The sequence below is a fragment of the Chinchilla lanigera genome, unplaced genomic scaffold, assembly GCF_000276665.1.
Source record: "Chinchilla lanigera isolate Chin_1 unplaced genomic scaffold, ChiLan1.0 scaffold00028, whole genome shotgun sequence".
NCBI lineage: Eukaryota > Metazoa > Chordata > Mammalia > Rodentia > Chinchillidae > Chinchilla > Chinchilla lanigera.
Genome location: NW_004955429.1, coordinates 14443354 through 14513602, shown reverse-complemented (window position 1 = coordinate 14513602; position 70249 = coordinate 14443354). Strand labels below are relative to the sequence as shown.

General features: G+C 50.0%; 1 protein-coding gene across 3 annotated transcripts; it reads left to right on the top strand.

The window, feature by feature from the left end:
- Positions 1-13161: 13161 nt before the first annotated feature.
- Tamm41 (TAM41, mitochondrial translocator assembly and maintenance protein, homolog (S. cerevisiae)) lies at positions 13162-61130 on the top strand. Of its 3 annotated transcripts, none has more exons than XM_005387013.1 (8): positions 13162-13462; positions 14927-15109; positions 17616-17708; positions 26562-26712; positions 37646-37791; positions 51529-51694; positions 53322-53384; positions 60999-61130. In XM_005387013.1, the coding sequence occupies exons 1-8, from the start codon at positions 13337-13339 to the stop codon at positions 61070-61072; spliced, it is 1002 nt and encodes a 333-aa protein (XP_005387070.1). In that variant the 5' UTR covers positions 13162-13336; the 3' UTR covers positions 61073-61130. The 3 variants fall into 3 exon arrangements, with proteins under 3 accessions (XP_005387070.1, XP_005387071.1, XP_013371008.1); XM_013515554.1 differs by lacking the exon at positions 13162-13462 and adding an exon at positions 13482-14130; XM_005387014.2 differs by lacking the exons at positions 37646-37791; positions 51529-51694; positions 53322-53384; positions 60999-61130 and adding an exon at positions 26900-27652.
- The last annotated feature ends 9119 nt before the right edge of the window (positions 61131-70249 follow it).

Sequence of the window (70249 nt, the reverse complement as noted above, 5' to 3'; positions counted from 1 at the left end):
TTCTAAGCCTCAGTTCTGCCTCGGTCCCATGGTTTCTTCCACACATCTGCTGGAGCCGCGGTGGAGGGTTAGTGGGATACAACACAGAAGCACCCAGCCCCAGGAGGCCCCCAGGAAGCGCTCAGGACATGGGATCGTCCTCCTTCATTTTCACAGGAAAAGCAGGTAGTCACAGGCCCTACAGCTGGTTTTTATGCCACAGGGCTCAGAAGGCAGCACCTGCTGACACCAGGGCACTAACATGCAGTCCTGTGACCACCTGCCATGTGCACGCTGAGGGTGGAGAGAAGACGTGCCAAGGGGAAAAGTGTGGGCTGCATGTGGGTGTCAGCTGCTCGGGTTTTCCTGTGGGAGTAATGAGAAGCAGCCCTGGATATAGAAAGGGGACACATGGAGGCTTTAACCTGTACCCTGGTCCACGTAGCCACAGGTGAGCTGGCTGCCATGGGGCACAGGTGGGACTTTACAGGGCGATGCTGAAGGAAGTCCTCTCTCCTCACCAACAAGGGGGACAGCAGAGCCCTGGAAACAGAGGTGGAAGCGGCCTCTCCTGGTGGCAGGAGGGGCCAGTGCTCCTGCTGCATGCTGAGCAGCAGGCGGCTTCCCTCGTGTTCCTAGGGCCCTTCGTGTCCAAGTCCGCAGGCTCGCAGGCTCCTGCTCCACTCCAGCCAGAGGATCATTGTGAAGTTTTGAGAACCAGAAGCCTTGATCTGAGCCCTCAGGTTTTCTTCCAAATATACTGAGCACGCCCTGGGTTCTTTTCTTTATCTTGGACGTCCAGGCTTTGGAAACTCAAAAGCCACAGCAGAATCCTCTCGTGTGCAAACCCACCCTTCTGCCGGGATAAGGTGCCCAGAGGAATCTAGGCAGGGGTCCTCGAAGTGTCGTTCTTGGACCCACAGCATGCATGGCTCGGGAGTGCGTGACAAGCACAAGTGCTGGGAGTCCTCAGACCCCAGGGGTCACAAGTGGTGCTTTTTACTTTTAAGACACGGTCTCACCATGTAGTTCAGGCCTGCTTTGAACTCACTGTGTAGCCCAGGCCGGCCTCAAACTCACAGCAATCTTCCTGCCTCAGCCTTCTGAGTGACAGGACCGCAAGAGCACGCCACCACTCCCAGCTGTGCAGCCCATTTTAACCAGCCCTCGGGGCTTGTGAAAGTCAGTGTTCAGCTGATGGTGGAGCAGGGAGATGACGTGCTTTAGGAAAGGTCAGGATCAAGTAGAAATACTCAGGGGAACAAAGCAGTTGTTATTTTGAGTCCGCTTTCTTATTGTAATGATGACTCATGTTTCATTTGCTGACATATCTGCAGCTGCTCACTTAGTACTATGCACCAGGTCGGCCTAGAATGTGCTACTCACGCGCTATCCTAATCTCTGCTTTCCAGGTGAAGGGATTATGCTTGGAGGGAGGATTAGGAATTTGTTTTTTGCTATTTGTACTGGGGATTTGTTACGGCTTGTGTCTAGATGTTCCCCCAGAGCTGCATGCAGTCATAGGTGGGCCTTTTTCAGAGGTAGCTGAATCTAGAGTTTGTGATTGATTCATGGTGCAATGCTAGAATTAAGGCTGCTGGGATTAAGGGTGGGTGATTACTAAATCAGTCCATGGAAAGGTTTGGCACTGCCTTAATCCCAGTAGCCTAAATAGCATAATAAGAGACAGAAAGAGGCTTGTCTCCCTCTTGTTTGCTTGCTTTCCTTCCTTCTGCCCAGCATGAAGTGCTTCTCTTCTGCCATGCCAGTCTGCCTTGGAGCCAACCAACTGTGGACTGAAACCCCTACAAATCATGAGCTAAATAAACCTCTCCCCCTTTAACTTTTTTTTTGGTTTTTCTCCGGTACCGGGAACCGAACTCACGACCTTGTGCTTGCCAGGCAGGCACTTTTTGCCACTGAGCTAAATCCCCAGCCCCTCTCCCCCTTTAACTTTGAGGGTCAGATATTTTGTTTCAGCAATGAGAAAGTAACTAACACAGGACTGAATCCAGGGCCTTTGCACTGACCTACGTTCTCAGCCCTTTTTCAAATTTTGAGACAGGGTCTTGGTAAATTCCACAGGCAGGAATCAAATTTATAGTCCTCTTGCCTCAGCATTCTAGAGTGCTGGGGTTACAAGTGTGCACCAACCCGCCCAGCTGAAATCTGCCTTTTCTTACAGAGGAAATATTAGAGTTCAAGTTGAAATCAGCGCTGCAGTGTGGTTCAGTTGTAGAGCACTTGCCTAGCACTCACCAGGCCCTGGGTTCCATCCCCAGCGCTGCTGGAGGGAAATCACAGCCTCATCAGTCTGATTCAGAAGCTGTCCATGCAAAGCACCTGTCTGGCAAGTGCAAGGTCGTGAGCTCAATTCCTGGTACCGGAAGAAAAACAAAAAAACAAACAGAAGCTGTCCATTAGCACTAACATTTTAAAATAGAGTTATGAAACAGTCAGTATTGTAGAAAATGCCTTGTGTTTTCTTTTTTCTACATTTTCCAAATCTCTCCATGAATATGTGCTGCTTTTTCGTCAGGAAAAAAAAATTGCTATATTTTTTACAAAGCCAATCTGTACACTGTGGTCCCATATTGGTAAAATAAGACTTATACAGCACATAATTATATAGAGATGCATATATATTAGCATCTATATCCACAAGCATATTAGACATGTGAACAGTCGTCTACTCACGTGAGAAGACTAGAAGGCTTAGCATGAAAATGTCACCAAGGACTCTCGCTATGTGGTAGAATGCTAAGCCACTGCAATTTTCTTCTACTTGCTGTTCAGTATTCTGTATAATAAATATTCACTACTTGTATAATCAGAAAACATATTATTTTAACAAGCTAAGGCTTTCCAAATTCAACCTCAGCACTCCCCCCTGGCAGACTGTCAGTGTTTTACAAAGCCTCCTGTTCTAGTGTTTTCCTATAAACAAGCCTTGTTTTCTTGTCTCATGTTGTGAACAAGCACTTGTCCCATTCCACATTACCCGAGGAGAAAGCAGAGCTTCTAAGCTGCTGGCTGACGCCTCTGGTGCAGTCCTGTCTGAGACCGTGTCATTCTGCATAAAGACAGAGATGCACTTTTCCCAGAGATAACAGCCAAGCTCATGCTGATTTATAACACTCCTCTCTCAGAGCCTCTGACGCATGTACATGACAAGCCTTGTTCCCTTCCTGGTTTCACCAAAACCCTTCTGATCATACAGACCTAGGGCCAAATTCTGGCTAAGGGGCTGGGGATGCAGTCCAGTGCTTACCTAGTATATTGGGGGCTTTGAATTTAATCATCAGCACGGCAAAAAGAAAAAATCTGGCCATTTCCAGTTCTTACTAAATCTTGGCCATGGGGTCAAGGGTTTTTATTTTTCCTCTCTAAAATTAGGCAGGAGCCTGGTAAGGTGGTGCACTTTGTACCTCAAGAGGCTGAAGCAGGAAGATCGCTATAAATTCAAGGCTGATTTGGGGTACATAATGAGTTCAAGGCCAGCTTGAACTACATAATGAGACTATGTCTCAAAAAACAAACAAACCTAAAGGTTGGATTCTGCAGATTTGCTGTTTCCAGCGAACACCGGAAAGATGTGCAAACTCTGTGTCAGGGTGACTCCTAAGAGCGAGGGACAGCGCCAGTCTGTGCTAATGGGTAACCACTGTAGAAGACCTGGAGGACGGGATTCAAATGCCTAGGGGAGCAGATGTGTACTCTTCAGGGCCTCCAGAGAAACAGAACCAACAGGAAGCAGAAACACACACACACACACACACACACACACACACACAGAATCAATTCACACCGTTATGGAAGCTGCCACATCCTAAGGTCTACAGGGGGCAGCTGGAGACCGGGAGAGCAAATGGTCGACCTAATGCCTGTCCAGGACCCCGGAAGAACCGATGTTTCATTGTGAGTCTGCATGCAGGAAAAGCTGGCCATGGGTGCCACTCTTATGTCCCAGCTACTTAGGAAGCTGAGGCAGGAGGATCACCGGAGCCCAGGAGTTTGAGACCAGCCAAAGCAACACAACAAGACCTTATAAGGTCTTATTAGCACCCAGCTGCTCAGGCCTACTACCGGAGTGCGAACTGAAGGGTAATGCAGCAGGGGAAGGCCCCGAGTGTGCACCACCTGCAGGCCACATGAACATTAAAATCCAGAGACACCTCTGCCCTGCAGCCAGGACCAGTGGGGAAAAGGCTGGCCTCACTGCTTACACTGGAGACCATCAGGTCCCAAGACAGCAGCGGCAAGTGGCGGCCATGGCCAGAAGCCCGGGAAGCAGTCGGGCCGGAGTGGCCCCCAGGGGACCTGACCAGGAGCGGTCAGTGGTGCTCAGAGGCAGAGGCCAAAGTCGGTGAGTCCATGTGAACAGAGGGCACAGCTGAGATCGCTTTCCGGGACAAAGCTGCCACAGAACCCCCGGGATGGGCCGGCGCCTGGGCAGGGGCCAGTTTGGGGTGAGGAGCACCAGGGCCACAGTTTCAGGGTGGCATTCAGTGCCACAGTCCCCGTCAGATTCCTGAGGTCCTCTCTTAGCTGCAGCCTGGAAAAGGGAAGAACAAGCACTGGAAATGCCTGGTGCCTCCTCCAGGCATGGTCACCTCTCCAGGGCCTGTCAGAGCCTCCCCCTCTGCTCTGAGGGAGGCAGGAGGCGTTTCCGGGTCTCCCACCCACTAGCCTTCCGGAATCACCTAAGGGGACAGAGGGCGAGACACTTGTGGTGGTCACAGCCAGCTGCTCAGGCCTACTACCGGAGTGCGATTTCCACAGGTGACACCCCTTCCCTGTCACTCACCCAACTACACACCAGGCCCCACCGGGCTCCAGTGCTGGACGAGCTGCAGCTGGAAGAGCTGAACATGGTGTACGGTCTCTGGAGGAGCCGCAGGGAATCAGGAGACACAGGGCCCAGAGACTAGCAGAATGGGAAGCCATAGGCACCTGCTGCAGTACACACAGCCCAGCCACGAAAAACCTCACTCTAAAGGTCTGCGTGCCTCAGTTCCCATTTTCTGATGCACGGTGTCCCACATTCAACAAAATATTACAAAAGCAGGAAAACACACAATCTGATGAGCAAGCTTTACAGCCAGCCTCAGACACAACACAGGTATTGGAATTATCATACCAGAAATTTAAATTAATTATGACGAGCCAGGTGTGGTGGCACACACCTGTAATTCCAGCATTCAGGAGGCTGAGGCAGGAGAACTGCTGAGTTCAAGGCCAGCCTGGGTCACATAATGAGACTCTGTCTCAAATAAATAAATAAATAAATAAATGTATGTCAAGTGTGATGGTCCACGCCTGTAATCCCAGCTACTCAGGAGGCTGAAACAGACCAAGTTTGAGGTCAGCCTGGACAATTTAGTGAGACCCTGTCTCACAATTAAAAAAAAAAAAAATACAGAAAGACTGGGGCTATAATTCAGTGCTCCTTGAGCTCATTACCCAGTGGCAGCGGGTGTGTGTGTGATGTTTAGTATGCTAAGAGCTCTAATAGAAAATGTAATCAACATACAAGAAGTGGGTAATGTAAGCAGAGATGGAAATTCCAAGAGTCAGAGAGAGATTAAAAAGAGATTTAAAAGGCTGTAGCAGAAAGGACTGACTTTGCTGAGGCTCACGGTAGAGTGGACAGACCCAAAGAAAGAATCTGCGACCTCAACTATAAGTCAGTGGAAACAAGAATGTGGGGGGCGGGGGGACAGAGCAGCCAGCAGCCAGGTGCAGAGGGAGGCAGGGGAAGGGGCCTCCGGGCCTCTCTGGGACCTCGATGTGTTCACCAACCCGGACACTGTCCGTTCGCAAGCAGAGTGGTCCTACAGCTGAGCGCCCCCCCACCCCGGCTTTGTGGGTGGGGCTAAGAGTTCTGGCCCTGTGACCCCTGGGTCCTCCTGGTGACAGCCTCATCCAGAGTCTACCTGGGGTCCCTCCTCAGTCACCTCCTTAGCCTAAAGTCAGATGGAATCAAAAGAGGCTCTTCTTTATTTTATAGATTTTTAAAAATTCATGCATATTTGTGCTCCTTCCCACTCTTGGTCCCCTTCCTATCTGCAAAGGCTGTTTCCAGATTTTTCTTTCAATTCTTTTTATCCTTCCTCTCCTTTCTCTTCCCCCTCTTCCCCTCCCTCCGTTTGTTGCCTTTCCCATTTGAAAAAGATCCCTCTACTTCTTATCCAATATCTTTTATTTTGCTCTGTGTCTATATTTTGGGGTTTGTCGTGTAAGAGAAACCATGCGATTTATTTAAGCTTGTGGGTCTGACTTATTTAACTTAACGTTATGGTCTCAAGGTGCATCCATTTTCCTCCAAATCACAAGTTTATCCTTTTTGTGGCAGAGTAGTACTCTACTGTGTGTAAATACCACATTTTCTTTATCTGTTTGTCTGCTAATGGGCCCACAGGCGCTTCCAAGGCTAGCTATTGTGAATTGTCCTGCTATAAATGTGGGTATGCATGGGTCACTGTCATATGATGTCGTTACCTCTTCTGGGAAAACACCTGGAAGGGGAACTGCTGGGTCACGTGGAATTTCGAGTTTTAGTTTTTTGAGGAATCTCCATATTGATTTCCATAGCAGTTGTATTAGTTTACACTCTCACCAACAGTGTAGAAGCATTCAAAATGGGTTCTTTTTGAGTAACAAAAGGTACTCTTGTCACTCAGAAAATTCCAGAGGCTGTAAGAGCTCCGTGCCAGGCCTGGGAACAAAGACCAGATGCACCTCTGATTATGCCACACAGCGTTGAAGCAGTGACCCCAGCCTGAGGGTACCTCCTTCCACCCCTCTGCCCCCGAAGAGGCCCAGAGGCCTCCAGTAGTGAGATGCTGGGCGTGTGGTTCACATCCTCAGATCCTGCAGTTCTGGACAGCCTTGTTCTGAACAAGAGCGTGCCTAGCATTTTGTCAGTTCTGGCTCTGAGCACGGGAGTCCTCAGAATCAAGCACAGAAATTCTTGGGTTTCTACCTTCGCAGAATATAAGAGTGTTAAATAAAAAGTACAGGAGTCCAGTGTTTTAGATAAAGCTCCTGAATAGACCAAGACTAAAAAATCAAAATGCTATAGTTCCATGACACCAACTGAAGCTAAGCTGCATAATCTGAGCTTCTGAGAAGAGAAATCAAGAGAGAGGTAACAGCCAATTTCCCAAACCAGCTCATTTCAGTTGGTATAAGGAAATCCCTCTGCTCTTATTCCTACTGTTACGGCTTGTATCTAGATGTCCCCCCAAAGCCTCATGCACTAGTAGATGGAGCTTTTTGGAGCTGGCTGGATCTAGAGCATGTAACACTGGAATGAAGGGTAAATGGTACTAAACTGTCCACTGGTTGGAATTAGCATAGTTTTAGGTATGGCTGAATGGATTTACTGAAGATAGAAGCCCCACCCTGCGTTGCGTGGCACCACTTAAAAGTCTTGTAGTCTGGATGGGATAAAAAGGAAAGGAAGGCTGCTGATGCCTGCTACCCTCTGCCTACTCTGCCATGGACTGCTGCTCCTCTGCCGTGCACCTCTGCCATGCTACCCTGCCTTGGAGCCAACTGACTATGGATTCAAACTTCTACAAACTGAACTAAAATAAACCTTTCCTCCTTTAACTATAGTGTCAGGTATTTTTTCTCAACAATGAGAAAGCAACTAAGACACACAAGTATGCAATTTAAAGTGACCGGATAGTAAAAAATCAGTTCTGTTTCTATTGTTCTGTCTGCCTATCCCACCTTACACGGTAAGTGACGGAAAAAGGTCAGTGCCCTTTGGGCATTGGCATCTGTGTTTTTCAAGCCTTCTGTGCCTTTAAAGCCAACCTCTTCCACCTGTCTCCTTGGTACACTTATTCTGTTTTATATAACAAGTGTTGCCTGATTCTAGAATCAGAAATAAAGCCAATTAAGACCTTTAAACTAAACCATTGTCATTTTGTCCTTTGATAACAGTAATTCATGTGTTGGGAAGTTCTGCACTTTCTCTCTTGGGCTACAGGATACCCTGGGGCTGTCAGACAGAGGAGGTCTGTGGAAAATGGCTTTGATTAGCTCGGGACACCAAGATAGTTATGTGATGATAGCAACTGCCATCAACATTTTCTAAGTTGATGCCACAAAGTATTAACCTCAGAGGATGTTAAGGGAGAAAGAGGTCGGGGAGAGAGTTGGAGAGAAGCCTAGGCTGGAAGATTAGAAAATGTTACATGTTCTAGTTCTCCTCTGAAGTGTCACAGAGCTTATTTAATATATTATCTGAGAAACCTCACAGCAAGAAATCCACTTGTCTCTATTTAACCCAGAATTTCCCAAAGTCAGTTGAGTGTAGAATTTTTTTTTTCAAGTAGCACCAAAGAATAGGTCAATGAAACCCACTATGGGACATGATATACTTTTGGGGCAGACCTTGGCAGCTAGAGATAGACCTGGCATACAGCAATTAATGCTTTCTCTTCTAATTAGGTTCTTTGCCAACCCGATTTCTCCCAAAAGTTAGGGCCAGTTTTACAAGGACATAAAATAGGCAGCTGTTTGGAGCCAGACATGATGGCACACACCCATCCTCCCAGCATTCAGGAAGCTGAGGCAGGAGGATCACTATGAGTTTGAGGCCAGCCTAGGCTACTGAGTTCACTCCATCCTAAACTACAGAGTGAGAGCCTATCTACAAAAAAGGAAAAATAAAAATGAAAGGCAGCCGCTGACTTGCCTGAATTTCAGGGACAGTAGATGGTGGTGGTGGTGGTAAGAGCTAGCGTAGACTGTACCCGCTATGCGTCAGGTATTGTTCCAAGCATTTTAAGTAGGTTAACCAGTTTAGCTGTCACGGCAGCCCTGAAAGGGACAGATTTCATGATCCCCCAGAGCTAGTTATCCAAAGTCACAAGGAGAATGGGTGGTCAAGTCAGGAACTGAAACCAGAGCAGGGATGTTTTAAATTTACACTTTTCCCACTGAAGTTTTGATCATTTTAGTCTCTAAAATAAACTGACAACAGACAGATAAGAGGGAAAAGAGCATGCAGGTTTTATTGTGTGGCTAAGCAGGGCTACACACCTCCAAAGGCCTGAGGCTTGGGCATCTGGGTGGAAGGAAGGTGGCACAGGCTATGGGAGTTTGGGGACAGGAGGCACATAGGGATCCGCACGTGCGCCAACTCTGTCTGTGCCAGGTGTCGCCATCCTGTGTGCCTGTGAAAATTCCCCTACTGGGCAGACACGGCCAGGGAGCATCAGACAGAAACACATCTGGCTGCAGCCACTGGCTGCTCACCTAAATAGATGCCAAGGTCCTTCCAGCAGCCTGGGGTGTGGCTCAGCGGTGAGCCCCTGCCCAGCATGTGTGAGATCCCAGTGGGGAAAAGAAAAGAAAAGGAAGATGGAAAGCATTTACTGACAGCCTCCTATGCAGTGGCTGCCAGAGTCCATACTTTTTAGACCCAGTTCCACTCAGTCTTGTAAATTAGGTCTCATTATAGTCCCTGCTTGGGGGCCTGGGAGCATAGAGAAGTTAAATTGTCATCCTTAAGGTCACCCAGTTGTGAAATCCTAGGGCTCCTTGGGTGTGGTGGCGCAGGCCTGTAATCATAGCACTTGGGAGGCTGAGTCAGGAGGATCACCCTAAATTTAAGGCCCAACCTCAGCTGCACAGTGAGTTCAAGACCAACCTGAACTACATAATGAGATCCTGTGTCAAAAAACAAAACAAAAAATCCTGGGGCCTGGATTCAAAGCCCGGTGACACTGCAGAGTCCTGATGAGAGACTAAGGATGCATTAGGGTGCTCCTAGGCTGGCCAGGCTGTGACTCATGGATCAGCTGAGCGTGGGCAGGCATGACAGGTGGCGATCAGACGCCTCCGGCCGAAGGTGCACTGAATGTTCCATGGTAAGAAACACAGACTGGATGGGGGGGGGGGTGTCCAATCATTTTTTTTGTCCTTTAAAAGCATTGTTTAGGGGGAAAACCAAGGCATAAAAGTTACAGGAAAAGGTTATTAAAAAGTCACAGACACTTTATAGGGCTTTTAAAAAAATAGGTGATCCTTTTCCTATTGAAACCGCGCCCAGCAAGGTCATTGTTAAAGAATAAGAGAGAGCCGTGAGGTAAACCAGAAGAACAAGGGCCAACACACGCTCAGATCGAGCCACATTCATCTTGAAACGGTCGCTAACATTTTTATTTCGTCGGTGAGCTCTCCGACAGAGCCCTAAGGCGACTACTGAAAAGCTCCGGCTTTTTAATAGCTTCCAACTAGCAGGCCCCGGAACCGAAAGGGGAGCAGCGGACGGTGCGGATCCAGAGGCTTCCGCTGCTGAATACAAATGTGTGCTCGGGACAGAGGCAAAACACCCAGGAGCCGGAACTTTTCAGACAGCGGGCTTGTATTGTCAGAGCGGCCTGTGCCCCTCCTGATCCGCACTGCTGCACAAATGAAAACGACTGGCAATTAGGTGCAAACGCCTGTAGGGGAGGAACAGGGACAGAGAGAAGAACCTCGCAGAGCCTTTATTTAGAGCTAGGGCTGAGCCCTATTCGCTGCTGTGTGAATTGGTGTCGTCTTTTAGAGAGGAATTTAGAACGTGCTGACACTTTGACGCAGGGATTGATCTTATAGCAATACTTGCATATGTATATGCATATAGAAGAAATATCTATACACACAGATGCTTAGTGTAGCACTGGGTGCATGTGTAAAAATGAAAAATAGGGAATGGGTACAGCTCAGGGGCAGAGCAGTTGCATAGTATGTGTGAGGCCCTGGGTTTGATCCTTAGTCCCAGAGAAAAATGGAAAAGAGGGGGAGAAGGAGGGGAAGGGGGAGGGGGAGTGGGGAGAGGAAGGGGAGGGGAGCAGGAGAGGAGGAAGAAGAAGACGAGGAGAAGGAGGAAGGAGCCACCTAGAAATAATTTGTAACCATCAATATGCAAATGTTTAAACAATCCATGGCATATCTGTATTCTAGGAAAATTCGCTTCAATGAACAGAATGAGATAGAGCCGTACATTCTAACACGAGAAGATGCTGCTAACATGGGCTGGGGGTGTAACTCAGTGGTAAGCGCTTGTCTAGGCTGCACAAGACCCTGAACTCAATCTCCCACGCTGCAAAAAAATGTCCTGATAAATTACCTGGCGAGGGCAGGGGGAGGAAATTGCAACAGAGCATCTATCATAGGCTTCTATTCTAAAATGTTTCTAATGTTAATATATTCATTAAAAATATCTGGAGGACTATGTACCCAAGATCAGCCTTGAGTACCTCTGGGGGATCATACACATATTTTGTAACGTTTACGTTTTTATAAGCACAAATTCCTTTTGCAGATAGGGGGAAAGAGAGTTTAAATAGTTCCTTAGGGAAGAAAGAGGATTGCAAAAGGCAGCAAAGGCTGGTCACATGGTTTTTTCCACCCTCCGTGCAATCTCCCTGGGCCTGGACTCCAGCGATGCAGGCGCAGTTGGTTAACACTGCTGCCAGGGGCGACACCCACCGCGTCCGCTCCCTCCTGCCTTCCTGCTCTGTCTCCTGGGGACCCTGGGTGCTGCTCCTGATGAGCTTCGCTGATGGCTTAAATACCGCTTATTTCCCATGCCCCCTCCAAGCCATTTCAGAAGCATGGACCACGGGAGGGAGCCTGGCTTGGGGAGTTAATGTGGCTCTAGATCCAAATTCCAGCGTTACTTTTCTCCTGATCACTGGGAAATTTGCTTCTTCTTTTAGAGTCTCTGTTTCCTGGTGTGAAAACTGATGACCATCTTAGAGAACCTGCCTCAGTAGTGTCTTTGTAATGTTGCAAAGAAGTAAATGTAAAAAGTACTTCTTGGGCATAGGCAATGCTTAGTAAGTGATACATTGTTGTGCTGTTGTTGTTGTTGTTGTTATTATTATTTCTAGTAGTGGAACCTAGGCCCTCACACAGGCTATGCATGTGCTCTACCACAGAGCCACAGCCCAGCCCGGCCTTGATACCTTTTTTCTTTTTGGTGACAGGGTCTTGTTCTGTAGTTCAGGCTGGCCTTGAACTCATGGTGATCCTCCTGCCTCAGCCTCCCAAGTGCTAGGGTTACAGGTGTGTGCCACCACACCCAGCTAATACCTGTTATAACTGTCACCAAGACCTATCCATTCTTCTGTGGTAGAATCTCTCCCATCTATTTTCTTCCCAGCCTTGGAGACCTGGCTCCAAAGCCAACATGATGGCCATCGTGTCCTCACGGTCTGTTCCCAACACAGCAGACAGGACTGGTGAACATTCCTTTACCGGAAGCACTGGGTGCCATGTTCATTTCTGCACACTCTCTCCTGATTTGCTTGTGTCTCCTCAGTAGACCCGGGGCTCATGAAGGTAACAATTCTGATCTATTCATTGAAAAGTCCTCAGCATCTACCCAGAGTGTGAATCCCAGTAATCACTTTTCCACTTGAACTAATCTCTTTCATTTCTGCTCTTCCACCAGACTCGGCCAGCGTGTGTCCCCAGTGGCATTATGGGGACGGCTTCCTAACTGGACTCCCTGCTTTTTGTCCGTCCGTACCCACCAAGGTTACACTTGAGCCTAACAGGTCCCTGCTCGAAGCCTTCGAGAACAGAATGAAACTGCACAAAGAGCTCCTGGTGGAGCCAGCCCTGAGTTTTAGCTCCAGTTTTGCCACAAGCTTGTGCAATCCCAAGCACATTGCTTTACCTCCCCGACTTGGCTCCATCTGGAAAATGGGGGCACTAAAGAGGTACCACGAGCAATGCGTGAGAAAACTGTTAGCTATTACTTCCTCCTTCTTCTTTTTTGACAGTGATGGGACTGGCACCCAGGGCCTTACACAAGCTGGTCTAATGGTCTATCAATGAGTTATACCCTCAGCCCTAGCCTTCTTTACCTCCTCCCTTCCCTCTCTCTCTCTTTCACTCTCTCTCTCTCTCTATGTCTTTATTCCTGTCTCTGTCTCTGTCTCTGTCGCTCTAGCTCTAGCTCTAGCTCTAGCTCTCTCTTTCCCCGCCCCTTCCTCTCTCCCTCTTTCTGTTTTATTTTGAGAGGAGTCTCATGATGTTGCCCATGCTAAGTTGCAGCCTCAGGCCCGCAGTGCGCTCCTCCAACCACCAGGGGCCGCTGCAAAGCCCTCGCTCTCGCATGCGCAGGAGAGCGCGGTCTCTCTGCGTGCGAGGCGCGTGCGTGCGGGGGCGGGGCCAGAGGCGGAAGCGAAGCCGGCGTGGCCGCCGTCTGCTACCCCGTCGTAACTTCTGTCTTACTGTCCCGGGCTGCGGGCAGCCCCGGCGGGTTCCTCGGTGTTCCCCCTGTGGTGTGGGCTGGGCTCCAGCCCGGGTCTTCCCGTCCCTGACCCGCTCGCCCCGCCCCATGGCGCTGCAGAGCTCGGGAGTGGCCTTCCGCAGGATCCTGTCCCATTTCCCCGAGGAGCTGAGCCTGGCTTTCGCCTACGGCTCCGGGGTGTACCGCCAGGCCGGGCCCAGTTCAGACCAGAAGGTGAGCCCGGCCTCGGGGCCGGACCTCCCGTGCCGGAGCGGCTTGTCTTCCGAGTCCCCTTGTTCCCACATGGGCCCTTCCAGCGTGCAGCCGAGTGTGACAGCGGCTCTAGGCGAGTCCCAGCCCCCGGTCCAGGAGTTGGCACCCAGGGCCCTGGCGTTGAGCTGCGTCCCAGAGTGTGAAAGCTGCGTCCCTTTTCACTTTTGCTTTTGAGACGGGGTCTGGCTGCATTGCCCCGCCTGGGCTCGGACTTGGGATCCTCCCGTCCCCGCCTCCCAGAGTGCTGGGATTACACGTGTGCGCGACCACGCTTGGCTTCCTCTTAAAATTTAAGTGTCATCGGTGGTTTGTGGATCACGGAGTGGATGGGCCTTAGCCTGTGGATGGCCGCTGCATCATTTTTCACTGAAGGTTTTCCTTTGAGCAGATCCGAAAATCGTCCAAAAAGAGACCTTTTCTTCGTTTTCGTTCCCTACGTTCAAGTTAACAGTTCTTGTATTCAAACACTGAAATCTCTCATTCAGCACAAAACCTCGGTGCCTTAGCTGGTACCTTTCCCTCACCTAGAGTTGTGTAAGATTTCTTCCACCCTTAATCTCTGCTGCCTCTGCTCAGCACTTCGCAGGGAAGTTTCTTAGCTTGGCTAGCACCTCCCTCAGATCCACCGTGTAAGTCTTCCTTTCCACCAGTGTCAGCGGGGCTCCCCTGAGCGCATGAGCAGGTTCCCTGACATGACTCCCTGCTCTGCCTGGTCCCCAAAGACTTCTACGCATGCATTCTGCAGGGCATACGCTTGTGATCGCCAGAAAAATTTCTCTTTCGTGTTCCTGGATCAGTCATTCATTCCGAATGAAGTTAGTTCACTATGCATTCGTCTTCCAGTTCAGTTTAGTAATAAATTGTGTCTCCTGCCCAATTCTGAGCTTCCAGGCAAAACTTAGCAGAGTCGTTTGAGCTATGCACCAGTGCTTAGGGAGTGGCTTATCTCCCTTTACTGACAGCTATAGAGTTTGCCCAACTGAGTTAGTTTGATCTGGAAGCCAAGTGGAGCACCTTTCCTACTTTCAGCTGAAAGGCAGTGTAGCAGAAGGGCCCAGCACACAGGATTTGGGGCCACTGTACTTAGGGCTGCCACTCAGTACCTCTGCATCCTTGGGCCAAGCGCTAATCCTGAGCTTTGTTTTTTTTGTGTGTGAAGTAGGGCTAATGGTAGACCTGCTTTTCAGGATTGTTTTAGAGATAGAATGCGTTACCCTTTTATATGGAAAGCCTCTAAAAGAATCCTGGCACAATGCACATTAAGTGTTTGATGTCACCATTGATGAAAAGAAAGCTCTTGTTGGTCCCAGAGGCTTGCTTAAGTTTCCATTGCCAAACCTAGGCCTTCTGTTAATCGTAGTAGCTAAGTATTTCAGACCTCTCATTTAGCAGCTTTTCTGAGGTGTGTGACCTCATTTTCGACAGAATGCCATGCTGGACTTCGTGTTCACTGTAGATGACCCAGTTGCGTGGCATTCAAAGAACTTGAAGAAGAATTGGAGCCACTACTCTTTCCTAAAACTTTTGGGGCCCAAGATGATCACCTCTGTTCAGAATAACTATGGCGCCAGAGTTTACTACAATCCATTGATCCTCTGCGACGGTAGGGTAAGTGACTGGCTCTTTGCCTTAACTTGGGTTTGTTCTGTCTCTGATAGTAGAACGCTGGTGAGGTGCAAGCGATGGACTCCTCTCCTCCCCCTTGACTGTGATTGCAGTTTGAGAAGTGGTTGGCTGTGACTGACTTTATTTTCTGCCCTTTCATGAAGTGGTTCTCAAATTGTAACCTCCTGGACACATGAACTGCAGGTCTGTACTCTAGGGTTTCTTATTTGCTGTAGTAGCTGCAGAGTTTGATTTTCTTTCTTTCTTCTTTTGTTTTTTGTTTTGTTCCTTTGAGACAGAATGTTGATATGTAGTTGAGGCTGGCCTGCAAGTCATCTTGAACTGACTGTGTAGCCCAAGCTGGTCTCAAATTCAAGGCCATCCTCTTGCCTCAGCCTCTGGAGTGCTGGGATTACAGGTGTGCGTCATCACTCCTGGCTGGAGATTTGATTTTCTAACCAACTTCCAAGTGATGCTGCCGTTGCTGGTCTGGGAACCATGCCAAGAACCACTGCATTGGGCAGTGTGAGGAACAGGCTCTTCCACTGAGGGGCAGGAGGAGATGAATCTTGTCTAGAAGGAGGAGCGGACACCCTGAGGAGGAATTTGGTAGTTAGCCAGCTACGGGGTGGCTGGAAGCAAATTTGACAGAAAGGTGTTGGAGAGAAATTAAGGGGCATGGGGGTTGCCTGGCAACATGCACCCCCCCCCCCCCGTGCTTTAGATGAAGCTCCCTGTGGCTGGGGCGGCCCTGCATAGCCAACTAAGTGTGGCCCACTGGTCAATAGTAGAGTGCTTGCCTGGGATGCGCTGCGACCTGAGTTTAATCCCCAGCACTGCAGAAAAAACAAAGCAGACCGAGGCCCAGGCACCAGCAGGACCTAACTCAGATGCCTCCTGGAGGTGAGGCAGGCTAGGGTGGCATCCGTGCCCTACCGCTGTGCCAACATTGTTGCTGGTCAGAGCCTCTCTTTGTCCATCTGCCTTGTGTGGATGAGGAAACCAGTCTTCGAAGGAGGACCAGTCCAGTCCAGCAGCCTCTCGGCCTGTGGTGTTTCCATCGGCTGCTGTCTGCCTGGCCCCTCTTTAGTCCTGGGGCCAGGCAGGAGGGCAGAGGTAGTTACTGAGCACAGCCCGCCGCTTCCGCCACACAGAATGCAGAGTTGTGTTCTTCCTCTGTAATTATTTTTCTTTTTTGAGACAGGGTCTTGCCACGTAGCCCAGGCTGGCTTCCAACTCACTGCAATCCTCCTGCATCAGCTCCTAAGTGCTGGGATTACGGGCGCACACCACCACACCTGCCCTCCGTGACTAATAGTATGCTGAGTTTATCTCTAGTAATTTTCAAACAGTATTATAAGCTCCAGTGAGCAAATATTTAGGCATTATCATATGTCACCAGGGCTTTGTGTTTTAATGTTTTATTCCTTAGCTACTTTTTAGGTATTTACAGCCCAAGGAAGCTATTTTGATACTGAAATTTAGCAAAGTGGGTCTGAAGACATTTGTTTGCGCAAACAAGACTTTGTAACCTGGGAAATCTACTTCTCGGGTTTGTGCACATTGTTATGGAAATGAACCTGACTGTAATTCCATGTGTTTAGCATTGATAAAAATGTTTTAGTTTTGGATGTTGCTTTGTAATTATAAATATTTTAGAGTCAACAGCAGCAGAGAAATTAGCTGTGAAGGATGTCAGTGAAAACTTTTAATTAAAGAAACTTTCTGGTACTTTGTAATGAAAGGGACATTGGATAACCAGACTGAAGTTCTAAGAGCTGGGTGTGGGGGTGATAAGATAGAGTTCCCTACGTTGCTCTTCCTGGGCTGAACTGAACCCTTGGGCAGTCCTCCTGCATCAGCAGTCCTCCTGCTCAAGCAGCCCTCCTGCATCAGCCTCACAAGTAGCTGAGCCCGCAGAGGCCTAGAACTGCACCCAACTTAGACCTAGTTTAATTCTGCCATGTCCGGTGCCACAGTAAGCTTATTATTTACTCTTTCTGGGCCTTATTTTCTTATTTCTAAAATGAGGAGCATTAACTAAATTCTTACTTCTCAGACTGTGGGGGAAATTACTGGTTTGTTTCCTTGTGGTCCATGAGGACCGGTACTGGATGGAGTCCAGGAGCCCTTCTGCCTTAACATCACCTGGACCTACATTAAGGTCCTTACCTAACCTCACGTGCCTTGGGGGCCAGGCTGGTCTTGGGGTTTCTGATGGAGGGGGAGCTTTCACAGTTAGGTTTTTCGAGTTTTGTTGTTGTTTTTAGTTTTTGAGACAGAGTCACTATGTAGTTCAGGCTGTCCTCGAACTCACTATGTAACCCAGGCTGGCCTCAAACTTGCAGAGATCCTCCTGAGTGCTGAGACACAGGTAGGCATTTTGAGCGGCTGTGGAAATCAAGGTGCTCGCTGGTCAGGACTTTGGTTTCTGTCTTTGCGTCTTACATTTGTGTAAGCAGCAGCCTGGTGTTGTGCTCTTTTTCATGTCCGTATCTTTCCTCTCCAGCTTATCAAGTATGGGGTGATTAGCACCCGTGCTCTGATTGAAGACCTGCTTGGCTGGAATAACTTGTACATCGCTGGCCGCCTCCAGAAACCGGTGAGTGAGTGCTCGTGCTTTCTGGTGCCCATCGCCACAGAGCCTGGTCCTGTGACTGCCCTAGGGTGGGGCTCTGGGGAGTGGGAATGGGTGTCTGTCCTCTCTCCCCAAAAGCCATCAGCAGATGATGCTCTGTGATACTGTGACACGATAAAAGTGTGCTTGGTCTTTCCCTCGTTTCCTGGCACAGAGCTCCTACACCCTCGGCATTCCCGAGGGCTGCCGTGTCCCTTTCAGCTACACCTGAGCTCATGTTTGTACTAGTGAGGTGTCTCTGCTTTGTTTTGTTTGCTGCTTTTGTTTTTTGTTCTGTTCTGTTGTGTTTTTGTTTTTGGTCTTTTTGAGACAGGGTTTCATATGCAGTTCAGGCTGGCAATGAACTCACTTTGTAGCCCAGGCTGGTCTCAAACTGGAGACGATTCTCCTGCCTCAGCCTCCCCAGTGCTGGGATTACCAGTGTGTGCCACCACGCCCGGCCTTTTGTTTTTTTGTGTGTGTACATTGCTGAGCGGGGAACCCAACGTCTTGCACATGCTAGGCTGCACCCCAATAGCTTTAGGATAAGGACTGGTTTCCCCTGGAACCACCTGGTGAAGGGAGGGTTGAGCTCTCAGTCCTAGCTCCCTTCCTTCCCACGTTGGGTAATGCACCTGCCTTAAAACGACAGGGCTTGCAGGGTTGCCATGCTGTGAGCTTAGTGCCCTTATCATGGCCCCAGGACCTGACGCTGGTGAGTCCAGTGGCTTCCTGAGCACAGGGAGCCTTCAGGCAATGACCACCCAGAAGGAGGTGCTGCAGATCCCCTGTTCACAGCTGCCCAGCGGGTATGGCCTGAGCTTCCTCACTGTGCTGGGCGGTGGCGCCAGGTGGATGTGTCTGCCTGGACAGTGCTCGCGGGGTGTGCGCTGCTGAGTGAGGAGCTGGGGCAGCGATGGCGAGGGAAAACCGCACTCACCTGGCAACAGAGGAAGTGCTGGGAGGGAGACGGCCGGTGCCCGCACTCAGGCCCCCCAGTGGCCGGGGGAGGTGGTGCGGGTGCTGGGGTGCCGTCAGCGCGCGCGGTGTCATGGGCACACAGAGCAGCGGGGTCCATCAGGGCTGTGCGCACCCTCTGGCTCCAGAGGGACCTCATGGGGGAGACTGGGGGAAGCAGCTGCCCCTGGCTGTGAAGACACAGAAACCAGGGAAAAGTGGAGAGCACTCGAATTTACCTAATCTCACTTCCCAAGGAAAACGTGGTGCACTGTCAGACTCTCAGGCTCCAGAGTACTGGGGTTCTTCTCAGGTGTCCCCTGTACCAGCGACTCCTCACTGCTTTTTTATGCTTAGCGGAGAGAGGGGAGATTAGAGAGTTTCGCACAACCTACGCCCGCTTGGCCTGTGTCAGTGAGCCCTCTGTACTGCTTTGTATGCGCTGTCAGGAGCCCCTGGCCGTGCGGCTTGGGGAAAAGGAAGTCCAAGCTGGCGGCACTGTGACTCGGTCTGGGGTCGAGTGGGTCTGGGGGCTGTGAAGTCGGAGCGAACAAGCCCAGCGCAGGGTGCCTCCTAGTGTAACTAACCGGTATAACCAAGGTCTGTGCGAGCATGCAGCCACTATGCCAGGCTGTCCCCAGGCCTACTGAGGGGCAGAGGACAGGCACAGGAGCGGCTGGACAGGCGGACCATGGCCAGCGACTGGGCGGCGGGGCTGGTAAGGTGAGCTGAGCTGCGCAGCTGAGGATAGACACGTCAGACTCCTCCCAAGTGAACGTCCCCAGTTCGAACTGGTGACAAGACACATCGAAACTTCAAACCCAGGCTGGAAAGCTGAGGCTGAGGCAGGAGGATCACCATGACTTCAAGGCTAGGCTGGACTATACAGTGAAACCTTGTCTCAAAAAAACAAAAACAAATTGAGGTTGGAGATGTGGCCGGGTGGTGACCACTTGCATAACATAAACAAGGTGCTAGGTTCCATCCCCAGCACCAGCACATAAAATAGTGTAGCTCATTAAAATGTCGAAAACATATATATATGCATTTGTAAAAGTGTAGCAAGCTATGCCCTTCTGATGTATGTGTTTTACTGTTTAAATATTCACTTCAGTAAAAACTTTTTTTTCTTGTTTGCAGCACTAGGGATGAAACCCAGGGCCTCACACGTGCTAGGCGAGTGCTCACAACCGAACTACACCCCAGCCCAGTAAAAACACGTTTTAAACGCTCCAGAAACAATGTGCTTATTGAAATAAGCTCCCACGTCCAGGTTTGATGAGTGGCAAAGCTCATAACTGAGCAATTAAATGCACCTGAAAATTTGTAAATGTTTTATTTCTAAAGTTTTTTTAAAAAATTCAAGTTTTTTCATTTTTTATTGCAGTACTATAAATAGAACACAGGGGGCACTCTACCACTGAGCTATATCCCTCGCCCTTTTAAATTTTTGAGACAAGGTCTTAATAAGTTGCCCATTCTGACCCTGACTCAGCCTCCTCAGTAGCTAGGATTCTAGGCCTGCACCACTGTGCCAGCTTCTCCAAGGTTTATGTTGGTTTTTTGCTTTTGTTTTGTGATTTTAGGAATTGAACCTAGGGCTTTTGCACTGAGCTACATCACCAGCCCTTTCATTATTTTTATTTTTTATTTTGAGACAGGGTTTTGCTAAGTCAGTAAGTTCCCCAGGCTGGACTCAAGCTTGCAGTCCTCCTGCCTCAGCTTCCTAGGGTCCTGGGCAACAGGTATGCACCACCACACCTGCTGCAAGGTTCTCTTAAGTTTACAAAATGTGTAAGTTGGTAGGAAGGGAAATGAACGTTGAGTTAAAAGCCTTAGGTCATCTTATTCCTGCCACTTCGTAGCTGTTTAGGTGAACTTCCGCAGTGGCCTCGTGTGTGGAGTCGGGGTAACAGCACTTGCCCCGCCTGTGCCGGAAAGGCGCTGACAGCCGGAAGGGGCGGTGACTCTGGAGAGAGCACGTGACCAGAGCCCGACAGCCGGGGGCCAGAGCGCGGGCTCGCCCGGCCCCTGCCGGTCCTGTCCCCTCGTCACCCACATCTCGGGACGCTGTCCACGCATGAGGGGCTGAGGCACCGTGCTCAGACGCGGAGGACACGTCCCCTTCTGCCCCTGGCTGTCTCAGTGATGTTGAGACAACATGAGACGGACTTGAAGTTTTCAAAAATTTTAAAACTAGGTTTTAGAAACCTGAAATGCCGTGAAATCTTGGTTTTTTTTTTTGTGGTTTTGGCTTTTCGGTGGTAGTGTGGGATTTTTCTTGTGTGTGTGTGTGTATGTGAGTGGAGGTTGGTCATGGCTATGGAACCGGGTACCTATGCACACCCCCACCGCTGACCTCAGACTTTACCCAACTTTGTTCCTATAGGAGAAAAATAACTAAGGACGAAGAGGATCAGCTCTGTTCATATTAGGCAAAACCATGTGCGCTTCTCAGTTAACTCAGAAAAGAAAACACTACTGAGAACAGTCGTTATCTCTGATGTTTATTAAGCTTCTAGACAGGAAAATTAGGTGAGGAGCTGTGGTATAACTCAGTGGTACAACACATTTAGTGTGTGAGACCCTGGGCTCAATCCTCAATGCCCGAACAAAGCAGAAAAGGAAAAATTGGTTTCTCTGTCAGAAAAACTGAAGCTGACGCGTGGCTATTCCCAGTCCTGTCCCAGCTTGCCCACTGAAGTGGGAGACCTCTCAGCCACAATAGTCAAATGACTCTGACCTCTAGGTGGCAGCAGATACTCATCAGCCGAGCAAATCCCGTGAAAAGGGACATGGCCTTTCCCTTTCTTTTCCTCTTTCTACCTCTCTTTTATTTTTCTTTTCTTTTTACAAGGTAGTAGGGATTGAACGCAGAACCTCACGTGTGCCAGGAAAATGCTGTGCTCCTGGGCTGCATCCTGGCCCTTTTAATTTTGATTTTGAGACAGTATGTTGCTAAATTGCCCTGGCCTGGAACTTGGGATCCTCCTGCTTCAGCTTCCCTCGTAGCTGGGATTATAGGTGTGCGCCGCCGTGCCGGCTCCCGTGAGAGCATGAGAAGGAATTATGAGAACATGCGTGTGAGTTGCTTTTGTGTTCTCGGAGTCATGACATTGCCCGAAGTGCCAAAATTGTCTGCATCTTGCAAATTCAAGTCAGATTTCCCAATCACTAGCCAGTTAAGTCTTTAAAAGGAATTAAGAGCATTAGAAAGGAATTAAAGTGGTTAAAAAGACAGATATTTCTGGGGAAAGTTGAATGTAATTAAGTTGTAGTGTACTTTACTATCTGCTTACCCCATGGTTGAGGAGATGCCAGGTTTGTTTCTAGGATCACCCTCATTCCTGAGTCACAGCGTGCACGCGTGAGAGAGAGAGAGAGAGAGAGAGAGAGAGAGAGAAAATGTGTGTGTGCTCGCGCACGTGTGCCTGTGTGCAGTGCTGGGAAGGTCACCACTGAGCTACAGCCCACGCCTTACAAATGCTTCTTAACAAACGTGGAACTTAAAGTATTTACTAGAACATGGTGGAAGTCCTTTGTAAATAAAAAAAAAAAATCTAAAGTAATACAGTTAGTTTCCTGGTTAATTTACCTAACTTTGGATTTTTTGTATTTCACATTGTTTTCCGTGTGTCAATAATTTTGCTTGTGTGTGTGGCTTTAGTTTGGTTGGATTCTTTTCCTTTTTTACATCAGACTGGAGGTGTCGCTGCATTGCCCAAGCTGGTCTCCAGCAGCTGCAATCCTCCTGCCTCAGCCACACAACTGCCGGGAGGGCTTGTTTGAATCTTTGTTTGTTTGTTTGTTTTTCTTCTGTTACCAGGACTCGAACTCATGACCTTGCGCTTTCCTGGCAGGCGCTTTGCCGCTAAACTAAATCCCCAGCCCTTGTTTGAATCTTAAAAGCATTCACTTTGACTGATATTTCGCCACTTTGTTAAGAGGACTTTAATGTATTCATTGCAATATATTTTCTTTGCTAATCATTCAGCTTGATTTTTTTGTAACAGCTTTATATAATTCACATAGTATATAATTCATCCATTTAAAGGTATACAGTTCCACCCTTTTTTAGTATATTTACAGTTGTGTGACTCTCCCCGTATTGTGGCTTTATTGATTTACATTTTGTAGTCAGAGAAATCCCAGAGTACAAGATGCCCAAATGGCAAGGGGGAACCTCCCTTCCTAGTCTGGGCTTTGCCTCGCTCTCAGCCAGCTGTGGGCTGCAGCCTTTGAAGCGCAGGGCTGGGCTGTTCTCCTCGCCACTGAAAAGACAGTTTCTTCTCTGTGCGGCCAGGTGGCTGTCTTCAAGGAGCCCCGTCCAGCCGGTGGGGGCAGTGGCCCAGCTCTCTGCTTGTGCTTCTTCCTCCTGCAGCAGGGACGTTGGGCACAGCCCCTGTCCTGGCCTTTTGGGTGGAAAAGTTCCAGGCAGTGGTCGAGTATTTCAAAGCTAGGCAGGGTTGCATTCTTTGTGACTAAGACCCTGCTGTTTACAATTCGAGTGGCTCGTCCCTGCCACTGTCACGGCGGAGCTGTGTGTGGCTTTCTCTGTATTCCAGTCTCACAAATCTCTCCTCTGACAATCCCTGCCAGCACTGCCCCTTCCTTGCGGCAGCCAAGACCCTGGCGCGGCATCAGGGCTGTCTGTGCATTCAGGCAGGCGTTCCCAGTGAGGCACAAACAGCTATTCACAATCCCGGGCCCTTCTCCCGGCCTCTGGCAGCACCCCAGGCAAGCACTGGCTTTCCCTCCGCACACAGATCACACTGCTGCCTAGAAAGTTCCTAGCGTGCCTCGCTGGGAGCAGCAGAGCCTCCCCTCCCGGGCCGACGCTTTCCCTTGGAGTGGGGATGCTTGCGTTTGTACTTTCTTAACTTTCAGCAGCAAACGGACTGCCTTTCTACAACCTAGGCTGAACGGCTGTCTTGGAGAACAAGTGGGATTTTGGTTCACTAGGAAAATTCTCCCAAATTTATTCTTTTCTTTGTGTCTTTGACTCGTTAGCATTTCGGAATAGCTGCTAATGTCACTGGGTGTAAAGCCTTGGAGATGAAAAGGGAGAGAGACCGGAACAGGGCGGGAGAGAGAAGAGAGGGTGGAGAGTTACTGAGAAGGACCTGGGAGCCGGGGTGGCGAGGGGAAGTGGGCGCAGAGCGGCGTCACACCGGACAGGGCCCTGGCCTGCTGTGCCGCGCTTCTTTTTGGGGAAAACTGTCAACCTCCCTGGCCTTCCGTTTCTCCATCAGCAGTTGGACTGATTCTATATAGAATACAAGGCTTTGGAAAGTTAATCAAGGAATAAACATAAGACTTATTATAGGACCTTAAAATTGGAGGGCTTGGGGTATAGCTCAGCAGTAGAGCGCTTACTTGCTATATGCAAGGCCCTGGGTTCAATCCCTAGCACTTCCAAAAAGAAAAGGTTTTTTTCTTTTTGTTATAATCATTGGTCAAGATAAAAGTTAAACTGGATGTGCTGTTGCATGCCTGCAATCCCAGCACTTGGGAGACTGAGGCAGGAGAACCACTGGATTACATAGTGTGTTCAAGGCCACCCTGATCCCTGAACTACATAGCGAGACCCTGTCTCAAAAAAAAAAAAAAGAAAAGATAAAAGATAATCAGGCCAGGTGTTATGGCATGCACCTGAAATCCCAGCACTCAGGAGGCTGAAGCAGGAGGATCATCACAAGTTCAAGGCCAGCCTGGGCTACATAGTGAGTTTGAGGCCAGCCTGGTGTACAGTGTGATTTCAAGGCCAGCCTGGAATATATTTAGCAAGACCTTGTCTCAAAAAAAAAAAAAAAAAGAGAAGAAGAGGAAGAAATTAATCAGGATACGTCCCTAACTGAATGTGTGCAAGTCAGTCAGGATACTGAGGAGGTGGTTTGCGGAGTGTGAGGCTGTTCCCATGCCATCTGCCATCCGTTCCCCAGGCCCTCGGGAGGTCGGGCTCCTGGAGGCTCCTTGGTTTTCCTCAGCTGACGGAGAGCACCGAACTCGCAGGTGGGGGAGGCTTCACTGAGCTCTGTGAAGCCCTCGCCGTGGTCTGGCTGGACAGGGAGACACTGAGGGTGCGGCCTGCTGGCCAGATGTGAGTTCCACATGTTACAGGTGTTCCTGCAGGAAGGAAGAACGCAAGGTGAAAGACAGAGTTGGGTTGTTAAGCTTGATTTATACATGTCACATGTCTTTTAGTACTGCTTTCCGTCATTAATAAAAAGAGAAGTTATACCCTGGGATAACATCGTTCTCCTCTCACTTTGGAGTTTCTTACCGTGTGTCCCTCATGTGCCATCTTATTTGTCCTAAGTTACATGTACTTGACAAAGGGCACCTCAGGCCCTGTTTCCTGGAAGGAGGCAGAGTGACTGCCAGCACCACGTGGCCGAGGAGGGGAGGGTCGGCTGCAGACACGGAAGTCCTCTGAGCGCCCGCCAGGCCCTTCCTTCTGGGGACCGTGTCAGTCAGAAGCAGCAGTTGGGAAAAGATTCAGGCAGAATGTGTGTTGGTGACACGGCTGTGACAAGCTGTGCCCTCGGAGTTGTCTGAGGGTGTCCTGAGGCCGCTGCATCTGTACTTCCCGGAACCTTCGCAGTGCATCCTCCACACCCAGACCCCTCGGGCTACACGCTGAGAAACACACCCAGGACACTTGCTTGAGCAAGGGCTCACGTGCAAATCTCATTTCACCTTCCCAGCACACTCCCGAGCTTGACTTTACGCCTTGCTGTCGGCAAGGAGCCGTGCTTGTCTTCACAGAGCTGGGAAGAAGTGGGGCTGTAGAGCCGACTCAGCATGGACTGGAGCTCTCCGTGCGTCACTGGGTGCAGAGAGAGCCAAAGGGCAGCTTTTGCTGGATGTTTAGAAGAAAAATCCTTTGTATTGAATAACGCAGTCAGTTATACACCAGGCATGTCATATTTATCATGTTTGATTTTGTGACAATTGTTTGATGCAAATCAGGTAGCCACATTTTATAGATGAGGACTTAAATTCCGAGGAGTTAAGTAATTTGCCCAAATTCACAGGGCTAGTGCAACAGCTGAACTTGAGCCCAGTCCTGTTTTCCAAACCCATGATTTTTCTGTTAGCCAAGTTTCTTTCCTTTCATTCTTAGTCAAGTTCAACATCAGTGTATCTAAAAATCATGAAATAGAGCATGAGCTGCCCAGCTTATATGTGGGCACGGAGAGAGATGCACCCTAACTACAAAAGTAAAAGCCCTTTTTCCACTAGAAAATTAAGTGAAGAACAATGGAAAAAATATAAGATTTTAAAATATTAAAGTTCCTGAAGGACTTTCTTAAAGCCTGTGATGCCAGATGTGGTGGTGCATGCCTGTAATCCCAGCACTCAGGAGGCTGAGGCAGGAGGATCGCCATGAATTCAAGGCCAGCCTGGGTATACATTAAGTTCAACTGTGTAATGAGACCCAGTCTCAAAAAAAAAAGAAAAAAATTAAATCCTGGGGTGAGTGTCCTTATTTAAAGGGATATGAATTTTGTTTTCTTTGGCATTGTGATCCCGTCCTGTGTCATGGTTTCTCTGACAATGGCCTAAGATGGGAGATTCTGGGGTTACGTAATAGAATAAGAAGTATCTTGTGTCAGCTGGACTGATATGCCGGGCTCTTGGTGGCGGGTGTTTGGGACAGTTCTCAGGCACATACAAACCCATGGCTCTGAGGTAGGAGAGTCACAAGTTTGAGATCAGCCTGGGCAAAGTCATGAGACCCTGTCTCAGAAGGAGAGGGCTGGGGCTGTAGCTCAGTGGTAGAGCACACCTCGCTGCAGTCCCCCATCACAGCAAAAAATAGTCGAGGTTTCCGCTCCACTTCTGGAATTTTTCTTCTGACCATCCCGCCTTTTCCAGGTGAAAATCGTAGCAATGAATGAGGACGTCACCCTGCGATCCGCCCTGGATAAGAACCTGCGGAGCGCAGTTACTGCGGCCTTCCTCATGCTCCCCGAGAGCTTCTCCGAGGAAGAGCTGTTCGTGGAGATCGCTGGGCTGTCCTACGCGGGTGAGTGGAGCAACGCCCTCGGAGGCTCTGCCCGCGCCCTGCCCTCTCCGTGGTGGAGCTGTGGCATCTCTGATCGCCTCTCGTGAGCTTCCTGTGGGGACTTCGTGTTGGCTTTTTCTGGCCTGGTTGAGAGTAGCTGGCTCATACCGTGTCCCTCTGTGTGTTCTCTCACTCCACCATGGGACAGTGGCCGAATGGGCGATCGTCACACTGACCCAGGGTTTGAGTCAAGTTGGCAGTCCATGTCCCAGAGGCAGTTATCCCGATGATGTCCTTTGTGCCAGGTCAAGGACCCCATCCTGTGCTCAGCTGCTGTCTCCTGTGTCTCGTTCTGGTTCGGTGCTGGGCACAGAACGCAGGGCGGCACGCACGCTGCTCCTCGCCTCATCTGTCTTCCTCTGGAGCCCGTCCGCCTCCAAGCCTCATGGGCTGTGCACACTCCTGGAGGCAACAGCGGTGACACGGGCCCCTCCTCAGCAGTGTGTCCCCCTTCTGTACCAGCCGTCTGCATAAAGAGCACGCAGATGTCCTGCTTCCTCTCAGACTGTCCTGCCTGCTGCTGGTTCTGCTCACACCAGTCGTTACCATGATAGGTCCAAACCCACTGGGCCCCCTAGGAGAGAAGAGCTTTCCTTTCCGCCCATTCACTTGTATATTACTGATCCGAGTGTCAACTTCCTTTCCCTGTCAACTCGTGTGTTCTCAAAGCAGCAAGGGCCAGGGGGCCAGCAGGACAGAGCCCCAGGCCTTGCACCCTGCTGCCAGTAGAGGAGCAGCACGTCTCTGAGAGTGTAAGGCTCCACACAGATCTCGTCTGCAGGGCTGTGATGGGGCTCGGTGGTAGGGCGCTCGCCTAATGTGCAAGGTCTGGAGTTTGAGCCCAGCCCCGCACGTGTGGTGGTACACGCCTGTAGTCCCAGCACTCTGGAGGTGGGAGGAGCGCTGTGAGTTCAAGGCCAGCCTGGGCTACATAGTGAGTTCAAGGCCAGCCTGCACTACAAAGTGAGACCCTGTCTCAAGAAACAAAAACAAAAAAATAAAACAAACACACAGAAAAAGTACCCTTCTACTTAGGCAGAAAGAGTTTGAGGGCAAGGGTGTACCTCAGCAGTAGAACATTTGCTAGTTTGCGTAAGGCCTTGGGTCAATCCTCAGCACCGCAAAAGGGGTAGGGGGTAAAAACACTTTCTCAAATAAACTTTCCTAATTTAATATGAGTCAGAGAACCTCACCCTCTTCCCTCTCCTCTTCCTCCTCCATTATTTCCCATAATCATTGTTACCTTGCTGCTTGCTGGCTTCTAAGAGGTCTTTATAAATTACTATTATTTTGTTGGTGGTGGTTTCTTTGAGACAGGGTCTCACTGTGTAGTGCAGGCTGGTCCTGAGCTCACTGTGTGGCCCAGCTTGTCTTTATAAGTTCCGAACACTGGCTAAAAATTTTATCCAGTCATACACCTGTTTTCACCTACTTGGTTTTTTGGTGCTGGGGATCAAACCCAAGGCCTCACGGATGCTACACACATGCTCTGCCGTGGAGCGCACTCCAGCCCCACTTTTTCAGGGAGCCTTCGAGCGCTCCGAAGACGTAGCTGGTATTTGCTGGCACTGGACTAGGAAGGGTAGAGCAGGCCCAAGGCCCTCAGGTGGAATCTCCTGGGTATGAGACTTGCCTCCGGCCATGTGTTGAAAGGCAGGTTTTTCTCCTGTCTCCTCTAGGCTTCTGAGAATCCATTTTCCTTGAATGGATCCAATTCTATCCCTTTGGCAAACCACCCGAGTGTCTCAAGCCCTCAGAATGTTCCAAAAGTCAGGTGACCCTCGATCTCACCTGTGTTGACAACTCTGACAGTCTCCCCCTTGTCCCAGTTCGGGGATGACCTGTGGTCCTAACCTGGGAGGATCAGCACTTCTTCCAGAGGGAACAAGGGGGGGGCGGGAGACAGAGAAAACGGTGTCTCTCCCCATGTTACGGGACAAGTCCCTGCCCCTCGTGACCGGCAGAGGCAGGAGCCGTGACCTTTGCCAGTGTAATAACAGCCCCGTCCATTTCATGCGGCCCTTAGCGATCCCTTAGCTCCAGGGCCCCCATTTATGGCAGCATCACCCTAAGTGACGGGTGAGAAAGGGTGGTGGAGAAGCAGCTTGCACCGCTGGGAGGACAAGGCTTGCAGTCCTTGGCATTTAAGTCCAGAGAAGAGGAGCCCCACACCATGGTCAAGAGCCACTTTGAGCTTTCCTACAGGAGGCTGAACCAGTGGTGGTCAGGACCCGGGTTTAACAGTTACCTGATAAATCGGCTTCCCAGCCTCTGAGGCCGTGAAGGTGGCCTGTGCTCCGGGGAGCCCCGTGGTGGGGACACGTGCAGGCACAGGTGTCGGCGGTGCGCTCGGGACACGCGGGGAGCCGCGGCGGGTGGAGAAAGGCCGTTGTTGGCGGGGCTGTAGACCGTGGGTCAGCACAGGGCAGCCGGCTTGTACTGCTCGGTGCCCCATTGCTGCCCATACTTCCGGCGTCACTGCAACTTCATCCTCACGGTGGCCTTCTGGTTGGGTGCTGTGCTCCAGCCCCAGGTCACAGAGGAGAAATAGGCGACTTGGAGGAATAAAGCAGAGCTGCAAGAAGTTGCCATTGAGTGATTCTTGGGAAGAACTCAGCAGCAGGCACCAATGTCCTGGAGTGTAATTTGATTTAACATCCCTGACTAGATTTCAGTAAGAATCAGGAGAGAAACCAGATGGGGTGGTGAACGCCTGTCATCCCAGCACTCAGGAGGCTGAGGCAGGATGATTGCCACAAGTTCAAGGCCAACCTGGACTACACAGCGAGTCCCTGTGAGAGTCAAGAGAGAAACACTTGCTGTGAGGTGAGAGCCGTGGGGGCTCCTCCACCATGCTCAGGCTGTCCAAAGCCTCACAGGCAGTCTTGCTGGTGCTCTGGGATTCGGAACCTGCTTTTTTCCACCTAGGGGCACAAGCTTTGCTGAGGTTTTAGCTGCAACTGTGTCACCTCAGCGGTCACCTGCCCAATTCTGAGGACACGGCACTCCTGGAGGAGCGGTCATCACCCTGGGCCTAGCATCGTGGGTCTCATGCTGGGGTCAGGCACCACTCCATGTGCTGCGTGTCCAGGCCTGGAAAGCCGTGAGCTGGTTACGTGCTGGCCTCAGTCTGCACTTAGAACCCTGAAGCCCAGGGAGCTTGCCCTGCCTGCCCTGAGTGTCACTGGAATAAGGGGGTCTTGTCCTATGACTGTGCTCCTGAGCACCCTGTCTATGAAAGGTGGGTCTTTCCTGCTCATCCTTGTTCTCCTGGGACAGTTCCCCCCACCTTTACAGCTCAGTCCTGGCTCATACTGGGGTCAGTCCTGGGGTCTCACTGCCTCCCTACCACCCCGTCATCTCTCCCTGCCTTGGCTTCCTCCTTAGCCTTCTCCAGTCTGAACCCTTTGGAGTTTACTGGCCTGTCTTTGGTCCTTCTTCTACCATGGGATATGATGGCCGGTGTGTTTGTCTTGTTTTGGCCTCTCTGCCTGGTGCTTACCAATGTGCAGTGGCTATGATCGATCATGGATCCTTCCTGAGTCCTCATCCTGCTCTGTGTTCCCTATAGAAAACAAAGCCTAGTTCTGGTTCGAACCTCCAGGTCCGTTCTTCCCTTCCACACATGAGCCGGTGCAGTGCAGTGTTTTCCCCAGCTGTGGAGGTATTTTTGAGAACAAATTCTGGATGGCACATTACACTGCCTCCCTAGAAATACTGCTTTAGTCTCCCCTGCCCTTGTGTAGTGCTAGAGCCGAACCCAGGGCCTGACTTATTCTAGGGAGGCACTCTGCCACCGTGCTGCATTCCTAGCCCTCGGAGTATAATAGAGGGTGCCTCATACACATGCCTTACTTTTTTACTCTAATTTTTTACTTCAGCATAATAGTTGCCAATGGTGTGTCTCAGTATCTTTCCTTGAGGGATACAGGAAGCAATCTTTGTGTTTACCCACATTACCACAACAAAAAGCATGGTGTGTGCATAAGTGTCAAACCAGAGTTTATAGCTACATTATACTGCATGGAACTTTTTGTTTGCATATGTATACTGAGCATCACAGAGGGTATAATACACCCACACTACTCCAGAATTTGTTTTTTTTAAAAAGTTTTCTTTCAATTTTTCCAGTAGAAGTAGCCCAGTTCAGTACAATGGCACATGAAAAGCAGATTTGCAAGTTTTAGAGGCAGTCAAAAGTGAATCATCATCAAGCCAGGTTGTGGTGGCACACACCTATAATCCCAGCACTTGGGAGGCTGAGCCAGGAGGATCCTAATGAGTTCAAGGCTAGCCTGGGCTGCAAAGTGAGTTCAAGGTCAGCCTGAACTGCATAGTGAAACTTGGTCTCAAAAAGACATTAAAAAAAATCATATTATTCATGCATGGATGATGAAGATAATCCATTATGGTAAAATACATGCTTTCGTAGCAGAAGTGTAGTGTGGGTGGATGATGACTTTGATGTTGGCTGTGTGAGCCAAAGTTCCTGTGACAGTGGAGTGGAGTAAGAATTAGCAAGAATTGACTGATACAGACAGAAGAAATGCAGACCTTCTTGACCCAGATGATGAAGAAAACAGCAATATGAGTACGTATTTGACTAGTCAAAATGTTGCAAAATGGTCACTGAACCAAATGGAAGGATCCAATGTTAAAACCAGGTCTGAAAATACAGTGAGCATCTTGGCAAGGATGAATGGTATTGATCAGAATACCAGCACTGCCACTTAATGTTGGAAATTGTAAGAGATGAAATGCTACAAGATGCTATGAGAGACACAAAGGCTGAGATACAAGTAAAACATTCTGTGCGCACCAATATCCATATTCAAACCTATATTTATTATGACACCTCACTGGCTGAAATGAAAGCATTTGTGTCTGCTGTACTGAGCAGGGATTTCTCATGGTAATCACAGGCGTGTAAAAGACTTATGGGAGAGCAGTGGATCAAAATATGGCATAAATATTTATGCCCTTGTAGGTGTGAAGACACTATGCTTTCAATTTAAACATTTATCCTGGAACTCAGCCACCAGGTCCTTATTTGTGTAGTAATAAATGAAGCGGTGTTGTGAGCAGACTTGTTGCTCCAGTCTCCCGCGCTGCTTGGAACTGACATTGGGCAGTTGGTTCACCAGTTTCCAACTGATGTATTTGCTAACAGAGCACAAGCTGACCAGCACAGCAACTGTGTGCAGGAACAAAGCAGAAATTCCAAATGAAGTGTTGCAATTTCAGAACAAAGAACTCTATAGTGCGATCTTCAGATTTGAGAAAGATATAGCATTGGCCTCATAAATGGCAAAGAAAAACAAACTGGTACTGCTGGTGTCAACATTGCACCTTGGTGGAAATATCAATAGGGAAATCTCAACAGAATGGAAGCCTGAGGTGGAAACTTTCTGCAGCAAATCCAAAAGTGGAGTAGATGTTGATGAGTTTTGCAGCACCTATGTCACTTGAAACACAAAGCATTGACCAGTGTTGTGTTTTACTCGATCTTTGACGTATGTGGCATAAATAGTTTGATAGTTTATGCAGAAAATAACAAGTACAAAATAGCGTGGAGAAATTTTCTTAGAGGATTGGGACTGGAACTCAGAAGAGAGCATTTACAGCAGAGGAAAAACTATGCAAAAAAATTACAGACCACACTGGTGAGCTGACAAGTGAACAGACAGGCACAATATCCCAAAAAGCTGCTTCAGCAACAGGAAAACAAAAAAGATGTAAACTGTGCCCTACAAGAAAGGACAGGAAAGCAAAACCTACGTGCTGTCAGGGTAAGCGATACTTGGGTGTGGAACATGCAGTTGTCTTGTGTGAAGACCGCCTTGGGTGTGACAGTTGAAGCAAAGCTTATTTCTTTTACTTCTATTTGTGTTTACATTGCAGTTCAGATAGGTTTTTACTTCTGATGTTGCCTTTTAGGTTTTATAAGCAAGTAAACAGCTGATGTGAAAGTGTTGATGACTATTCTAAGCACTCATTGCATATTTCATATTTTATCTTACAGAAATCTTATTTCCCTGCTAAGTGCCTGTTGTACAGTGTAGCAGGAAGCTCTTGACAGAACAGGGAGAGAGAGAGGTGACAAAGCTAGCCTGCCACACAGGAAAGGAAAGCTGAGCACATGTGCTGTCAGTGTAAGTGAGACATGTGCATGGAGCCTGCAGTTGTGGGTAAAGACTGCCTTGGGTGTGACAGTGGAAGCAAAGATTCTTTCTGTGGTAGACTTTTGTTTGTGTTTACATTGTAGCTCACATACATTTTTATTTCCGATATCTCTTAGGTTTCGTAACAGGGTACAGCTGATGTGAAAATGTTTTCTAAGCACTCATTAAATATTTGGTATTTTATTTTATTGACATCTTATTTTCTTTTTATTTAGGTGTGATAATTGAAGTAAAGATTTTTTTGTAGAGTACTATTGGTGTTTTCATTGTAGTTCATATAGGAATTTATTTCTGTTTATCTTTCTTAGACTTTGTACCCCCAAAACCAGTTGAAAACCAGTTTTTGTACACCAAAAACCAGTTGAAAAGTTTGATGCTTTTTTATAAGCACTCAATAAATATTAAGTATGCAATACATTATTTTGTGATTTTTTTTCCCTGTTAAGCACTCACTGTCTAATGAAACCCATAAAATAAAAATTAATAATTCATCAATAGAAATAGCCTGAAGAATAAACTTGGGTGTGACACTCCCATGGTTGCACTTTGAAATGACTCCCATGTTAGGATCCGAGGGCTAGTCTAGCCTTAGCCATCTTTGTTAAAAAGTTATCTTGTCCCCTTGTGAAAGAGTGGAGTTAGAGCCTTAGCTCCCACCATATACAAAGTTAACTCAAAGCGGGTCATGGACAAAAGAGTTAAGTGTAAGAGCTAAAACTTAGAAAACTCTTGGGAGAGTGGCTTTTGGTTTAGGTAAGAGAAGGGAGCCCTTGTGTGCCCAGAGATAGCTGACAGTAGAGGTGTTTTTCTCAGTCCCTGTGCTTTGTTGCATACGGATCCCTGGAGGTGAGAAGCTGAGGCTCATCCTCAGGCTCTGGCTCATGCTGTGCACACTGTCTTGCTCACTTTGCGCCGACACAAGAGTACTCAGCCCGTCTGCTCGCTGTCCCCCGGCTGGGCTCCTCCTGCTGCACACGGTCAGAGCAGCTCAGCTCAGCAGATGTTTATTGGTGTGCCTTCCCGGCCAGGCCCAGTCCTTGTTCTCAGAGCCCAGGGTCTCTTCTAGGTCCTTCAGGGATCACATATCTGTCCTATGGAGGAGGACTTGGATTTGTTTGCTTTTTTACATTTTAGCACATATAGTCCTTGTCTCAAAAGTTACTACATAAAATGTGGAAACTTTCTTGTTTGTGGAATGCACAGAAGAACACTGACACCAGTGTTTAGAACTTAACCTGATCTTTTACTTCAGGACCTGCTGGTTTCAGAGTTCATAGCTGGGCGTAGTGACCCCCACCTGTAACCCCAGCACTGAGGAGGCTGAGGCAGGAGGATCACCATGAGTTCAAGGCCAGTCTGGACTACATAGCAATTCCCTATTTCAAAAAACCAAAAAGAAAACAAAAACAAAGAACTAAATCAATGATTCAGTGTTCATTGATAGAATCCATTCAAGGTTGTCAGTGAAACTGTGAGGGGTCGCACAGTTGGACGTTAACCCAGCCTGTCCTACACTCACGCTGTCAAGCCACCCCTCAGTGTGTGCCGTGAGTAGGAAAAAGCGCTCAAGGCAATTGGCCAGCTTGGTGGAAGAGAGGGGCATATAGGCAGATCACCAAGTAGAGTAAAATAGTCTCCTTTTGTCAGTGCCTTGATACTGAGGGGCAGCTGGGCCTTGGACAAATTGCCTTGGCCCCTTCATGTCCTCATCTCTAACACTGGGATTAACAACAGTGCCTGCTTTAGGGAGCTCTGCCGGGACTGAAAGAGGTAGCAGACGCAAAGCGTGTGTGTGTGTACACACACATATGCACACACACACGGAGGACCTACAGTGAATACGCATTTTCCCCTTACTGGGGATTGAGGGCTTGCATGGCTGGCAAGAGCTGCACACCTGAGCATGTCCCCAGCCATTACCTTTGTGTAATCCCCACATCTTGCTTTCAATGCCTTTTTTTTTTTTTTTTTTTTTTTTTTGCTTTCCACAGAGCTTTTCATCATTGTCCTTTTGTCTTGGTTCTGTAGCATGTTGTGCAATGTGCATGGCGAGTGTGAGCTTCATTGGTGAGACACAGCCCAGGACACAGCAGATTATGCCATCATAGCTGATCCTTTTCCTGCTGGACACTCAGTTTGCTTCCAGTATAAATAACGCTTCCGGCCACAGGTGTTTTGGCTCATCTCTCTTATTTTTACAGTGCTAGGGCTGAAACCCAGGCCTGTGCGTGCCACGCCCCCAGCCCGTGAAGTTTTCCTGTGTAGCATAGACTTTGCTTTCTGGGAAATCCCAGCAGGTGACTTGTTCTGTATATCTTTGTTGCTTTGTCCCCAAATGGGGACAGGGCAGTGTGTGCCCAAGGAAAATGCAGGTCCCGGGGACAGTGTGACACTGCATTGGGGAGCCTGCGCCTGGCACTTCCCAGGGGCTCCGCCAGCCTTGCCTGTTCATCGCTGCCCTTGGTGTCCTCAGTGTGCTGTCCAGAGCTGGGGCTCATGCTCTGCAGCTTTCCAGGCAGCTGTCCGCACTGACAATGTCACCAGCCACGGGTGAACCAACACCTGCATTTGCATTGATCCTTAGATGCAACTGCATGATTCTTCCCCTTTAAATCATGGGGAAAAGCAAAGTCATCCAGTACATCAGCTGCCAGGACCCAGCCCAGCTCCTGCCGGTGCTCGAATGGCCTGCGCTCTGCTGACAGAGCTCGGGTGCCCTGGTCCTGCGGCCCTCACTGAAGCAAGCAGACTGGGTGTATTGGAGAGGAAAGAAGTAGCTGTTGGCCTGGAGTCCGGCCCTCGGGTCTGGTGCGGCACCCGGTGACAGCCTTCTTGACACGGAGTCCCAGGCAGGCCTGGGTGTCAGGTGATGAAAGCAGGTGTGCAGCTGTCGCCTCTCTTTTTTCACTTTTTCTGTTTTTTATTTTTTGAGACAAGGTCTCCCTGTGTAGCCCAGCCTGCCCTTGGATTGGTGGCCACCCCTGCCTCGGCAGGAGGATCACAGACATGTGCGACCAACCTCAGATTTTTCTTCTCTTGAAGCCAGCAGTAGTTGGTCCTGGGGCTCCACCCTGACGGCGTCTAACCCCAGTCACCTCTCAGAGGCGCCACCTCTGAGCACTAGAGTCAGATTAAGTCTCCCCCCTCTTAGTCACCCCACTCGGAGATTAACCCCAGCATGAAATTCGGAGGGAGAAATCACATCCCAAGCATTGCAAACATCTTTGTATTTTAACTTTTTCCAAAATGCGCCAACAACTAGCTCGAGCGAAGCGCTAGCACTGGCTCTCCTGGTATAGCCGCTGCGCTGTCTTCGCCCTCCCAAGTGACCTAGTTTGGGTGATAAATTGCACCGTCACCCTGGTCCCGGGGGTTCCCTGGCCGCTGGGCTGTCTGCCTGCACTTGTCCCTCCCCACCTCTGGCCGCTCACCAACTGTCCAGCAAGATTTAGCCACATCACTGTCCCTCCCAGGCTTAACCCAGGACTCTGTGTGTCCAGCCTCATTCTTGGCGCAGCGGGGGAGCCCGGGGCCCCTACATGCAAAGCACAGGCACTGCCGCTGAGCTACACCCTGCCCTACCCCCTTTTTTTTTTTGATGCTTTATTGAGGGTTGAACTCAGGGCCACCTCTCTGAGCTTCACACTCAGCCCATCTATCTATTCTTTCATTTATTCAGACATTATTTAAATTTTGAGATAGGGCCTTGCTGAGTGGCCAAGTTGCCCAGGCTGGTCTCAAATTTGCAGTCCTCCTGCCTCAGCCTCCCATAGTTCTCAGATTACATCTGTGTGCTACCCACCAGCCCCTGCTAAATTCACATCACCCTGCTAGACATTCACTCAGTCCTCTTGTCTCATCTCTTCTTGTTTTTTTTTTTTTTTTGTCCTTTTGAGACAGGATCTCTTCAGGCTGGTCTTAAGCTCACTTTGTAGCCCAGGCTGGTCTCGAACTCACAACGATCCTCCTGCTTCGGTCTTCCTGCTTCAGCCTCCCAAGTGCTGGGATTATAGACATGTGCCACCTCACCTGGCAACTTCCTGTTCCTGCACATCCTGTTGATGCTCGTCAGCGGCAGAGGCTATGCACTGCTCATCCTTTCAGAAGTTGCCCTTTGTCCTTCAGGATTGTTTATTTTGCAGCTCATAGGCAAAGGCAGCATCCCTTATCCATTGCCGCTTGGGACTTTCAATGTTACGTTTGCTTTCAGTTCTGTCTTCAGTTCTCTAAACCTTCTTACCAGGACTCTCACCACTCGCTGCCCTTACCCAAATCCAATGCAGTAAGGCTTGGTAGACTCAGAAAGCCTCTTAGCGACCCTCACCCAGACAGTCAAGGCGAGCAAGCAGTGGTCAGGGTGACTGCAGTGTAGTGCATGGTCCCTGCTCCCTGGCTGGCTCGGGTGGGCTGAGGCAGGGGCTGTAGGCCCAGGAACGCCTGCAGGAGGAAGCGGACGTGAATCGCTTCTGAGAACTGCTTTGGTGTCTGAACAGCCGTGTGCTGTGTTTTATCTGCCAGTAGGGCTTTCTGATGCCAGAGGCTGTTCTCCCCGAGACAAGTGCGTGCCTGCCTGCCTGGGGTCGGGAGGAAAAGCAAGCGTTTCGATGAGGAGTCCCGCCAGGTCAGACCAGTGCAGTCGCAGAGTGGGGGCAGTGGTTCACAGATCACAGTGTGGATTCTTCAGAGGAGATCTTGCTCTTTACCTTAACCAGGTGACTTCCGCATGGTGATCGGGGAGGAAAAGGCGAAGGTGCAGAATATCGTGAAGCCCAACGTAGCCCACTTCCGCGAGCTGTACGGCAGCATCCTGCAGGAGGACCCGCAGGTGGTGTACAAGAGCCAGCAGGGCCACCTGGAGGTAACGTGCCTGCCTCCGTGGCCTCGGAGGCCAGAGCTGTTGGGGGGAAGCTGCAGAACCCTGGGGCTAGAGTAGTAGCATTTCTCTGAAAAAGCAAGTGTCACCAAGCCCGGGCTTCTGTGTCGTTGGTGACAGAGTAGTAGGGCAAGGGAGCAGCAAAAGCGGGAAGGGGCCGTGTGTGCCCCAGGTGCGTCCTGGTCACTTGAAATTCTCACCTTGTGAACTGATCACCAGTCAAAAGGCGTCTCCCCTCGCAGCCCTGTGTGCCTGCAGCGGTCACCACTGTGACAGTTTGCCGTGGCCTCCAGCCCCCGTTTGCATGCACTTCCGTACAGATTTGTACACACAGCTGTATGAGGAGGTTCGGGCTTTTTTTGTTTGATCTGGTTTTTATATAAATGGGCTCATACCTATTTTTCTGAAGATTGGTTTTCCTCTATTCATTGTTTGTTATACTTTAGAACTTGGTTGTTGAGTTCCAGACAAAATTTTTTTATCACGGTATTTATAGAAGTATTATTAAATGTTTGAAAATAAAAAAGCCTTTCTTTGGAGAAAAGTGATACAAATTTAAGATTTCTTGAACTAGAAATCACAGGGCTCTTTTTCCTTTACCATAAAGAACACTGTATTTTACTTTTATCCTCTTCCCCTTCCACATAATAAGGGCACTAACATTGTATTAGTAGTGGATTAATACGGCTGGGTAAGTGGCGCATGCCTGTAATCCCAGCACTCAGGAAGCTGAGGCAGGAGGATCGTTTTAAGTTCGAGACCGGCCTGGGCTACAAAGTGAGCTCAAGCCCAGCCTGAACTGCATAGTGAGACTCTGTCTCAAAAAGACCAAAAAAAAAAAGTGGATTAGTAGACTGTCCAGGATGAAAAGGAGGACTTTAAAACGTAGGAGTTATATTAAAAATAAGACGAGAGTGACATACAGAGCACTGGAATCCGCATGCTTTGGTTTCGGTATGACGGGTCCTCCAGCAGTTCTGTGTAGAACGTTTGGTGCCTGGTGCAGCAGTCAGAAATGGAGGCTTTTGGAAGTGACCAGATCACAAGGGCTCTAACTTCATCAGTGGACTAATCCATTTCATCTCAGCTCAGTGGCCTTGTTAAGAGGTAGTGTCTAACTGGACAGAGCAGGTCACAGCAGGCATGGCTTTGAAAGGTAGCCCTTTGTCCCTGGCCTCTTCTTGGGGACTCTTTCCCTGTCTCTGTTTTTTCTGGCCACCATGAGATGAGCAGCTGTCCTGCTCTATGCCCTTCCACCATGAAAAGCAGGGGCCTAAAAGCTTAAAAGTAGTGGAGCCAGCAGCGATGGCTGAAACCTGGGAAATGGTGAGGCAAATACACCTGTTGACTTTCAGATCTTTTGTCACAGTGACAGTAAAATACACCGACACACCTATCACCCACACACTGACACACCCTGAATCTTGTGATAGTTACTGCCATAGTCTACATGATATAATTTGACTGTTATCTCTTTTTTGTGTGGGTTTTTTTTTTTTTTTTTTTTGGTACCAGGAATCAAACTCAGGACGTTGCACTTGCCAGGCAGGCGCTGTGCCACTGAGCTAAGTCCCCAGCCCTGACTGTTATCTCTTGATTCTTTTCAATTTTATACTTTATTTTTGCCATCCTTCCATAGAGATGAGGGTTTTTTTGCTGTTTTATACTACCTTCATCTGTGTAAACTCTCACACACACACTCTTTCTGTCTCTTACTCTCTCTCTCTTTCCTGTTTCTTTGAGCAGGGTCAGTTCAGCTTTCTGGAACAATTTTTCACATTGTCTGTTAATGCTTCTGCTGAGTTTTCAGCTTCCCTGGAATATTCTTTTTAATGGCAGTTTATTCTTGTTTTATTGATGAGTCACTTTTTTCCTCATCTCCTTAATGATCCCTACTATAATTTTTGAAGTTTCTCCTTGCTCCCTTCATTTGTCCCTGGTTCTGTTCTCCCTTGGCTCCCTGTCTCTCCCATGTTGGATTCCCTCCTGTGTCTGGATGACTCTCCTGGCCTGTCTTAAAACAGCAAGGCTCTAAGACACACAGGCTGTGAGCTCTCTATGGTGGGTAGGGCTTGGCGGCTGGCGGCTGCACTGTAGAATAATGGGGCAAAGACTGCTTTGTTAGAGGAGCCCAGAGAACCACCTCATTGCTGGCTAGAGGACAGGGGAGGATAAATGCCTGACCGCTGCCCTTTCTTGAAATGGAGCAAGGAAAAAGGCCCGGGAACTCCCTGAAGTCTAGAGTGAACGTGAGCGGGTATCCTCCCCGTTACTTGGAAAGTCTGCCTGGTTCCATTCCCCATTGGTTTCTTCCCCAGGAAAACTTGGAAGATCAGGGCTGAGCTGCAGCTTCCAGTGCTACAGTCCATCTCCAGGCTGCAGCTGATTCCCGTCTTTCCCTCCTCCGCCACCCACTCCAGATTCCCTGCACCCACCTCTAGCGCAACCCTTCATCTAGAAGAGGTGGCCCACACCCCAGTCTTGGAGGAGGAGAACTGAGTCACCTCATCCATCTCACCTGTCCGCTGATGATCAAAACTGGGCAAGGGAGCTGGGCGTGGGAAAGCATTCCAGTAACCCCAGCACTCTGGGAAGCTGAGGCAGGAGGATTGCAAGTTCAAGTCCAGCCTGGGCAGCTTAATAATTTCGAGAGGAACCTACCTCAAAAATATATATATGAGAGAGGCTGGGAATGAAGCTCAGTGCCAAAGCCCTTAGGTTCAGTCCTCAGTACCGTACACACATGGGCGGGCACACACACACAGTCGGGCAAGGAGTACTCAGAGACGTGTATCCACAATCTGCTTCCTGTCGATCATCTTCTTTGGACGTAAAACACGAGTCTAACGTGACTGTGGGGCTGGGGATATAGCTCAGCAGCTCAGGCACCTGACTAGCAAGTAAGGTCACGAGTTCAATTCCCAGTACCAAAAAAAAAAAAAAAGATAACGTGACGTGGGCTGTCCCAGCTTGAGTGTTAGTGGGGTGCACAGGGACCACACAGACCTAGAGCTGTGGAGAGGAAGCACAGGGCTCCTAGGTAGGGCACAGGAGCAGGGAGAGGCAGGGCCGCATCCCCTTCCACTCCTGCGTCCCCAGGCCCGTGTCTCCAGCCAGCCGGGAACAGTAGGATATGACTGATGGGCGTCATCTTAGGATGGACATACCCACCGTTCACACAGGTGTCACTGTGCTGGTGCTTCTGTCTCGTCATTGCTTTGCCATAGCTTTCCAGGGGTGGCCCGGGGCATTGTGGGCAAGCACTGAGAACCCCAGGACCCATGTGCTGGCAGCTGTGGTGGCCTGAGCCTGCTGCTACCCTCCACACTGCTCTGCCCTGGAGCAGGCACTGCACCGAAGCCTGCTTCCGCCTGCATAGGAGGAGGGGGGCGCTGAGTCCTCTTGTCTCACTCGATAAGTGGATCTGAGCATTCTTTCCGGGCGTGGAGTGTGCAGCCTGCAGAGCCCCCTGGGCTTCTTTCTTCATGATATGAGCATGAGGTGCAGGAAGTCCACCTTCACTCTGGCATGGACACCCCAGCATGGTCCCAGTCCCTGGATGCCTAGGTGCTTGGCCAAGGAGGAAGGCCCCCAAAACGTCATGGGCCCCTCGTGGTTATCTCCCTCCAGGGAGCACCATCGTGTGCCCTGGTGCTCACCAGCTGTCACTAACATTGTGTCGGTGATACAGTAGACCGACAGGATAGCCACTGACGCCAGGTCGGTGATGCAGTTGACCAAGAAGATGTCAGCACAGCCCGGTTCTCTTCCATTATCAGGTCACAGAGGTAGCTCCGAGACAGACCCAAGACATACTGATGTCTGACCCATGTGAATGTGAACAGAATCCAGGCCTCCCTCCTAAGAAGGGTGGGAAAGAGCACCCTTCATCCCTAGGCCTGGAGCCCCAGAGTACCCATGTTGTCTGGCCCTGCTTCTGGACTGACCACATCTGTCCTTGCCTGAGTGTGTGGTGGTGCACTGTTGTATTGTGACCACTGTGTAGTTTCTGTGAGGATCATATCGCCTGCAGAACATAACACTGGGTCCAGCAGACTCACCCCTTACTTTTCTACTGTGAATTTGTACTTTAGTAGTAGCTGGCTGTGCATCTCAGTTCCTTTCCCTAAGGAACACAAGAAGCAATCTACGTGTTTACCCACTTGGTGTGACGAACGGCAAGGTGTGTGCACGTTTGCAGGGTTTTTACCCACATTGTGCTCCATTGAACTGGTCTTGTGTATGTTGACCTGACCAGCACAGAGGGTCCCATAGACCCACGTCACTTCAGAATTTGTGTTTAAAAAGTTGTCTTGACTTCAGGGAAGATGGCAGAGTGGTAAGCAGCAGAGAAAGAGCCTCTCTGAGAGTTGCAGTCCACACACTGGAATGTAGAAGTGCAAGGAAAAGAAGGAGGGAAGTGGGTCCCCTGGATGCAGGAAGGATCTGAAGCAAGAACTGAAGCTCCTGAGGAGAACAAAGGAGAAGAAGGAGGAGGTAGCCGGTGGAGACTTCTCCCTGAGCTTCTCACTTCGTGGAAGGAGCAGTTCAAACCTGCGGATGCACAGTGACTGGTGGCAACCCCAGAGGCCTCCAGGGAGAGACATAGCAGTGGAAGGGAGCAGGGTGTGTGCAGGACTGCATTAGCTGATGGTGAGTGCTGAGGGCTCGGTCATCCCACAGGAGAGAGCAGTTGACAGGGAGTGGGTTGGAGAGGGGGCAACTAGGCTCAGAACTCAGAACAACTGCGGGGTCCACCTAGAGCTCCTCGCTGAGTCCAAACCCAAAGAAGGGGCACTGATGGATGGGTGCTGAGCAGGTCTGGTCCCAGCCCCAAGTCCAGAAAGGAGCCTGAACTTCAGGGGAATACAAGTGGAGCTGCACTGATGGTACCCACTGTCCCACCATAAAGCTACTTACTGCTGGCTTGCTGGAGTGAATCAGCGCTGGTCTGGACTCTGTCTCTACGTGTTTTCTACCAGTGACAGCAGAGACAAAACTAGAAATAGATATTTTTTTTTCTCTTCATTTTTTTTCTCCTTCATTGTTTGATCTTGTTTTTATATGAGAATGAACATGGTTTCTAGTTTCTTTGTGGTTATTGTTCTGTTCTGTTTTTCCCTTTATTTCTTCCTTTTCTCTTTCCTTGCTGTCTCCCACACCAGTTTCCTGAAGGTTGCATGATCTTCCTTTGTCCTTTGGCCTTGCTCCTAATCTCTTCTTTTCTTCTATTTCTTTTTTTTCCCCCTAACCCCTTTTAAATTTCCTCCCCTGAGGATAAAATTGCTATATTGAGGGTTTATATGCTGAATACAATTTTCTGGTTCCTTTTTGATTTTGTTATATAACCACCAATCTAGTTCATACGGTTAAAAGTGGCAAATTAATAGTCATCACAGTTTGTCATTTTTCTAGGCTGTGTTTGATGCTATTGTTATTGCTGATTGTACCATTTTAAAAAACAAAGGTAGCATAATTGTTCTAACCAGTTGTTCTCCTTGGTATGCCAAGACTGAGGTTTCCCTAGGATCTTAAAAAATATTATATACCAGTGCCAAAGAACCAGGGGCTGGGCTAAACAGGCGGCAACTTCTCATTCCCAATAAATTGAAGAGGTAGGGTCTTGCAGCAGACTCAAAACCCAGAATCCAGCTATACCTGGAAGACATCTCTGAGAAGCATTCGTTCCCTAAAGGTCCTAAATACTAGCAGCAAAGCAGTTCACCATAGGCAATTTACATGCATCAACCCAGGAATTAAACTAAAAAAGAAAGAAAATGACAAGGCTCTTAAGATGCAACCCCAGACATCCAGTTCACCAAATGCAAACCTAGGGAGAAAGGTGGGACGATCTGAAGGCCACCCACCTGGCCTCTCTGCATTGGTAACAACAAAGCAAATGAATAAGGCTCTAAAAAAAAACACATCAAAAATAATTTCTCAGATAACTGCAGAAATGACCACAATGAAAACATGCTTAGGGCTCTAGAGAAGATACAAAGAAAAAAAAAAAAAAAAAAACAAAAACGGGAGTTTAGGAATATGATGGAAACCGTGAATGCTCAATATAGGAAAGAAATGGAATCCAGAAAATAGATTCAAATAGATATCCAGGAACTAGAAATTGCATTAAAAGTATCCATAGCACAGTGAGCCAATGTGAGGACAGAATCTCGGATATAGAAAACAGGCTTGTGGTTAGGAATCACAAAAACAAAAAAAAAGGTTTCTTAAAAATAACAAGGGACCACAAGAAATCAATCCAGCAGCTACTAGATGATGCAAAAAAATAACATAAGATTGATTAGCATCAATGAAAAAGCAGGAGATAGCACAAATGATATTAAAAAAAATCTATTCACAGGTGTCATGGCAGAAAACTTCCCAGGCAAGGAAGAAGAATTTGATGTACAGTAAATGAGTCATATAGAACTCCAATTAGCCATGATAAAAAAATTTTTTTTTTAGCAAGATATAATCATAGTCAAGATTCCACAAATTCAACAACAGAATAAAATATTATGAGCTGTTAGAGAAAAGAAACAAATCACCTATAAAGGAAAGCCCATCAGAATCACAGCTGATTTTTCAAAACAAATCCTCATATCAAGGACAGTTGGAAGTAAAGTATTTCAAACCCTAAAAAAAACAACTTTCAATGCAGATTGATGTACCACGCAAAACTGTCTTTCAAAACTAATGGAGAAATAAGATACTTCCAGGTAAAAGAACACCTGAAGAAATTCATGAACACCAAATCAGCACTCTGAAATGTTCTGAAGGACATTCTAGAAGAGATAATAAGGACTACAACTCCATGAACCCCAACAGGAGGAATCCACCAGGCAAGGCAAACAATTAAATAGTGAAAAAAAGGGAGGAAAATAACATGACAAGGATAAGTCAATACATATCAGTTATAACCACCAGTGCTAGTGGTCTCAATTCACCAGTCAAAGGAAACAGACTGACAGAATGGATCAAGAAGCAAGATCCAACAACATGCTGCATACAAGAAATGTATTTAATTGAAAAAGAAATTCACAGACCAAAAGTCAAAGGGTGAAAAACAATACTCCATGTGACAGGAACCCTGAAAAAAGCAGAAGTAGCTATTGTATTTGCAGACAAAGTCAATTTCAAGCCAAGACTAATTAAGAGGGACAGACAAAGTCACTACATTCTTGTAAAGGGAACAATACAAGAATAAGAGGTAACAATCATAAATATATATGCAACAAATACCAGTGCACCCAACTATGTAAAACAAATATTAATAGGCGTGAAAACATCAAATAAGCACTAATACTATTGTATTGGGAGATCCCAATACCCCACTATCACAAATAGACAGATGAACTAGACAAAAAATCAACAAGGAAATATGAGAACTGAACCAAACTTTTGAACAGATGGACTTAGTAGATGTCTACAGAGTGTTCTGCCCCACAACATCAGAATATATTCTTTTCAACTGTACATGGGATATTCTCCAAAATAGACCACATATTGGCTTGGAGAACATGCTTAAAGTCATTCAAAGGAATTGAAATTATCCCATGCATATTGTCAAACCATAGTGTGATAAAATTGGAAATCAATGGCAGAAGAAATGACAAGAACTTCATAAACTCATGGAAATTAAATAACACACTCCTGAACAACCAAAGGGTCACAGATGAAATTAAAGAAGAAATTGGAGAGTTTCTACAATTGAATGATAATGACAATACAACATACTAGAACTTATGGGTAACAATGAAAATAGTCCTATGAGAGAAATTTATAGTAGTGAATACCCATATCAGGAAAACAATAAGCTCAAATAAATAACTTAATGTTTAACCTCAAGCTTCTAGAAAAAGAAGAGAAGGCTAAGCCCACAGCTCAGAAGAGGAAGGAAATTATAAAGATCAGAGCAGAATGGAGCTGGGCATGGTGGTGCATGCCTATAATCCCAGCACTCAGGAGGCTGAGGCAGGAGGATTGTTGTGAGTTCAAGACCAGCCTGGCCTACAAAGTGAGCTCAAGGCCAGCCTGAACTGCATAGAGAGACCCTGTCTCAAAAAGAAAAAAAAAAAAAAGAAAAAGATCAGAGCAGAAATTCATGCAGTGGAGACTAAGAAAACAGTACAAAGAATCAATGAAATGAAGAGTTGATTCTTTGAAAGATTAAATAAAATTGACAGACCTTTAGCCAACCTTATCAAAAAAAGGAAAGAAAAGACTCAAGTCCATGCAATTAAGAATGAAAAGGGTGAAATCACAACAGACCCTGCAGAAATCCAGAAGATCATCTGTACCTATTTCAAGAATTTATATTCTAATAAGATGGAAAATGCAGAAGAAATTAACAGATTCCCGGGTACAGTTGAATTACCAAAGCTGAATCAAGATATAAAAATCCTAAATAAACCAATATCGGGGCTGGGGATTTAGCTCAGCAGCACAGCGCCTGCCTGGCAAGCACAAGGTCATGAGTTTGATTCCCGGTACTGGAAAAAAAAAAAACAAAAACAAAACCAGTATCAATCAATGAAATTGAAGTGTAGTTAAAAACCTACCAACAAAATCTAGGCCCTGATGGATTCACTGCTGAATTCTACAAGAAATTTAGAGAAAACCTAATATCATTACTTCTAGGAATCGCGGTGGTATGAGTCCAGCCCACTCTCGGACCCAGGAGCCCTGCCGCTCCCGGAGAACTCGCTGCCTGGGCGCAAGGCGCGGGGGGCTGGGGGAGCCTGCTCGGCTGGCTCCGAGGGCCTGCTCGCCCCGCCCGTCCCCTGGGCCTCCCAGCGCCTAGAAACTCAGTCTGCAGTGTCACCGGGGTCTTTGTTCTCGCGTCCTGGCCTCCGGGATTGGGTGGGGCCTACCTGTCTCTGTGCGCGCTTTTCGCTTTTCGGCTGGGAATCGCGGTGGTATGAGTCCGGCCCACACTCGGACCCAGGAGCGCTGTAGCTCCCGGAGAACTCGCTGCCTGGGCGCAAGGCGCGGGGGCCTGGGGGCTAATATCATTACTTCTGAAATGCTAATGAAATTGAAAGAGAAATAATCTCTCAAATTCATTCTTGGAAGCAAACATTACCCTAACACCAAAACCAGAGAAGGATCCAACTAAGAAAGAGAACTACAGGCTAATCTTAACTAATGAACATAGGTGCAAACATCTTCAATATGATACTGGCAAGCAGAATGCAGCAAATCATCAAGATTATACACTCTGACCAAGTGGGATTCATCCCAGGGCTGCAAGGATGGTTGAACATATGTAAGTCAATAAATGTAATACACTGTATTAACAGAGCCAAGGACCAAAATGTGTGATTATCTAAATAGATGCAGAGGAAACTTTTGACAAAGTCCAGCACCCATTCATGATAAAAACCCTACAGAAAATTGGAGTAAATGGTATATCTCAATCTGATAAAGGCAATGTATGACAAACCAATAGCCAACATCATACCAAACAGTCAAAAGCTGAACGCTTTTACTCTAAAATCAGGAACAAGGATGTTCACTGTCACCAGTTTTCTTCCATGTAGTTCTAGAAACTTTAGCCAGAGCATTTAGACAAGAGAAAGAAATAAAAGGAATAATAATAGGAAAGGAAGAAGTCAAATTATTACTTGCAGATGACATGATACTCTACATAGAAGACCCCAAAAACTCCACCAAAAGACTTCTAGATTTAATAAGCAAATTCAGTAGCATAGCTGGACACAAAGTCAGTGCTCAAAAACCAGTATCCTTCCTATACATGAACTATAAACTCACTGAGAGAGAAATTAGGGAAACAACACCTTTCACAATAGCATCCAAAGAAATGAAATACCTACGAATGACTTAATGAAAGCAGTAAAATACCTCTACATTGAAAACTACAGTACTCTAAAGAAGAGAATTGAAGAAGACATTAGAAAATTGAAAGATATCCCCTGTTCTTGGGTATGAGGAACCAATAAGTGAAAATGGCCATACTTCCAACATTGTTCTGCAGATTTAGTGGAGTTCCAATCAAAATTCCAACAGCATATCTCACAGAGTTAGAGAAAAGAATCCTAAAATTCATTTGGATGGAGAAGAGACCTAGAATAGCAAGGGCAGTTCTGGACAACAAGAGCAAGACAGAGGGCATCACAATCCCAGACTTGAAATTATAGTTTACAGCTACTGTGATTAAAAAAATAATAATAATAAATCATGGACAAAAATAGGCCCTGTGATCAGTGGGACAGATTAGAAGATGCAGAAATAACTCCAGACATACTCGGCCACCTTATCTTTGATGAAGGTTCCAAACACATTCACTAGAAGAAAGAAAGCCTCTTTTTTAAATCAGACTTTATTGGTACATTTTAGATATACATAATAAGAAAGATAGCCTCTTTATTAAATGGTGCTGGACAAACTGGCTTTGCACATGCCAAAGATTAAAACTGGACCCATGTCTTTCAGCATGCACTACACTAAAGTTGAAATGGATCAGAGATCTAAATATTAAAACAGAAACATTAAATCTGCTGAAAGATAGAATGGGTAGAACTCTTAAAGACACTGGTGCAGGCAAAGACTTTATGAACAAAGCCTCAATCTCAGAGGAACTATCACAAAGAATCAACAACTGGGATGTCATTGTCTTAAAAAGCTTTCACAAAAGGCCAGGCATGGTAGTGTATGCCTGTAATCCCAGCACTGAGGAGGATGAGGCAGGAGGATCGTTGCAAGTTCGAGACCAGCCTGGGCTACAAAGTAAGGTGAAGGCCAGCCTGAACTGCATAGTGAGACCTTGTCTCAAAAAGACCAAAAAAAAAAAAAAAAAAAAAAAAAAAACAGAATCAACTGCTATCAAAATGGCCCCCAAAAAGCTAAAGAAGAAGCTAAGGAAGGAAGGGAAGGGAAGGGAAGGGAAGGGAAGGGAAGGAAAGGGATCACAATTGAAAAGAACAGTGTTAAGGAAAAGACAGACATAGACAACCTTAGACCAGTGTTTAGTTGTGAAAATGTTGAGACCTTTTGATCCAGAAGCAGGTCCTAGTGGGCTATAGACTCTCCCCAGGAGAGAAAGGACCCCAGAGAGCCAGATTCCTGATGTTCTTATGGAAGGGGCCTCTCCTCCTGAACAACACCCACCTTCCACTCCATCCTCCCTTCCTGCAAGCCAAAGGTGTCAACTTGAATGGCGAGTGCAGTGCGCAATTGTTGTTTCTGGTAAACTAGGCACATTTTTATAACTCTTTGGTGACTACACTAGGAAAATTATTGGTGTTTCTGGTAAACTGTGCACATTATACAACCCTTTTGTTACTATAGAAAGGTTACTTAAGGGGTGCTTTGGGAGGTTCATAATGCATTATGGATATTTCGTTATTTCTTATGGGAAAAATAGTCTTGACTGACAGCCAATTTGAGTTACAACCAACCCTCGAGAGCAAAGTGAGTTTCTAAATCCAAAGTCCACTGTATTTTTTTGGTAAAGTGCTATGGGTATTTTCATTGTAGTTCATATAAGAGTTTGTGTTGTTCTTTCTTAGCCTTTGTACGCCAAAAATCAATGTTGAAATTTTTGATGCTTTTTTATAAACAATAAATATTAAAAATTCAATACTTTATTTTTGTGATTTTAAGTACTTTTGCTTAATATGATAAAACAAAATTAAAAGTAATAATTCCTCAATAGAAATATTCTAAATTTTGGGTGGGTCAGATAGACCCATATTTCTGCACCTTTGTGACAAAATGAGTGTTGTGCTCCGCAGGCTACTGCGATGTGGTGTCCATCCACCCTTGCATCGAAGTTCTCCAGAGAAACAGAAGTGGCTGGGGGACGAGGGTCTGCGCGGAGGGAGGGAAAGAGAGACAGGTTTGTTGTAAGGCATTGGCTCCTGCAGTCGTAGGAGTCCTACATCCAAAGTTCTAAGTATGTAGGCATGTGGGAGGGCCGGCAGTGTCGTGACTGTGTTGACAGCACTCTTGGGGCAGGATTGCTTCTCCTTCAGGGACCTCAGTCCTCCGTCCCCGTCAGATTGGCAGAGGCCTGCCCGCGTATGGAGGGCGATGCCAATGTGCACTGCTTCTTAGCACCGTTGCCTCAGCATCGCACTGGCATCGGCCTAGTGGAGGTGACAAAACGAGCCACCGCGCCCCACCATGCTCAGGTCTGCGGACGGCAGCTTCAGACCTGCCACTTGCTCCTCCACACCATGGCAGCTGTGCAGTGCCGTCTCAGCGTCTGCTTCCTGCGTCCGCTCCTGGTACCGGTTCCGGAAGTTCAGGGTTGAGCAGGTTTGCCACAAGGGCCGCATCTGATCGGGGTGGCACTGTGCAGCAGGGGCCCCTCAGAGTTGTCCCAGCTCAGGTAGAGAGGCCAGGCCGTGGTGCCCCTGCCCTCTTCAGCTGCTGGCTGAGGGCATTTCTGTGAGGGCCTCTGCCCAGGAGCTGGCGGAATGAGGACCTTGGTCCTGAAGTGCAGATCTGAGTGGCAAGCTGCAGCATCCGTACCATAGAACCCTATCTGCTTTTTTAAAATAGTACCTTTAATAGCCAGGCACAGTGGTGTGAGCCTGTCATCCCACCACTCAGGAGGCTGAGGCGGGAGGCTCCTCACCATGAGTTCAAGGCGAGTCTGGATTACATAGCAAGACCTTGTCTCAGAAAAACAAAAATAAATAAAGCACAAGCTTTGTTAGTGTATTATTCACCTAACGTAGAATTCACTGGTCTCTGGTATATTCAGAGAGTTGTGCAGCCACCACCCCGATCCAATCCTAGAACATCCCCATCCCCCTGTGAAGAGACCCTAAGCATAACTTAAGTGTAAAAATCTGTTAGCTGCAGCAACATGTATCCCCCAAACAAGAATCTCCATCATTTCTAGGATATTCTATGGAAATGATCAGAAATTGATTTTGTTCTCTCTGGAACCAAAGCTAAGTAGAGGTGGGAGCCTGTGAATTTAGAACCATTCTAGTGATAAATATTAAGAACACCTCTCTATCTTTATTAGAGGCACTAAATAATGGCATTTTCTTCTTTGCATAGATTTGTAGGCAGAGCTGGAAAACTCAGGCATGGATGTATACATACATAATAAATATTTGTTGAATTTAGAAAAGGGATAGGATAAGTTAGTTCTAACTACAAGAAAGTTGGTCATACCTGGAAAGTCTGGATCTGAAATTTCGTGTGTTCATTTGTCCAATTTTTTTTGATGTTTTGGTTTTTGTAGTGAACTGTCAGGTGTGCTGGATCTGCATTTGGCAGGCAGGCAATGTTTATGTGTAGATTTTTCTTAAGGAAGATTTTTTTTCTTTTTGAGACAAGGACTCTCACTGTATAGTTTAGTCTGGCCTTGAACTCACTTATGTAATGCAGGCTGGCCTTGAACTTGTGGCAGTCCTCCTGCCTCAGCCTCCTGAGTGCTGGGATTACACACATGCACCACCACACCCAGCATGGAATTTTTTTTAAGCTTTTTATGAAGGAAGGCAATCTGCTCTCAGCTCTGTTGCTGACTTTCCTTCAGTGGTTTCCAGGTAAAATCAAATGTACGGCTTGATAGACATTTTATTTCTGTATTTATCTTTTAGCAGTTTGAGGTGACCCACATAACATGAGACCTGTCTGTCTGATTTAAATAGAAGCCAGGTGCCTGAGTATTTATAAAATTTAAAGCACTTCCATAAACATTGTCTGTGCTTTGGTTTTTTTTTTCTCCCTCAGATAGATAAAAGCCCAGAAGGACAGTTCACTCAACTCATGACACTGCCCAAAACCTTACAGCAACAAATAAATCGCATCATGGACCCCCCCGGGAAGAACAGGGACGTGGAGGAGACGCTGCTGCAGGTCGCCCACGACCCGGACTGCGGTGACGTCGTGCGCCTAGGTATGGCTGGGGACGCCCTGAAGGAGGCGGAAGCAGCCTCAGGATGCCACTGAGACCACTGTTTATTCTTTCTTAGGTAGCAAGGTCAAGAGGGAAACTGCCTCTGGGATGAAGCAAAACACTAACAGTTTGGGGCTTTCCAGATCGTACTTTTCACTTGTTCAAAGTAAAATGGTCAGTGGGCGTGATGGTACATATGTCTGATCCCAGCACTCAGGAGGCTGAGGCAGGAGGGTCACTGTGAGTTCAGGTCCAGCCTGGGCTACATAGTGAGACCCTGCCTCAAAAAACAAACGAACAAACAGCCTTTAAAGTCAGATGATGGCAGTAATTCTTTTTTTCAGGTTCCGGGTTCTAAATCACCATCAGAGGGAGAAGCAGGGCTTCCTTTGGTTCCGGGAGTATAACTTCTAGGACTGCCCTTGAAGCTGTGTCTGCTCGCCGGGGCAGTCCCAGCTGGAAGGAGACGGCGTTGTCAACGCCGTGTGACCTCAGGGAGCACAGCGTCACCAGCCAGCTCCCACTGGAGCATCCCAGACCCTGGTCACCGGGTTCCTGAGCCGCGGCCCCTCCCCAGCAGTGTCCCCGGGGACTCCTTCACCTTCACCCAAACCCAGGCCTCGGCTGCAGGGCCCCACTTCCCCAAGAGGTGACACAGCCCCTCACGAGGTCTGTCAGTAAAGAAGTCGTTGGGAAGTTGGGAATGGTCACCCTCCTGTTGGCATCCAGTGACCACCTACGAGCTGCCTAGGCTGCCAGCTCTCTGCCTGTAGTGACCAGCAGCCTCTAGCCACACTGCTCTGTCTGAGCACGTGCCTGGGCCGCTGGAGGCCTGCTCTGAAGAAGGGGGCACTTCACGTGCCGTGTGTGTCCAGACATGACCCTGGCAACCTATGGTCACTGCTGGGTTTGTTTGTTAGTTTGTTTGTTTGTTTGTTTTGAGGCAAGGTCTTGCTATGTAGTTGAGGCTGGTCTCAAATTCAAGTGATCCTCCTGCCTCAGCCTCCCAAGGGCTGCGATGACAAGTATGTACCACCATGCCCAGCCCCTGCTGTTTTAAGGGGCTTTTTTTTTTGGTCTTTTTGAGACAGGGTCTCACTATGCAGTTCAGGCTGGTCTTGAGCTCACTTTGTAGCCCAGGCTGGCTGAGGCCATGGCAGTCCTCCTGTCTCAGCCTCCCTAGTGCCTGGGATTACAGGTGTGCACCACCACACCCAGCTCGAGGGGCCTCTTAAAGGGGCTGTTCTGTTGCTCCCCACTGACATGTCCTCTCCATGTGTTTTCAGAGTGAATGTCTTTCTCTTAGATCAGAACATTTGGTTTTTCTTTTCTCATATAGGGATTGAGCAGCAGGAGCAGATTTAAATTACTAAAATGACCTGTGCAGGTCACCGACCCCCTGGGTGAGGGCCGTGGCCGGCCCCGAGCATGCCTGTCTTGTCCCTGTGCCCGTGCAGCAGTCCCCTGGTGTCGCGGCCTTGGCTGCTGCTCTCCGTGTGCCTCCGTGGCCGGGTCCAGAGCTCCTCCGCCACCAGCCCCACTGGGTGACTGGAGAGAATCTCGTTCGGGGTCTTAGTTCCCCTGGCTGCCGTCAGCTTCTCATGGTCCCTTTTGGTTCTCCCCACAGGGCTGTCGGCGATCGTGCGACCTTCTAGTATAAGACAGAGCGCCAAGGGCGTCTTCACTGCCGGTAAGAGCCAGAGCGTGCACGGCCGGTGCTGTCCGTGGCCGTACAGCGGGGTATTGCGGTGATGTGCAGGCAGCTGTCGTGACAGTGTCATCAGGGAGCCTGGCATTCGAGGTCGTGGGGGCATCCGGAGAACTCCTGCGTCCCCTTGTATTTTGATTTTAACAGCATCACATATCACATGTGCACAGCAGTGAAAGACGGCGGAACACTGTCCCTCTCTCTTTCACACACACACGCACATGCACCGGGTTAGCTGCGTGCAGCGCTCATGCGTCACTTGTGGTTGCTGTGCCATTTCTCCAAACCCCTCTGTTTTCCAGCCCGGGCCCATCTGCCGGTGCGCGCTGTGGGATTAGAATCCACCCCCGTGCCTCCCTTGCCGCCTGCCCGCCGAGTCTGTCTTCCTGGCCTTAGAGCTTCGGCTCAGTCCGCATTCAGAGTTTCAACATCGTTCCGTGCCATGTTGTCTGCTTCTCCATCCCTGTAGTGGACACTGTCATCCCCTCTCCCCGGGGGACTCTGCTTCCTGTACCCTGTGTCTTTTACTTTCTGTGTTTTGCAGTGCTAGGGATTGAACCAGGGTCTGCACAGGCTGGGCAAACACGGTACCACTGAGCTACATCCCCAGCTCTCTTTATTATTTTATTTTAAGATAGGATCTTGCTAAGTTCCCAGGCTGGGCTCAAGCTGGAAGTCCTCCAGCCTCAGCATCCTCAGTGGCTGGGATTCCAGCTGTGTGGCACCATGCTGGGCTTCTGTCACTTGGTTGGTGCAAACGGTTACTTGGGGAAGCACATGACCCAGTATTCCCTGACACACTGCACACCTCACATGAAGACCTGTATGTCTGAAAATCTCCTTTTTCTGGTGTCACACAAAATTGATCATCGCACTGACAAACCATTTTCCCATGAATTCTGAAATCTTTGCTGCAATTATGCTGTTACTCAGCCCTGCTGTCACACTGCAAAGCCATTCTGAGTCTGAATCCTTTGTGTTTTCGTTCTACAGATTTGTTCATTCTTTGTTTCCCCCAGACCTCTGCCATCTCAGTGATGAACCTTGTCTGTTCTTATGTTTTACTGGGCAATCTCTGCCCTCTCATGTTTTTTTTCTCTTTTTTTGAGGTAGGGTCTCGCTATGTAGTCCAGACTGGACTTGAACTCACCATGTAGCCCAGGCTGGCCTCGAACTCAAGGAAATCTTCCTGCATCAGCTTCCTGAGTGCTGGGATTACAGGTGTGCACCACCATGTCCAGCTTGCTCTTTCAGTTTGGAAATTCAGCATATAAGAATACTGTATAAGAGAATTTTACTCTTTTTTTGTTTGATTTTGTTTTTTTCTTTTTTGAGATAGCATCTTACTTTGTAGCTCACGCTGGCCTCAAACTTGCAGGACTCCTGCCTCAGCCTCCCAAGTACTGGAATCACAGGCGTGTGCCACAATACCTGGCTTCCTTTATTGTTTCTTTAATCTCATCCCATCTATTTTCTTGCTGGAACTCCTTGGCTTTTCTTTCTGCTGTCTCCTATTTGTTATCTCTTTGGTGTTTTGCTGTTTTCTGGGAAGTTCTTCTCAACTTTAGTTTCCACATGTTTCTGTTGATTATTTTTAATTCCCTTCCACCAGCCCCGCCATACTGGGGATGGAACCCAGGCGTCATATATGCTAGGGCAATGCTCTGCCACCAAAGAACATCCCCAGCCCCTGGTGTCCTAGTTCTGATTCCAGCTCTTTTGTTCTCTCCTTCTTCTTTGTTTTTCCACCCTGCTCTTGCTCTGTGCCTGTAAGCGTGTGCGCACAGAGCCACACTGGCCGCACCGCGGCCCTGGCTATTCGCAGTTCCCTCAGTGTCTGAGAATTCTCCCCACACCCGCCGCACCCGGCTGACTGCCTGGCTCTTGGGCCCAGTCTTCCCCCTGGGGGCGCCTGCTGAGCACCTCCAGTGTACTGGCTCCTCGGATGCAGAAGGGAACCCCACACAGCCTGCCTTCTGCAGGCTCAGAATCCGGAAGGAGACGGGCGTGCTAGTAGAAGCTGGCAATAGGAAGAAAAGGCCCAGTTGTGGCCTGAAACGGCCCAGTCATTCAGGCCAAACCTGCGCCCTTGGGCTCGCAGTGGTCCGCAGCTGGTGCAGTAGCACCTTGGGCACCTCCTAGCACAGACACCTGGGCACTTGGCCCCCAAGGCACAGTGTCTGTCGCTCGTCCTCCTGGATCTTTGAAAAGACTCAGCAGAGATTGAGCCGCACTTAAGGCAAATCTGTGGCCTTGCAACTCTGTCCTCTTGCAGCTCTGTCCTCCACGCAGGTACACGCCTTCACTTCCGGTTCCCGAGATCCTTGCCTGTGCTCCCGCTGGCTCCCGGGCCTGCTGCAGCGGAGGGGCCTGCGGGCTGGGAATCCAGGCTGGCCTCTTGGCTCTTGAGCAGTTGCTACTTCCCGCCATGATCCTCCTGGGGTGAAGTGTTCTTGACGCTTGGCTTCCCATACTATGTAGAATTATTAGGATTATTGTTTTTAGTTATGATGATGGTGTTCGTGTGGGGATTTTCTTTGAAAAACTCTTTTCTTGCAAAGCTAGGAAATGATACGATAACTTTGACAGATAAAATGATATAATGCCTGGGATTTGCTTCTGAAAAAAACCTGGTGGAAAGAAGTGGGTGCAGCTTGGACACCACAAGATCTTCTGTGAGCTCATGGGCTGTTGAAGCTGGCCGTGTGTTCGGAGGGAATGCGTTACACGATTCTATCTTTTTGAAAAGCTTGGCTTTTTCTCTACTGAAAGGCTCGAAAGCTCTATCCTCATCATCATCCAGCTCGCTCAACACCTCCAAGCTGAAATGAGCTCTGTCATCCTCCCACGGGATCTACCCGTCACCAGCAGAGGGCAGTGGGCCGCAGCGCCTGCAGCCCAGACCAGCCCACACGGAACTGCGCCCCACGAGACCTGCGGGGTGAAAGCGAGCCCCGCCCTGCGGTTGCGGGCACCCTGGCTGTTCTGTTTCGGTGGTCGTGGGCTGGGGTGCAGGCTGCCAAGCATCGTGCCAGGGCAGAGACGAGCGCCCACACCAGATCTTAACCGCTGGGAGCTGCCGGGCAGGTTCCCTCGCTTTCCCGAGTTCTAATTTCATAGGAGTAATTACCCTGCCCCTCCAGTGCGAGAATTACACCTTAAGACATCCAGAAGCACCTGGCTTGGTGACGGCACTCTCCTTCGGCTTCGGAGGTTTCCCAGCCTCTTTCACAACCTGCTGCTGGTGCCTTCACCCGTCTCCAGCTAGAGTAAGGGAGCCCAGCTGGTGCTGAGTGGCGTTCACCTGTGAGTGCCCGCTGCCCTCCTCCCCCATCTCTGGCCACGGCCTGGTTCTGCCTCCCCTGCACCGGGCCCTTCTCCCCCAGTCTTGAGTTCCTCAGGTGTTTAGCCAGCTTGTCTGTCCCAGGTGAGAACTCCAGGGCACACTTGGTTTCATTTCGTTGTTTCTTGAGATAGGGTCTCCTTCTGCAGCCCAGGCTGGCTTGGGACTGTGTGGCCCAGGCTGGCCTCTAACTCATGACAACCCCCTGCCTCAGCCTCCTGATGCTGGGATGACAGGCACGCACCACCACACCTGGCTTGGTTTTATTTTGTTCCCCTGTGGCTATCACCCTCCTCCCAGCACAACTTCCTACACACAGCAGGTGGGAAGGAAGAGTCTGTCTTCCCCTCGGCCTCGAGCGTGTGCCACCCAGGGCCTGCATGTGTGTTCTGAACATGGACAAGCCTCACTCTAAATCTCACTCTGCTCGCAGCAAAGGTGGAAACCAGGCACCTGTCCGTTCTGCATCTTAGGCATGACCAGGCATTAACCAGGCGCCTGTCCCAGATTCTGCATCCTGGTAAACGAAGATGCTCAGGGAGTCCTCATACAGCCTGACTCTGCCTTTATCAGTCCCTTGAAATTCCCTGGCCATTGGATGCACCTGCGTTCAAAGGAGACTGCAGAAGTGAGAGTGCAGAGATGTCCCCAGAGCCACACGCCCTGCTCTTCTACTTTACCCTGGGAGCTCTCTTAGGAAATAACATGGACATTTCTTAGGCCGAGCCATTAGGAGCATCTCGTGGGTCTCATGTGATAGCGGGTCGAGCGCCAAAGCCCACGCTTGGGGCAGCCAGAGCCACATCCTGACACCCACCTTGCCACTCTCCTGGTGGCAGCGGATGGCCTGCGTCACCTTTGAAGCCAGTCAGAAAAGGCCAGCCAAGCACACTGTCACTTCCTGAGCTTTTAAGAAGTTCCTTACCCGACTGAGGAGAGGCGTGTGCTGCTGGGGGCAGACACGCAGTGGGGCACGGGTGGCCAGGTGCAGAGGCACAGAGGGAGCGCGAAGAGACCACGAGGACCTGCCCCGCCTGCGCTGTGGCAGAGGGTCCCAGCCGGACTCAGGGAGGGGCCGGGCCTGACCCCCAGGGCCCTGGCGTGGGAATGGTGGGGGATGAGGAGTCCAGATTTTGAAATCTTTGTTTTTCCCTACCTCATTTTTTAGCCAGTCAGAATTAACTCTGAGGGCCGACACCTGTTTACTCTCTGACTTCAAAGGACTCGGCTGAATCACCCGGACAGGTCTCATCTTGTGCTGGAAAGGTTCTGGCCTGCCTCCACCGAGCCTCCCCGCCCTGACCTGAGGCCTGGTAGAATAGGTCCTCGTCATCCTCTGTTTCTGAGTTCTTTTGGCTAAAGTGCTCGTTTTCTCTACCTTCCTATTTAATAACAGGAAAGATTTTCCTGGTGATGTACTTATCACTAAGCCAGGAAGTTCTTAAAGTAAGCTGTAGCTCTGGCCCAGGGGAGCCCTTCTGTGTGAGATGTCCGGCGGTGCTGGAAACAGTGTAGCGTGTTCGGGGGCCCTCAGACCTTCTCTCTGAAGGCCGGGCGTCTTGGGAGAAGGGACTTCGCACCGCCCAGTCACAGCTGTGCCCCGCAGCGTGGGGACGGAGTGGGGACGGCGGTGGCGGCGGCGGCGGTGGTGGGGTGGTGAGGAGGCAGAGTCCACGGGGAATTTCTCTCTCCTCAGGCTGTCTTCACTCACAGGTGGCCAGTGTGGGCTCCAGGGAGTGTAGTTCCTAAGTGAGCACCCTTTTCTCCAGAAAGGAAGAGCAAGCTTAACGTGGGGCCTGAGGGCAGAGGCCCCCTGCGTCCGTGCCAGCGCCCCGCCACCCGCCGGCTGAGCGCCAGCCCGGCTTCTGCCCCGAGCCCGCCTGCCCGTCCTCCCGCTTCCTCTCAGTCCGTGCCCTCTGCGTCTCCCGCCGCTCACTGTGTCGGCAAGGGCCATAGCGGTGCCGGTGCCGGTGCTGGTGTGTCAAGAGCAGCTCCCCTGGCCCGGCTGTCCTCTGGGTCCCTGCGAGCACCCAGCCCGCCCCGCCTGCAGGCAGCGCTGTTTGTGTACGTGTCGCAGGTGTGCCTGCATTTCAGCGGGAGGCCCTGGGGTAGGAGTCCTGGGTGTGGCGCGAGTGACCCGGGAGGACCCTGCCGGACTAAGTGCTCAGTGGCCTTTGCATCTCGGGGCCTGAGGTGGCTGAGCGCTGGCCTCATCTTGAGGTTTTAATCTTAATTTCCTGATAACTGAGGAAACTGTTTTTCTCGTGTTTATTTGGACGTCCTCTTTGGAGAAGTGTCTGGTTTGCTTTTGGCTAATTTTTCTATCGCGTGGTTTATGTCTGTTTTTCCTCTCTCGGGAGGGAACCCCAGGCCCCGTGTACACTCACCCTGTGCCGAGCTCTGGCCCTGCTCCCCACAAGCACTTTGTCAGAAACATGGAAAGCAGAACCTTCCCTCTGCGGCTGCCGTGTCTTTCAGCTGTACCGTTGGTGAAGAAACGATGTTCATCTCACAGAATTCTGCTTTTACCCATTTTATTCTCCGTGGTTTCTAGTTTTTGTGTTCTGTTTAGAAAATGTTTGCCTATTTCAAACTCACCAAGTCAGGGACTGGGGATTTAGCTCAGCGGCACAGCGTCTGCCCGGCAAGCGCATGGTCCTGAGTTCAATTCTCGGTACCAGAAAAAAAAAATCAAATTCACCAAGTCAGAGTCCTCTGCCTTGGTTAAAGTTAGACCGGCAAGGCAGGAAAGACCCTCCTGCTCTGCTGCCTCTTAGCGCCTTGCAAAGCTGGGAGCTCTGTGAACTCTGCCGCACCCTGGCGCTCCCATGGACAGCAGCGTCCTGTGATCCAGGAGTCAGCTGGTGTCCCGGCCTGGCCGTGGGCCCCTTGTTAGAGAGCCCGGGATAGTTCACAGGTTAGGGAGCTGGCGCCAGGGAAGGGGAGGTGCGCTGTCGCAGGCGTGCGGGTGGGCGGGGCCTGGGCCCGGGTCTGGATGCCCACTCCAGCGCCCCTCCCCGCAGAGCGCCTCACCCCTCGGGGACCTGGGGAGCCGTTTGCGTCAAGGAGTGGGCTCCGTGGGGATGCTGGCCTGACTGTGGATTGACCTTGACGGACGGCCCTCCCCGGAGCCTGGGACCCGGTGTCACCGTGGGCTAGCGTCTGGCTGGGTTGAACCCCGCACTGCAGCACTAAGTTGTGGTTGGGCTCCTGGTTAGTTCCAGGTGTGATTCTAAAAGTACTTCGTGCCTGCGCGTGGTGGTGCACGCCTCCCAGCACTTGGGGCTGAGGCAGGAGGGTCACCATGAGTTCGAGTCGAGGCTGGGCTACAGAGTGAGTTCAAGGTCAGCCTGAGCTGCATAGCGAGACCTTTCTCAAAAAAATAAATAAATAGCACCTCACGTGTCAGTTCCAGCCTCGGCGTTCACAGGGTGGCTCCAGGGAGGAGATGAGGCTGCTTCCGGTGACAGGGCCACCGTCCAGGAGATCTCTGCAGTGGGCCTGTCTGTGTTGGCGTGCTCCTTCCAGCTCCAGCACAGAGCCCTGTGTGCGGCTCGGGGCCTCAGACGTCGGGCTGCTTGGCCACGCGCTGACACACTGAGCGTGCTGTCCTCCTCACTGCCGAGAGCAGGGTACATCGCACCGCCTCGTCTCCCACCCGTTCCACAGCTTTCCTGAGCCCCCGAGCCCCTCCCCCGGCTCCGCCCCTGCTTGTGCCAGGGCATCCGCTCTGCTGCTGGGCGCTGCTGGGCGCCGGCCTAGGTGACAGGGGTCCAGAGGAGCAGGGCTGTGTTCCTTCCTCAGGGACTTGCAGTCCAGGCCACAGGGCAGGTGAGGTGGCGGGCGCCGGGCTGGGCCTCCAGGTAGCCCGTCCTGACGGCTGGCCGGCGGCCGAGCAGGAGGCGGGGAGCAGTATTCGTGGTGGCACGGTGGCAAGGGCGGTGAGACCAGTGGCCAGGACACAGGCGCCCATCACAGCGGGGCTGTCCCGTCTCTGTCCTTGTATGAGCACGACAAGGCTGCCAGTGGGCTTGTGACTCGGAGACACGCTTATCCCAGGGACTCAGGCACCCTTGGCAGGCACGTCACTTTCCCGCACATCCTGTCAGAGCCTGTCCCCACGCCCGTCTCAGTGACCCCAGCCAGCCCATCACTGCACCCCGAAGACAGGTCTCTGATGGAAATGTCACTGCCTCAGCTGCATGCCCACCCCGCACCCACCAAGCCCTCACCTCTTTTCTTTTCTCTTTTAGGCCTCAAGAGATCAGTGATTTATAGCTCACAAAAACTTCGCAAAATGTGGACAGGGTGGCTGAGGAAGACCTGATCTGGCTCACATATATGTATCATGGATAGACGAATAAAGGGTTGGCTCTTTTTTGACAGAGAAGTGTTTGTTACTTTGACCCGTAGCTTGAATTTGAAGAGACCGTGGTCTGTATAATACTTGATTTTTATTTTATTTTTGTTTGTTTTTTGATCTTTTTTGAGACCTATGTAGTTCGAGCTGGCCTTGAACTTGCTGTGTAGCCTAGGCTGACCTTGAGTTCACAGCGATCCTCCTGCCTCAGCCCCCTGAGTGCCGGGATTACAGGGGTGCACCCCCATGTGGAGCTGATTGTTCTTCTTTACTGCCGTGCATATCAGACACTTCCCCAGTGTGTAAGAGGGCATCGCACGGAAGGAAGGAATCCTGGACGTCCGGAGCTGAAGGGCTCCCACCTCTGCAGGCCCTGAGGCCCTGCCTGTTGCCAGTGAGGGTCACAAGTGATTCTCTGGAGCTTGCCTTGTGTTTCTCCTGGTTCTCCATGAGGGTGTGTGGCAGAGTGACCGTGGTGCTGAGCCCTGCCTCCCACAACAGCCGGGTGTGTCTGGGCAGGGAGCCTTCCTGCCTCGGCAGCGTGGGCACCACTGGAAGGCTGCTGCTCAGAGTCCGGAGACCCCCGGCAACAGCTTCTGGGGCACATATGGGAGGCACAGGGAAGAATCTTTGCAGAAGCTCTTAGAAAAGCCAGCCTTGTCCACCTGCATCGGCTCCGACTGGGGCACCCATCCCTGCGCCAGGAAACGGCCCGAGTGTGGCGCCGGGCTGCTCAGCTCCGGGCTGCAGGCTACGGAGGAAGCCTGGTGGAAACCCAGGCGGGGTTAGGAGCACCCACGGCCAACCTCATGCGCTGCGTCCGTCTGTGCAGTCAAACCTCAGGTTCTCTTCTTCGCCCAGCCGTGTCTCCGTAGCTTGGTGCTGCAGTGCAGGCCCTTAGGGTCCCTGTGTGCCACGTCTCTCCACGCACTTAAGTGCTCTTCCGCCATCCCAGAGCCGCTCTCTTACATCAGCAGTAAATCTGCCGCTGCACAGATGGGCTGGAAAGGCAGTGTGTGGCTGCAGCAGCAAAACCGGCACTCCCTGGCAGACCGGGCACCTTGCACGGCGTGTGCAGGCATTCCCCATGCTGAGATACCAGGCCTTTCCCAAGCACCCTTGGCCCGTGTCTAAACAACTCCCGTTACTGTCAGGTGTCGGAGAATTTAGCTTCAGCAGCCAAACCGCTGACCTGTGTCGGCGGGAGTGCGCAGACACGCCCCAGGCAGCGAGAGGTCCCGGGGTGAGGGGATATGCGAGCACACTGGGGTGACCGCAGACCAGCCGAGCAGTAGTCTCTGGGAGTAGTTTTGCTGTCTGTGAAGTGGAGATAACATGACAAAATCCCTGAGGTGATGGTGGTCTGCCCCGCGGAAGCTGGCCGTGTGGCACATTGTATTCATGCAGTGGTTGTCATTCTTTCGTGTGACCGTTTTCTACTATTTTCTTCCTCAAACAGTTAAATTGATTCCCTGTGGCTAACAGGACCAAGTAGGGCTCTCAGCACCCGATCAAGACCCTTACACGCGAGCTTTCCTTGCCTTGTGTTACTTTCTCTGTCCCCTGTAGCCGATTCAGCTTTTGTAGCCCAGAGTAGACGCTTTGCCGAGCAGCCCCTTGGGCTCCAGTTGGAGCCTCTGGGGGGTGGTGCCTGCCTGGGCCCCTGACTCGGCCTAGAGTGTAGCTGGGACAGGTGCACAGGAAAGGCGAGTCTGCCCCTGAGCAAGTGGAACTCGGACGGGGTCCAGGAGACCCAAGGAACATACTTGAGTCTGATCCCAGCCCGGCGTCGTCCCCAAACAAGTCCTGGGTGACTTGTTTACCCCTTCAGAGCCCTGGTTTCTGTGCCCATGATGGCGGCATAGCCACGCCGTCTGCAGAGTTGGAGCCAAATGTGACGACGTACACCAAGCACCTGGCGTGGCCGTCAGCCCTAGCACGTCTGCATCTGCATCTCTGCTCTTAGCGGTGAGCTCAGCTGGCTGCAGGTGATCTCACGCACCAGAGCCTTGTCGGGAACTAGAGACCAGCCTGGGTACATCAAAGAGCAGGAGCTCGGTGTAAGAATTGCTTGCCGAGCTGCCGGAAGGCTGCTGGACGGAGAGGCGGCCGCCTGGAGGGGACGGGCAGGCCCGCGCCTGCGCCGAGCAGCTGCACACGCTCCCCGTGCTGGTTGCCGTGGGCCTGCCTCCGCTCAGTGGGTGGGTCACAGTTCTCCTTCCGTGACGCGGCTGGCGTGCTGACTTGCTTCTGACCGAGGAAAGGAGTGGGGAAGACGCCGTGTGACTCTACAGCAGCAAGACGGCCCCGCGTCACCCGGCTCTGGGGTGCCTGCTCTTGGAACCTGGCTGCCATGTTGAGTGAGCCAAAGGGGACGAGTGTCAGCGCAGCCAGGGTCACCTGCCAGGGAAGGGCTGAGCACCCTCGGGATCACTCCGAGTGGCTGGCTGGAGAGACATCCCCAGGGAACCCTGGCTGGGCCCTCACGGCACCGGAGCCCGAGGGAGAAGGCAGTGAACATTGCCTGAAGTCCGGAAGTCTAGGGGAGGTGCATACGCAACATGCTGGCACCTTCCCTGCCCTGGCCAGAGGTGCCACGGAGGCACCGCCTCCGCCCACTCACCACTTGGCAGCACCAGCTGCTCCCCTCACCATGACGCGAATGAACTGCACACAGAAGACGATATCCGCTGCCGCAGCAGAGCGGGCGCGAGTGAGGTCTTCTGTCACGTCCCCCACGTGTGGTACCGCTAAGTCCTCTATGACGATCTCAGCGGACTGTCGCATAACCTAGAAACCAACCCACAGTCAGTGGCCACCCAGCTCCTTGCAGAAAGTGTGGGAAGGAAGGGGCTTCGGACATCCAGCCTGTGCAAGCAAGGCAGGAGGCAAGTTCACCCTCTTTGGTTTTTGTTTAGTTTCCGGAAACAAGGTCTCACTATATAGTTCAGGCTGGCCGTGAATTCACAGCCATCCTCTTGCCTCAGTCTCCCAAGCATTGGGATTGCAGCCGTGCACCACCATGTGCAGCTCTGCTCTCCTCATTTCTAAAACTGGTCGTGGCAGATGACTAATATCTAGAATATATAAAAACTCAGAAAATTAGGCCCTCAAAATGTAAGCCCAGGGCCAGTGATATAGCGCAGTGGCACAAGCGCCTGCCTGGCAAGTGCAAGGTCCTGAGTTTGAATCCCAGTACCCCCCAAAAAAATGTAAACCCAAAATACGGGCAACTGAAATGATGGATATACAGATGGCTGATAAATACATGAAAGACTTCAGCATCTCTGGCCATTAGAGAAATGCAAGTGAAAACAACACCGAGATTCTACCTTAGTCCCGAAAGAATAGCCACCATCAAGAAATCAAATAATAACAAGTGCTGGTGAGACTTCCAGGGGAAAGGAATCCTTCTACACGGTTGGGAATGTAAACTAGCACAACCACTATGGAGATCAATATGAACATTCCTCAAAAAAATGAAACTAGAAACTTCTTTTGACCCAGGTATTCATTCCCCGCCAGGTATCTTCCCAAAAGAGGTAGACATTATATTACAGTGATCCACGCAAGCCATGTGTATAGCAGCAGAACTCACAAAGGCTAAATCTTGGAAGCAGCCCTTATGCCCATCAGCAGATGAATGGATAAAGAAAATGTATTTATACGCAGTGGAGTACTACTCTGCCATAAAGAAGGACAAACTTGAGTTGTCTGTAGGAAAATGGATGCACTTTGAGACCATGATGTTAGCTGAAATAAATCACACACACAAGCTTCCATATCACATGGTTGTTCTTATGCAAAAAACCCAAAATATAAATGAAGAACAAAATAAAAGATAACAGGAAATAGGAAGGCAGGTCTTTTGCAAATGGGAAGGTCGCCAAGGGAGGCAGGAGGGAACAGATGAAATAAAGATGTGTTGTGTATGGACCCACTCCCCGTGATGAATGTGATCATGACTGCAAACATATACTAATAAAAAATACAAATTTCTTATTAGCATGGGGACGCTAATCCCAGCACTCAGGAGGCTGAGGCGGGAGGATCACTGTGAGTTTAAAGCAAGCCTGAACCACATAATGAGACATTGTCTCAAAACAAAGAAAAAATTGAAAAAAGAGTAGATGCTTGTAGCTTGTTTCTTCTATTCCCCTTTCTCTGGCCCTGTTGTCCTCTGCACACCCTTCTTCACACCCATTGGAGTGGCCCCAGGCCCTGTCACTGAAGAGCTGTCTTTAGTACTGCCCCCTCCTCAGTACTGCTTCCTGCTGGACATGCCTCCACATTCACAGGGGAGGAGTCCGAGTTTGATTCAGAACAGCATTTCTGAGTGAGATGTGGTGGCACGCGCCTGTAATCTTTGCACTTGGTAGGCTGAGGCAGGAAGATCACTGGGAGTTCGAGGCCAGCCTGGGCTACACAGTGAGTTCAAGGCCAGTCTGAACCGCACAGCAAGACCCTGTCTTAAAACAGAATTTCTCCTATGAACTCACTTATCCTAACCCTGTGAGGCAGGGACTAGTAGCGCTCTAAATTGACTAGTGAGGAATGAACTTCAGAGGTGGAGTGAGTCACCCCGCGTCCCACGGACAGCCAAGTGGTGAAACCAAGGTCAAACTCATGCCTCCAAATGGTGTTTCTATCTCAGTGCTCCTGACTACTATGCTGCATACCATAGTTGAGCACACAGTAGGTGCTCAGGAAATGGGAGCTGTTCTTGCTGGAGCTATTCCCTCTCCTAGAATGATCCATCTTTTATTCCCTGTCCTGTACAAACCATCTGTTAGCCAGTGGTGGTGCATACCTGCACCTGGGAAGCCGAGGCAGGAGAATTGCAAATTTGAGGCCAGCCTGGGAACTTAGGAAGACCCTGTCTCAAAAATAAAAAAGTGGTACAGCACTTGCCTCGCACGTGCGAAACCTTGAGTTCAGTCCCTAGCATCACAAAAAGAAAGTGCTTTGTACAGCTGCCTAGGAGTTGCGGAGGGTCTCCATGGCCAGGTCCTAGGTTGCAGTGCTAGCTGAGCTCTGGCTTCTGATTCCTGTGCGGTGCTGTGTGGAGTTGAGTCTTCGGGCCCCCGCCCACCTGAGCCCTCTGGGCCTGTAGAGCTGGCCGCCACCTTAGCCACCAAAATGCCCTCCAGGAGCCTCGAGAAGCATCCGGGAAACCTTACCAGACCTGCTGGCATACAGGCAGGGAGACAAGGACCACCTGACACTCTGCTAGGAAAATGATGGGCTCCTCTGGCCCTGGAAACGCCCACCCGCTACTCCAGCCTCGAGGCGGGGAGAGTGAGCCTGTTTTACAGGGAGGCATCTGCGCAAGTACCTTTAACGAACCCCGTTGTTTGTTTTCAACAACCAAGCAAGCGGGACCTCAGAGCAGGCCTTCGCCTCGTGGCTGGGCCGTGATTCCAGTTCTGTCTGACTCGGAAACCCCGTGCTGCCTGTCACCCTGTGCCACTGGGCCCTGCCCTGAGATGCAGACTCGCCAGGCTGATCCCTGGCCGCCGGTGACTTGTCATCGCTGGCTATGGCTCTAACGATGCCCAGTGGCCTTTCTGTCCTCACTCTCCTGAGACTCGGTGCGTCCGTGGAAAATGCCTTCCTGGCGTGAGCTGCTCTCGGAGAGGACGCAGGACTCACAGTCACAGGGCGTGGCGTCCAGCGCTGCCAGCCAGGGCTCCACTTCCTACTCCGTGCCCCTTCAACCAGCTCAGCACAGGGTGAGCTGTGGCAGAACCAGGCTGGGAAGAACCAAATCTCCAGACTCAGGGTTCCTTTCAGAAACCACAGTCCATCCCCCTAAACGCAGCAGCTGCCTCTGCCGTGCACCTCGTGCGCTCAGCTCACCGTGTTCGCCAGCCCTCTCCTCCCGTGAGCTGCAGGCTGACAACGTCATTTCTGGCTGCAGTGAGTTACATAGACTGGGTCCAGGATGCGGCTGGTGGGACAGCAGGAAAGGTCTAACGGCTGTGCTCGGACAGCGAGGTCAGAGTCGGCCGCCTCGGGTCCACTGTGCGGGGAGAAGATGCAGGGGCCATGGGCCGTTCCTGTGGGCCAGCCTCGGTGCGCTTAGAGGGCGAAGGCAGGAGGACAGAATCCGCCCTCACTCACGGTGATGCAAGACGAGAAGCGATCAAATGCCTTCACCCGCCGAGTTAGTCACATGCGCAGCAGATTGTGTAAGTGCCTGTTGTGTGCCAGGCGCTGGCGCCCTGGAGAGTTGGCCCCGCTCCGCAGACTGTACAGTGCAGAGAGCAGTGGGGTAGGTGAGCTGCGGAGTCATCTCCCTGTAAACGCTTAATTACAGGGTGCTGTGAGCCGCAGCAGAGTCGTGGCACATACTGGTTGGGCCATTACAGAGTGCTGGGCCCCGTTCGACGCTCCTTCTGTGTATTTATTAATTCACTCCTCGCCTCGGCCTGGTGCAATAAGACTCTTCTTATCTGCTGTATGCATGAGGCAACAGGGACACATGGGCAGGACTGCGCAGTGTTACATGTGGATTCCAAACTGGGCCGTCCAGTTCCAGAGCCTTCTCACTTCCCCTTAGCTAAATGTCCTTTAATCACTCTGCATTCTCTGGGTCCAAAGGGAAGGAGCAGGTGACGCAGCCTGTGGCTTTCAGAACAAGCAGGAGGAGGAGGATGCAGGCCTAGGGACGTGGATATTCACAAAGCCTGAGGGATGAGTCCCACATCCGGGCCACCAAAGGGAGCTCAGGACAGGAAGGTGTCAGTGGGCACTGCGGGAGTCGGGCTGGACGGCGCCAGGCCAGGTCAGGGAGGGTGCTCAGAGCCTGGGGGCGTTGCGTGACAGCCCACAAGGGCCTCCGGCTGCAGGTGACACACAGTGCATTTTCCCCAGATCAGGCTGGCTGCAGGGGATGCGGGGATATGGGCTCAAAAGGGCAGGACAGTGGTCAAGGGCTCGCTGGGTCCAAGCTGGGACTCGGGAGAAGAAGCAGTGCATTTGGGGCGTCACGGGGGCGGCGAGACTCGGGTCTGGGCATGGCTGGGACGTCAGCTCACAGCCGCCCTCAGGTCCGAGCTGGAGATGCAGAGTGAGGGTTTGTGGTGAGAGGGAGGTGGGGCGCACAGACCCCCCGCGAGCAGGAGAGGGCTCCTCAGGACGGTGCCCAGTGCGAAGGGGGGAGTGCCACGGGCACAGAACTTGAGATGGAAGGAATGGGAGGGGACACCAGGGGAGCGGAGGCCAGCTGAGACCAGGAGAAGGGGTCCAGTCACATGGTGCATGGACGGCAGGACGCGCCCCCCTGCACAGCCAGCTTGCTTGCGGGTTGCGCGGAATAATTGCCCTTCAGGACACCACGTTCAGCTTTGGGATCGGCTTTGGCCAATGAGGTCAGGATGGGCGCGATGTGTCACTTCTGAGCACAAACTTTAAGGTCCAGCCCGCAATTCACTGAGCCTCGTTTCCCACTGCCACAAGACCAGCGGGTCCCGGAGGACAGGCTACTCCTGCAGTGGCTCAGGGTGTGGCAGAGCCACAGAGGGTGTAGTCAGCATGCGTGAGAAGCAGCGTTCCTCGGCATCAGCTCTGTGATTTTGTTTTTGTTTTTGGTACCGGGAATCGAACTCAGGACCTTGCGCTTGCCAGGCAGGCGCTCATGCCACTGAGCTATATCCCTGGCCCCAGCTCTGTGATTTTGGAGCCACTTGTTTCTAGGACACAACCTGGCCAATAAAGCGGCGAAGTCTGATCCTGTCGGGAGGATCAGACAAGGTTTCATGCAATGGAAGGATTTATGGACTGTTGACAAGGGTTCCAAAGCACAAGTGCCAGGAAAGAATGGTCTTTTCAACAAATGCTGCTTAAATCGGGCATGGTGGCACACGCCCGTAATCTCAGCACTCAGAAGGCTGAGGCAGGAGGATCACCATGAGTTCAAGGCCAGCCTGGCCACATAGTAAGTTCAAGGCCAGCCAGAACTACATAGCGAGATCCTGTCTCTAAAAAACAGAACAAAAATGTTGGTAAAGCTGTGGGGAAACTGGGAGCCCCTGCCCTGCTGGAGAGAATGTAAAGTGGAGAATCTGCTCTGGAAAACACCCTGCCAGCTCCTCAAGAGGTTAAACCTAGCAGAGCCCATGTTACCTGGCAGCCCCAAAGCCATGCCCGCACAGAAACCTGCACACAAGTGTGCACAGGGCCGTCAGCTGGAGGGCTAAGTGGGGACAGCCCAGAGTTGAAAGGAGCGTGAATAAATGAACCGGCAAACACCCAGAGTGCAAAAGAGCGTGGTCCTGCTGTGTGCTGCACCCGGCACCAGCCGTGGGAACCGCGTGCGGAGGGACAGAAGCCACACACAGCCGGCTTAAGGCAGCCAGAATAGAGCCCTGTGCAGACAGGAGGTGCAGTAGTGTTTGTCTGGAGCAAGAAATGGGGACAGGAGCGAGGGCTGAGCGACTCGGTCTATTTTGGGTTTTTTTTGTTTTTTTTTTTGGTTTTTCTCCGGTACCAGGAACTGAACTCATGACCTTGCACTTGCCAGGCAGGCGCTTTTGCCACTGAGCTAAATCCCCAGCCCCTATTTTGGGGTTAATGAAAATGTTCTAAAATTGATTGTAGTGGTTATGCAACTCTGTGAACACACTAAACACCACTAAAGTGCACGCTGTAAATGGGTGAGGTTTATGGCATGTAAATTAGATGCTAATAAAGCTATTAAAAATCAGAGTTTCGCTGGGAAGGCAGCATTTGACATGGTCTTAGAAGAGTGGTCAGCAGTGAGAAAATGAAGACAGAGTCAGAAAGCGCGTGGAGCCCGGTGAAGCGAGGAGCTGGCAGGGAACAGAGTGGGAAGTTTTATTGTTGTTGGCTTAGCTTAAGATTTGGGGGCGGGGATAGAGCTCAGTGGCACAAGCCACCTGCCTGGCAAGTGCAACATCCTGAGTTCAACTCCTGGTACCACCCCCCACCAAAAAAAAGATGTGGGTCTAGGGTCTCAGACCAGAGCTTCCTCTCATTGCTAAATTTCTCAAGATTCTTTCATAGAAATTACCCGAGAGCCAGGCATGGTGGCACACACCTAGAATCCCAGCACTCAGAAGGCTGAGGCAGAAGGATCGTCAGGAGTTCAAGGGCAACCTGGGCTACATAGTGAGCTCAGGG

Bases quoted from the DNA above. Each gene is read 5' to 3' on its own strand.
- Tamm41 (XM_005387013.1), top strand. From the start codon at position 13,337: ATGGCGCTGCAGAGCTCGGGAGTGGCCTTCCGCAGGATCCTGTCCCAT. The intron at 15,110-17,615 runs GTAAGTGACTGG...TTTCCTCTCCAG, and splicing joins TGATCCTCTGCGACGGTAGG to CTTATCAAGTATGGGGTGAT. The intron at 51,695-53,321 runs GTATGGCTGGGG...TTCTCCCCACAG, and splicing joins CGGTGACGTCGTGCGCCTAG to GGCTGTCGGCGATCGTGCGA.